The sequence below is a fragment of the Leopardus geoffroyi genome, chromosome A3 (genome assembly GCF_018350155.1).
Source record: "Leopardus geoffroyi isolate Oge1 chromosome A3, O.geoffroyi_Oge1_pat1.0, whole genome shotgun sequence".
Classification (NCBI taxonomy): domain Eukaryota; kingdom Metazoa; phylum Chordata; class Mammalia; order Carnivora; family Felidae; genus Leopardus; species Leopardus geoffroyi.
Window position 1 is genome coordinate 82,580,136 of NC_059336.1, and position 69,171 is coordinate 82,649,306.

The 69,171-nt window shown below is 44.6% G+C and overlaps 1 protein-coding gene and 1 long non-coding RNA gene across 3 annotated transcripts in view; one reads left to right on the forward strand and one right to left on the reverse strand.

The window, feature by feature from the left end:
• The window catches only part of LOC123580866, a 10,378-nt gene extending 3,601 nt beyond the window's left edge, over positions 1–6,777 (reverse strand). Inside the window, exons 1-3 of one of the 2 annotated variants that reach the window (XR_006703508.1) lie at positions 6,727–6,777; positions 6,004–6,089; positions 1,583–1,953 (exon numbers count right to left, since the gene is read on the reverse strand). This is a non-coding gene — a long non-coding RNA (uncharacterized LOC123580866). Of the gene's footprint in view, positions 1–1,582; positions 1,954–6,003; positions 6,090–6,726 lie in introns of those variants that run through there. The other variant, XR_006703507.1, reaches the window with a different exon arrangement.
• Positions 6,778–26,425: 19,648 nt separating this feature from the next.
• SLC1A4 (solute carrier family 1 member 4) lies at positions 26,426–48,723 on the forward strand. Its single transcript, XM_045446250.1, has 8 exons — positions 26,426–27,284; positions 35,307–35,349; positions 37,531–37,593; positions 38,943–39,109; positions 41,749–41,982; positions 43,185–43,379; positions 43,672–43,806; positions 45,766–48,723. The coding sequence occupies exons 1-8, from the start codon at positions 26,758–26,760 to the stop codon at positions 45,998–46,000; spliced, it is 1,599 nt and encodes a 532-aa protein (XP_045302206.1). The 5' UTR covers positions 26,426–26,757; the 3' UTR covers positions 46,001–48,723.
• Positions 48,724–69,171: the final 20,448 nt, after the last annotated feature.

The following is a 69,171-nucleotide window of genomic DNA, read 5'->3' on the forward strand; positions in this document are numbered from 1 at the left end:
TTCCACAGTGAACATAGGGGAGCATACATCTTTCCTAAGTAATGTTTTCATTTTCTTTGGATAAATACCCAGTAATGGAACTACTGGGTCATATGGTGTTTCTGTTTTTAATTTTTTAGGGGAACTCCATACTGTTTTCCATAATAGCTGCATCAATTTGCATTCCCACCAACAGTGTGGGAGGGCTCCCTTTTTTTCACATTCTCACCAACACTTGTTATTTCTTGTCTTTTTGAGTTTAGCCATTGTCACAGGTGTAAGGTGATAGCTCATTGTGGTTTGGATGTGCCTTTCCTGGATGATTAGGGATGTTGAGCATCTTTTCATGTGGCTGTTGGTGGTCTATATATGTTCTTTGGGAAAATGTCTATTCAGATCCTCTGCCCATTTTTTAATCAGATTGTTTGTTTGTTTGTTTTATTATTGAATTGTATAAGTTCTTTATCTACTTTGGGTATTAGCCCCTTATCAGATATATCATTTGCAAATCTTCTTCATTCAGTAGGTTGCCTTTGTGTTCTGTTCACTGTTTCCTTCACTGTGCAGAAGCTTTTCAGTTTGATGTAGTCCCATTTGTTTATTTTTGCTTCTGTTTCCCTTGCTTTTGGAGTCAGATCCAGAAAATCATCACCAAGACCGATGTCAAGGAGCTTACTCCATATGTTTTATTCCAGGAGTTTTATGTGCCTGAGCTTTAGAAGACAAAAGCCTATTGATTCCCCCATGAGGCAAGAGGAGTTGCTACTTCCAGGACATACCCATGGGGGTGGGGAGGCAGGTGGAAATATAGGTACGCGGGTATCATTTATCCCTCAGTGAGCCTTAAAAGACACCACTGATTTCTTCATCAGGAGAAGCTGCTAAAGCCACCAGTTTGCACAGCACCGCACAGTTTTTCCACCCCAGAAAGGAGAGGAAGGCCTCCACCCAGATCCCAGACTACATATTTGGAATGGACAGACCTTGTCCACCCTCCCTTAACACACACACAGAGTCCCTTACCTGCAGAGGTCACCTGAAGCAGCAGTGTCAGGGTAAGGACTCCCTCACTATGCAGCTTCTTATGGGAAGCAGTGAGCACAAGAGTTTTTGTTTTGTTTTGTTTTTGTAAAGAATGCAACACATTCTCTATAATGATTATTTATAGTGATTATGCATAAAATTACAGTTATGGTTTAACACACAATACATGAGAGACATTATGTGGTGAGGTCAGCCTTCCCAGGAGACAAAAGACTTGAGTTTTTCAGAATTTCTATTACGACTCCTCTAAACTGTAAGCCGTCAGTGGTCAGTGTCCCAAGTCTTAATCATCTCTGTCCTCCCACACTCAGACGCTACTGGCCTCTGTAATGATTTAGTGAATTAACTTCTTTCTGCTCCCTGTTCTTTATTTAAGCACCCAAGTGAAGATTAAAGATAAAGTCCTTGCCCAACAGGGGCGCCTGGGTGACTCAGTCAGTTGGGCAGCCCACTACAGCTCAGGTCATGATCTTGCAGTCTGTGAGTTTGAGCCCCGCGTCGGGCTCTGTGCTGACAGCTCAGAGCCTGGAGCCTGCTTTGGATTCTGTGTCTCCCTCTCTCTGCCCCTCTCTGCTTGCTCTCTATCTCTCTCTCTCTCAAAAATAATAAACAACAACAACAAAAAATCCTTGCCCAACATGTCCCTGTGGACCTGTGGGAGGACACACTTGTGATGTTTGCATCTGAAATGAGACCAGTGTGGCCTAACTTCCAGAATTCTGTGCACAAAGGGGTTGAGAGTGTCCATAATCCTTCCAGGGAGTAAGAGTTAGTTGGCCCCTAAAAAGAGCCCACTGTACATGGCAGGTCCAGAATTGAGGCCAGCATCCATCAGTCCAGTAGGGAAGTTTTCCTCAAAGAGGGAGGCCATTGTTTCTCTCCATCATTAGATACCCAGAACCATCTGAACTCTCACTCTCCAAATGTTTGCTGCAAAAACAAGACAACATTTTTACTCAAAATTCACTACGTGAATCAAACATCATCCCATCAGAGAATTGTTGTGGCTCCTTCAACAACGTTGAGGTTCCTGGAATCCCGGATAGGGGCTGTGCTATAGACACATCTCAGCTCTTAGTAGTAGAAGCACCTCTCATGCCCGTATTGTTCGTACATATTGTGAACATGTCTTGTAAGGAAGTTGAAAAGCCTGTGAATTAAGTAGCTAGCTTAAAAGACCTAAAAATCCCCATAACTTAGAAGAAGAAAAGTTGAGAAGTGATAAAGTATATTTGCAAGAGGTGAAAACATGACAGGCATAAATGTAGCCATGCACATATCCCATCTAACGTGTGTACAATTTATTTCTGTGTACTCTGTGCATTAATTTTGGATATTTAACAAATAATTTCAATATTTATATTACATTAAGGGACTGCCTATAAACTCCTCGAGGGAAGTTGTAATGCAAAATGGGGATCATATGAATGTAGGTCTAGGTGTAAAGCTATTTGTGATGTTTAGCAAAAGGATATGAAATCAAAGCAGTTGTCAGCGAATTTTATCAAACAGCCAAAAAAAATTTTTAAGAGAGAGAGAGAGAGCAGGGGAGGGGCAGAGGGAGAGGGAGAGAGAGAACCTCAAGCTCTCTAGGCATGGATCCTCATGCGGGGCTTGACCTCACAACTGTGAGATCATGACCTGAGCTGAAATCAAGAGTCGGACACTTACCAGACTGAGCCAGCCAGGTGCCCCAAACAGCCAAAATTTTGGTTAACTGGAACCCTCAAGTAACCATTATATTTTTCTAAACTCTAAAATTATGAGGAAGAAGCAAGTCCCCTGACAATAAATTCAAATTAGGACTATAACCAAAATGAATGAAGCCAAAAGCCATCTCACAGTGCTGGAATATAGCACCTCAGCTCACACTCATAAACTACAACGATCAGTCCTTGCATCATGAAGAACCCTGATTAGGAAAATGGCAAGACGATCTGGAGATGGATGGCAGTCGCAGAACAGTGTGAATATACCTAATGCCACCGAACTGTACACTTAAAAATGGCTCAAATGGCCAACTTTATGTTATGTATATTTTACCACAACAAAAAAAGAATATGGCGAGTCATTGACTTTCTTGGTTTTGTAGGCATTATTCCAAGTGTTTAGTTAAGACTCTTTGGGGGCGCCTGGGTGGCTCAGTCGGTTGAGCATCCGACTTCGGCTCAGGTCATGATCTCACGGTCTGTGAGTTCGAGCCCTGCATCGGGCTCTGTGCTGATGGCTCAGAGCCTGGAGCCTGCTGCGGATTCTGTGTCTCCCTGTCTCTCTGCCCCTTCCCTGCTCATGCTCTGTCTCTCTCTGTCTCAAAAATAAATAAAAAACATTAAGAAAAAAAAATTAAAAAAAAAAAGACTCTTTGGTTGCAGAAAAGGAAAATTGTAAGGAAGCAGGGGTACATTGCAGAACCCGAGGGCAGGAATGCTAAGAGGTCTCGGGGAAGAATAGAATCGGGAACTGAAGGGCCATGGAGACTCTTCTTTGTCTCAGCATCTGTCAGTGATTCTGTTTCACCCACATGCTCTCTACAGCTTGGTTTCTCTGTCTCTCTGGCCCGCTGAATGGAATATGCTCACTGCCTTCCTCTCTCCACGGCTCCCGAGTTCACTCCTCATGCTTATCCTCCCACATTAAGAAACTTGCAGTCTCTCACTCCCAGCTCCATATTCCGAAGAAAGGGAAGCTGATTGGCATCTCCTGGTCAGGTGGTCTCCCTGGCCCAATCAATCCAGGGGTGGTACAAACATGCCAATTTTCTCTGGGGAACCCTGAATGATGCAGCATGGTATACGTGGTTTTTTGTTTTTTGCTTTTTGTTTTCATTTTACTCTGTTCCTTCACAGTTCAATACAAGAGTCAACTCCTGTAAATAAAACAAATCTCCCAATTGAGGTCAACTATTCAGCATGCCTAACGATTTCTAGGTTTGCCTTAACTGAACGAAGTCTGAGCTCTTCATTTTTGATCGCCAGGGTGAGCATTTTCATTTTCCACTTTACATTTGTTTTATAAAATAACCACTGCAAATATAATTAAATATTTAAGTAATCATCCCCAAACTGTGACATTGAAAAAAAAATAATAAAACTCCAGAACAGAGCCGTTGGCTGGCAAGTGACTCCACTGTGTGAGAGCTGGAAATGTTCATTTTTCTTAGCTGATGCACGAGTGTCCGAATTTGGCATACAGCCCTCAGTTTAGGAGAGTCAGTTAGAGGGTAAAAAGGAAGTTTAGGTTGTCTTAAACCCCAGCCATTAACGTGGAGAATAACCTATGCTAAGTAGCAGTGAGGTGTAAGTATATAGTAAGTCTCAAGCCAAATTTGGCAAGTGACCAAAAGCAAGGCAAGGAAGGCCATAGAAAGACTGAACCAAGGACAGATTATGTCTGCTTTCAGGAGGAAGGGGACTAGGGATGGCATTTGGTCTGGGCCTTAAAGGATGGGACAAATTCTGACACATAGATAAAGATTGTTAGTGTTTTAGGAAGTCAAAGAAATAATATCCTTTTTTTTTCTCCCTCCTGAGTTTTGAACTATTTGAGACACAGACATAGGAGTCTGTCTAATGGAAATGAAAATATCATTCTTGTTATTATAGAGCTGTTAAGATAACATGACTAAAGTCTGTGGCCAGTGGGTTTATGAAGGCTTAACCTCTGAATTAGACACATTCCCTGGTCTGGGGCCCAGTTGGATGAATGCTTTAAAATGCACAGCAGGGATGTCAACCAGAATACAGGCCCATCCTAAAAGAGGAAGGGGCTGGGGCCAGTGTGCCCAGGTCTTTCTCTTAGAGCCACCTACCAGATTATCACTTCTGAGATGAAGACTAAGGGAGAGGAGGGGAAAGGGTGTTAACAGTTATCTAGGAGAGGGAGCTTTTGTTAGCTAAGACATAAATGGGTGTTGTTGTTGTTGTTTTTTACAACGAGTGTGTATTATTTTCATAACAGGTATTATTTGTATACTTAAAAATGAAGCCATTCCCTGGAGGACATTTGTTCTGTGCTTTGAGGCAGGGGTAGCATTTACCAAATGACTTGTGAGCTCATGGTTGCATACCCTGAAATTGCCTCTACAACATGCACTCTACCCACTTCCCTAACCAGTAGAACCCTGGTTTTGTCCAGGGTGCCCAGGTCATAAGACTTGATTTTTCTGAGCTCCTTCACAGTTAGTAGCAGTCATGTAACAGAGTTTGGGGCAGTGAGATATAAGGGTATATCTACTGAATGGGCTTCCAGAAAGATGTTTTCCTGATGAAAGGAAAAGACTCAGTCGCTTTGTGACTTTTGCCTTTTGTCCTTGTCCTTTCTCCTGCCTGAGACACAGATAGACTTGACATCTGGAGCTGCAGCAGCCCACTTGTGACCATGAGGACAAAAGTCACATGCTAAGGATGGTGACCCAAGGAACTAGACAATGTTGGGGTCCTTCATAACATCATAGAGTCACTGTACCTATTCTGGTCTGCTCACCTCCAGATTTCTTATTGTGGGGGAAAAATATATTTAGTTAAACCATTGTCAGATTCCTGTTACATGCAGGCAAATGCAATCCTTTTGTATGCCTGTCCATGCACATCATTGATTGATTACTACAAATGTCACATACCTGATCACATAATTTCAGCTTATGTTCGTGATAGTAAGCAATGCATATTCAATATTAAACAATTATACAACACTAGCATGTGTAACTTTGATCTATGACCAAAATAAGAAAGCTTTAAATACAAAGAAGGATCTTGAGGTTCTAAATGGTATCTGAACCAAACACAAATTTAGACCACTTTAAAGTGAAGATAAGCAAACTGAGCTTTAACTTTCTAAAAGAAAAAAAATCTAGGTGTTTGTCACCCCAGATGAAACAATGAACACTCTTTAGAGTAGCCTAATTTAAGAGGACACAGATATCACACAACATATAGCTTCACATCTTTGCAACTTCACATTTCCAACTTTGCTCCAATGTACCTGGTCAAGGTGGGACTTTTCACAGCACGCAGCACTTCAAGCATAGGCCAGAGCTGCATCTGACAGACCTCTCAGCCACAGCAAGGCTGTTTCCAAAAGAAAGAGAGGTGACTTTTAAAAGACATACAAGGGGCGCCTGGGTGGCGCAGTCGGTTAAGCGTCCGACTTCAGCCAGGTCACGATCTCGCGGTCCGGGAGTTCGAGCCCCGCGTCAGGCTCTGGGCTGATGGCTCAGAGCCTGGAGCCTGTTTCCGATTCTGTGTCTCCCTCTCTCTCTGCCCCTCCCCCGTTCATGCTGTGTCTCTCTCTGTCCCAAAAATAAATAAACGTTGAAAAAAAAAAATTTTTTAAAAAAAAAAATAAAAGACATACAATATTTAAAACACAAATACATAAAAGACACAAAATATACAAAAATTTAAAACACAAATAGATAAGACACAACATATATTAAAACTATTTAAGGGGCGCCTGGGTGGCGCAGTCGGTTAAGCGTCCGACTTCGGCCAGGTCACGATCTCGCGGCCCGTGAGTTCGAGCCCCGCGTCGGGCTCTGGGCTGATGGCTCAGAGCCTGGAGCCTGTTTCTGATTCTGTGTCTCCCTCTCTCTCTGCCCCTCCCCCGTTCATGCTCTGTCTCTCTCTGTCCCAAAAATAAATAAACATTGAAAAAAAAATTAAAAAAAACAAAACAAAACTATTTAAAAAGTTTTATAAGGGGTACCTGGGTGATTCGGTCAGTTGAGCATCTGACTCTTGATTTCAGCTTGGGTCATGATTTCAGGGTCATGGGATTGAGCCCCGTGCTGGGCGTGGAGCCTACTTGGGATTGTCTCCCTCTGCCCTTCTCCCCTGCTTGTGCGCATTCTCTCTCTTTCTCTAAAGTAAAAAATAATAATAATGAAAATGTTTAAAATTTTTCTAAGAAAATGAAAAATAAAGACATGTTTTGCTTGAATTTTTTTTCCTTCTGGAAATTCCTCTGTGAGACCTTTACCACTGCCTTCTTTAATATCAGCTTGCATTACAGCAGACCCATGTCCGCTGGTGTTCTATTGATACATTATCATTCTTAATGTATTCCATGGTCAAGGTTAAGTAAGTTTGGGAAACTCTATCCTAAACTGATAAGATCTCTAGTTTAACCTAAGAAAAGTTTAAAAATCATAGTCCAAGGGACACCTGGCTGGCTCAGTCAGAAGAGCATGCAACTCTTGATTTTGGAGTTATGAGTTCGACCCCCACATTAGGTGTAGAGATTACTAAAAAAAAATAAACTTACAAAAAAAACATAGTCCAAGAATAGGAGTTGGTGTGGTCTAGGAAATCCAGGTTAACCTTCACAAGGAGAACCTGCTAGTTGTCACTTTGATTCAGCTTTCTATTGCATTTTTTTATTTATAAAAAAATCAGATTATGCAAGTAGGTCATGTTCATTGCGAGAAATTCCAACAATGCAACAGTATACAAAGCCCTTACCTGCTGGACTGTACACTCTGCAAGGGTAGGCCAGAACCATTTTATCTACACACAGTAGGGCTTCAAAGTGGCAGCACGCCCCTTCCATGGCTAACAGGCTAAGGTGTTGCATTACAGGCCTCTCCTATGCAGAATTTTAACAAATAAACTTTTAATTTAGAGTAGTTTTAGATGTACAGAAAAGATGTATGGAAAAGAGTTCTCATATACCCACACCCACCTTCCCCTGTTTTTAACATCTTCCTTTAGTATGGTACATTTGTCACAATTAATAAACCAGTACTGACACTGTATTCAGATTTCCTTAGTCTTTACCGAATGTCCCTTTCCATTCAACATCCCCTCCAGGATGCCATACTACATTTAGTCACCAGGTCTCTTTAAGCTCCTCTTGGCTGTGACAACGTCTCAGACTTTCATTGTTTTTGATGACCCTGGCAGATGTGAGTATTGGTCATGTATTTTGTAGGATGCCCCTCTTTAGGGATTTGTCTGATGTTCTTCTTGTGATTAGACAGGGTTAGGGTTTCAGGAAGGAAAACCATAGAAGTAAAGGGCCATCTTCATAATATCACATCAAAGGTATGTATTATCAATATGACGTACCACTGTTGCTGTTGACCTTGACTCCTATGCAAATTTAACCATTCCTCATATACTGCTAAATGGAACCTTGTGCCTTTCACATCAAGGTGAAGATCTGGTTCCAGTTCATAATAGTCAGTGTCCCCAGTTAGCTTGGACTTGGGCAGCCTAAACACAGAGATGATTCAAAAGAGAGACGTGTGACCTTCACACTGGCCCTGAGCACGGGAGGAGATACAGGGTGGAGAGGAGTCAGGATGACCTGCCCACTCCTATAGTGTGCCAAACCCATGAAGGAGGCTAGCCAAAGGCAAAGGTCAGCTGCCAAGCAGGGCCAAGTGCCCAGGCCTCTTCCTGTTCACTGGGGATGACCTTTCCTGGTACAGCTTGGATTTTCAACCTCCTCTCTTCTGCAGTGCCTTCCTGAGGGTGACTCACTCCCCAGCACTCTCAGAGGCAATAGGAGTCCAGGAAAGCTAGTCCAGAATACAAGGAAAGGAAAAAAGAAAACAGGAATTAGATTTGACAGGTTCACCAGAAGATGTCTACCCTGCCCTCCTGTTACACTGCAAGGTTTTGCTGGACTCTTTCTTGCAATAACCAGACAAGAATTCAAATTCGTTTTCCTTGGATGGAATTAGGAGTTGGAATGTTGTTTTCCCCTCCTCTTTATTCTGATATGTTATTTAGTTCAAGCAACTGACTAGACCACACAAAGCAGTAATAAAATTATGTTATATAATTGTTATTTTAGGCAATATTTTTAAGCATTTTGCAATGTATCAGGAGCTTTGCTAATTATTTCATATATATAGGTCATGTAATTCTCGGGAACGTTTTACAGTTGTTGGCTCTAATTTCTAGATGATTATATGTGGCACAAGAAGGTTAACTAACTTGCCCAAGATCACATAGCTAGTAAGTAGCCAGGAAAGACAGAAACACAGTCTGATTCCTCACACCATATGCTATACCACTTAACAAACCAGAACTCCACACTTCTTTTTTTTTTTTTTTTTTTTTTTTTTTAAATTTTTTTTTTCAACGTTTTATTTATTTTTGGGACAGAGAGAGACAGAGCATGAACGGGGGAGGGGCAGAGAGAGAGGGAGACACAGAATCGGAAACAGGCTCCAGGCTCCGAGCCATCAGCCCAGAGCCTGACGCGGGGCTCGAACTCACAGACCGCGAGATCGTGACCTGGCTGAAGTCGGACGCTTAACCGACTGCGCCACCCAGGCGCCCCAGAACTCCACACTTCTACACTGCTCAACAGACCACCACATAGCTACTCACCAACAAACCACCACTCCGTGTTGCTACACGCACAGCACGTCTCCATACCATACAGTAGTGTCTACAATGCTCTGAGCAACTTGCTGGGAATAGGTGGAAACATAGAGTCCTGGCCATAAAGATCTCACTGTTGGTCCACTTTTCCCCAAAAGTGCAGGGGATCCAGAAGTCCCCACATGCCCATGAGCAGATTCAGGGGTGCTGGGAGAGTTGGCTCTCTAAAGGAGACCTAGGTCAGGATAAAGAACTTCAGCCTGTGGTGATTTTGAGACCAAAGGAAATGGCATGGAATTTGACCATGATCCAAAGTAACAAACAATATTCGAAATGTTGAATAGTCAATTCAAGCCATTAGAAAAGACATACACCCATCAAGATGGAGGATAGGCCAATCTAAATAGTGGCAGCTAGGGATAGGTAGGAGGGGTTGGAATTAGCCCCCAGACAACCCGCAGAGATGGAGGGGTACATACCCAAGAAGCCCCTGTATCACCACAGGATCACCTACGTGGCCTCTATGCCATCATGAGGGGCACCAGAAGGAGGAGGAGGGTTGGTTGGATTTTCCGCATCCACAGGTGTTATTGTGTGCTGGAAAAAACACTAAATGTTACTTGTGTTTTCATTAATATTGTATTAGCTAATAAACCTATAAATCTATTTTAGCCTATTAGCCCAACATGCAGATTTTATTTATTTATAAATCCAGCAATTTTTGTGTTAAAATGAAAAACACTCACTTGCCATTTCTCTTTGATTTGTTCTCAGTTTATACGTTTGAAAGATTCATTTTTCCCTAAATGTCAGACACTTTTACAAACTTGATTCCTTAAATTCCTTTAGAGATTTCAAACCGTAGTCAGAAATATAACATATCTGATTCTCCCAAGAACTTCAAACACCAAACAGCAGATGATAAATCTAAAAAATATCTTCCTGATTACTGAAGTAACTCACAAATTGAAGCAGATTTACGAATTTAATAAATAAACCAGATTGACTTTAATCATTTTAAGACATCTAAACAAACAAACCGTAGACGAGCAGCACAGAAATTTAAAACCTTGGCGTTGTACTTACTTAAGCACAATTTACACTAAGTTATCAATGTTGTTGATTCGTTACTTCATCTGTAGTAACACATTACTATGAAACCAAAGTCTTATTATATTGACTGGAGTCAATGGGCTCTGGACTGGTGACCCTCCCCCCCCCCCCCCCCCCCGGGCTCAGCCCTTGGACTTCTCGTTTTCTGTATCTGCACTCACTTCCTGGCCATCTCATCTAGTCCTATGCCTTCAAATGCCATGTATGTGCCCGTGACACCCTATTGTGCACCTTCGGCTCCAGTAGGCATTAATGTTGCTCACCCGTATTTCTGGTGCTTCTTTTGCCAGGAACACAAGACAATTGTACTTTCTCACCCCTTTGGGGTGAACTGTGGCCACGGGACTTATCTTGGCCAAGGGAATGTGAGTAGGAGTCATGGGCCACTCCAAGATGGAAGCATTTCATTGCAGGTGTGAGGCTCTCCGGCTCTTTTTTTCCCTCTGCCCATAGCAATAGTCCAGGTAGGGGAGCCTCTATCAGTCTGCATTCCACAGTGAAAGTGATAAGGAGCAGAGCCCTTCGCATAAGAAATCCAGTGTGAATCCAGTGAGAGTGCGATTGTTTGTCACTGCAGCCTTGCCTTGCCCGTCCTGACTAGTATTTATCAGTCTACACCTCTCTCCTGAACTGTAGATACTAAGTCAACAGCTTCACGAGAATATCTAGATAGATATTTCAAACCTAACAGGACCACAACTGAATTTCTTTTATTTTTATTATTATTTTTTAAATATTTATTTATTTTTGAGACAGACAGAGTGCGAGCAGGGGAGGGGCAGAGAGAGAGGAAGACAGAATCCAAAGCAGGCTCCAGGCTCCAAGCTGTCAGCACAGAGCCGGAGGCAGGGTGGGAACTCACAAACCTCGAGATCATGACCTGAGCCAAAGTCAGATGCTTAACTGACTGAGCCACCCAGGCGCCCTACAACTGAATTTCTCATTTCCTCCCTAAAAACCCTGCCGTTCTCAACCTTCCCACCTCAGGCGGATGTCAGTTCCATCCATCTCATTGCTTAGGCCAGAAACTCAGAGTCATCCCTGTCTCTTCCCTTTCTCCCACATCCTATGTGCAATCCATTAGCAAATAAGAGTGGCCCTTCCTTCAAAATACATTCAGACTTGAACCATTTCTCACCAGCTTCTGTGCCACTTGCCCTGACCTAAGCCGCCATCACCTCATGCTTGGATAATTACAATAGTCTCCCAGCAAGGCCCGCTGCTTCTATTCTAGATACCCGGACAGTCTTATTCTTAACACAGCAGATATTTTAAACCAGCGGAATCATGCCCCAAAGCCCTGCAGCAGCTCTCCCTCTCACTCACAGTAAAAGCCAAAGTCAGTGTGATGCCCTGCAAGGCCCTGTCTGGGCAGTTCTCTCAACACCTCCCCGACCACAGCTCCTGTCACTCTTTCCCTTTTTCATTTCACTCCAATCACACTGGCCTCCTTGCTGTTCCTTGAACACACCGGTACATTCCCGAGTTAGGGCTCCTGTCGTGCTCTTCTCCATATAGAATGTTCTTTCCAGATACCCACTTGGTTACCTTCCTCATCTCCTTCAGTTTTTGCTCAAATCTCATGTTTGCAATGAGGCCTTCCAATTTCAAACTGCGTACTGCCCACCTCTGGATCTCCTGATCTTTTCACCCTGTTCAACAATGTTTACCCTCTAACCTACGTGTATAGTCTGCTTCTTTATTTCATTTATTTATTTTTAATTTTTTTAATGTGTATTTATTATTTTTGAGAGAGAGACAGAGACAGAGGCAAAGCTCGAGCAGGGGAGGGGCAAAGAGAGAGGGAGACACAGAATCCGAAGCAGGCTCCAGGCTCTGAGCTGTCAGCACAGAGCCCAATGTGGGGCTTGAACTCACAAACTGTGAGATCATGACCTGAGCCGAAGTCGGATGCTTAACCGGCTGAGCCACCCAGGGGCCCCTAGCCTCTTTCTTTATTAGCATTTTGCATACTGATGTCTCCTAGCTAAAATGTAAGCTTCATGAGGACAGATGTTTTTGTATTGTTTTGTTTTGTTTTGTTTTGTTTTGTTTTGTTTTGTTTTTTTCCTTCACGGCTACATCCCAGATGCCTGGAATAGTGCCTACAATAATAGCCACTTGATAAATACTTACTGAAATAATTGGTTGAATTATAAAATACATGAATTATGATTTGGGACTGAAACACAGGGTCAAAGCTCTCTTTCCAGGGTGATCTTGTCCCAAGCAAGTATTGTTTTGGACTAAGCTGAATTGCTACTTCCTGGATTTTACTGGTGGTGCCTAGGTGCTAACTAAATCTGACTCTGATGTGTGTATGGTTTGCATTAGCATACAGAGCATTTTCTGCAAACACTATTTGAAACTCTTAATTGCTTTGTCCTTGAATGTACTATATTTCACTTTTTTCCTTTGAGTATCATTATGTACTCTTGTTTTGCACAGATTTTTTTCCCCAGTGCTCAAGTTGTTACAATTTGGCCAATGGGAGTCCCAGAAATCTCTGCAAGCATTTTTGCTTCTTCACAACAGTGAGACTTTCTAACCCATTTCTGCTTTCTGCTCCAAACAGAAGCCTACTCTCTGTCAGCTACTCTCCAATGAACCTGGTTCCTTTCAGTAGAAAATATTAGAGACCAAAATCTTGCTGCTATGGGGATCCACACCAGATTGTTCCTAGGAACACAAGGGGAGGCAGCATCACTATCAGATCACTTTACTGACAGATAGATGTGGTATATCTTTCAAAGTTTCCATCAAGCAGGATCCAGGCAGAAAAGCAGAAATCACACTACAGAGGGGTGACTGGGTGGCTCCTTCGGTTAAGCATATGACATCGGCTCAGGTCACGATCTCACAGTTTGTGAGTTCGAGCCCCGCATTGGGCTCTCTGCTGTCAGCACAGAGCCTGCTTCAGATACTGTCTCCATCTCTCTCTCTCTGCCCCTCCCTCACTCATGCTTGTGCTCTCTCTCAGAAATAAATAAAACGTCAGAAGAAGAGGAGGAGGAGGGGGGAGGGGGAAAAGGAGGAGGAGGGGGAGGGGGGAAAGGAGGAGGAGGGGGAGGGGGGAAAGGAGGAGGAGGGGGAGGGGGAGGCTGAGGGACGCCTGGGTCCAAATCTATTTCAGCTCAGGTCATGATCTCAAGGTTCGTGGGTTCGAGCCCCGCGGGGGGCTCCACACTGGCAGCACCCAGCCCGCTTGGGACTCTTTCTCTCCACCTCCCCCACTTGTGCTCACGCGCTCTCTCTCTCGCTCTCTCTCTCTCAAAATAAATAAATATTAAATTTTTTTTTTAAAAAAGGAAATCACACGAGGAATTTCCACCAGATGAAATATAATATAGGTAGTTGATTACAAAGGTGTTAGGAAGCTGGGGGCGGGTGGTTGGGGGGCCGGTAGTGAAAGGGAAAACAAGAATGCTCAGGTAAACCAGAGATTAATAACCTAGCAGCTACCACCGGGCTGGGGAGCAAATGGGAAGAGGTGGTATTTCTAGAAACCAAGGCTTCAGAGCAGGGCTCCGCAGAGCTGACGCCTGGACCTCTCTCTGCAGGTGCGCGCTTGGTCCTCCAGGAGGGGCGCGGCTCCGTGGGAGCTTCGCGTCTGGGGAAGACGTAGCTGGCAGGCGCTGGCCCCTCGGAGGGGCTGTGCGAGCCTGGGGAGCGCAGGTGGGGCTGCGGAAAGAAGCTAGAAGCTGGAGCTGTCTGCTGCTGTCAGTCATCTCCCAACAGGAGGTAGGAGCAGGGAAGAAGCCCTCCTCCCCCTTCTTCTGCCCCACCAGTGCCTCCCGGAACCGCAGGAAGCTGGCTGGCAAGGGAATGTGGGAAATGTGGGAAGTGTGGCTCAGCCCCAACATCCCGGAGCAGGGAAGGGTGGGCCGGGAGTGGGTGGCAACAGCCGGATAAACAGCAAGAAGGGCGTGAGGTCGCCAGGACTTTCCAATTAAACTCCCGCTTCTTCCAGTTAATATTTTTTTAAATCTTGTCTTGGGGCAAAATATTTTTTGACTTACCAGTTCTCCACGTGTCATATCTCTCATCACTTGTAATATGACATCAAATATATACGTATACGCATCTATATGACACTATGTATTTAAATATCCATCGAACATCAATGGCCACTATTACACACTAGTATCCGTTTCTATTTTTCTCAGAGTCTGACCCGGGCTGGAATTACATTCCCTTTCTCTCTCTTTCGTTGCGGTAAAATAGACATAATATAAAATTTACCATCTTAATCGTTGTTAAGTTTAGTAGTGTTAAGCATATATTCATATTGTAGTGCAACTCATCTCCAGAACTCTTTTCTTAAGTTTTTAAGCAAAACTTAAGCTCTGTATCCATTAAACAATAACTCACAATCCCCCTTTTTCCCCTTCTCCTCAGCCAATGGCAACCACCATTCTACTTCCCCTCTATGAATTTGCTTACTCTAGGTAACTGGTATTGGTAGAGTCATACAATATTTGTCCTTTTGTGACTGGGCTTATTTCACTTAGCATAATATCTTCAAGGCTCCTCTGTGCTGTAGCGTGCGTCAGAATTTCCTTCCCCTTTTTTTTTTAAAGATTTTATTTTTAAGTTATCTCTACACCCATTGTGGGGCTCAAACTCATGACCCAGAGGTCAAGCGTCACATGCTCTTCCAACTGAGCCAGCCAGGCACCCCTGGAGGCCTTTTAATATTCTGTTATATATATGTGTACATACTCCACCTTTTGTTTATTCATTCATCTGTCAACACATACTTGGGTTGCTTCTACCTTTTTGGCTGTTGTGAATAACACTGCTATGACCACGGGTGTACTATTCCCTTTACTTTTGTAATCCATATATGGCTTTTTGACCCCCCATTCTACAGGAGTGGTTCTTAACCCTGTCAGACATAGCACGTTCATTCATCCAAAAATGAAGTTTAAAAATAATATAGCTTACCTATCACATAATTTCAGGAAAATCAATGTAATGGAATAATATATATTTTATTGTAAATACATACCTGGGAATGATCCCACAGGGTATGTAATGAAATAACTAAATGTTTGCACATTGCACATCAATGTAGACTGTCTCGGGACATCATTTTGGCAATTCAAGTACTGCAAGTACTGTTGCTTGGTGGCATGATTTCCTAATATGGGTCACATACATTTAGTAACGTTTGAAACGGAGTAATCATTCTTCAAGGTCCACAATAACTGTAATCATAGACACAGTGCATATTTGTGTTGGGCAAAAAAAAAAAAAAATTGATGCTTCTGTCTAAAACAGAGTTAGGTTCTTGGCTCAGATCATTTTAAACAGATTATTCCCTTTGTGGATATCAAACAGGACATTGAAACTTCATGAAGGACACAGGATGGTTTGTTGTGCAGAATGGTCCAGGGATTTACAGGACATCAAGCATCTTTGGCCAGTGCCCACTAAATGTCAGTAGCACTGCCTCAGTCATGATGACAGCCGAAAAGTGCCCCCATTCGTTTCCAAAATTCCCCCCAGGAAGCAATATCAGCCATGTTAAGAGCTGGTCTTCTACATGTAAGTAGATTCTTGATGCTTCTGTTAAATCTCACCACGATAATGCTATGTAGCTTTGGCAGCCATGAAAAAAACACCTTGCAGACTTATGAGTCTGGTTGGCCAATTAGTGTACTCTGAAACCCACTGCCAATTTTGTGCCAAGGCCATGCTTCCCATGGGTTTCTCCCAGCCAATGGCTGCATGTAGTGGGGATACTAAGGCAGACCTGTTCCTGGGAGGCTCGAGACTCCTCTGACAGTTGACTTTGACTGAGCTTCCCCATAGCCTTGTTGAACTTTCTTTAGACTGCATGGCAGACATTTCTACCCAACTTTCCTTCCCTCTTTCCTTCATTTGGGTCAGACTTGCGTGGCCTTCTGACAGCTGTCCTAGCTCACAGTTGCCTCTCTATTTTCTCTCCCATTGGTATTTCCTGAATAAAATCCTTGTACATTTTATTCCACCTTGGCATCTGCTTCTTAGAGGATCTGGACTAACACTGAACCACAAAACCTCCATGGCACACAACGGTGGTGTTTATCGCTCTCATTTCTGAGTGGCGGGGGTCAGGTGACTAGACAGCTCAGCTGACTGGCTGGAGAAGTCTGTCTGGTAGTTGATCTAGGATGACCTCTGCCATGATGACTGAGGACTCAGCTGTGCTCCACGTGTCTCATATCTCCCAGTAGGCATGTGATAGTGCTCACACAGGCACAAGAGGAAAGCCTCATGTGTAAGCCTATTTCAAACTTCTGCTTGCCTTGGGTCAGCTATACCAATTGGCTAAAGAAAACCATACAGCTGAGCCCAGACTGAGTTAGAGGACCCTGAAAAGTAAGATAACAAAAAGTCAGGATACAGGAAGAGGTGAAGAATGGGGCTATTTTCATAATCTACCACCATGTCCATGCATGTTCCCTATTAGTAAAACACCACTCTTTCTCAGTTTATAAAAAAGTGTAACCTCTCTTACAATTTTCTGTAACCACATCATTGCAGAGTAACTTGATAGAGAGGAAGTCTGAAATGCTGAGTACTTACCAACAGACTCTGAGTTATCCACATGAAGCTATTTAAACTGGAGAAAAACTTCCATTACATTCACTGTCAAGTTAAAGTCATCTTCTCCTCCCCTTGGTGACCTAGTGCTGTGACTGCCCATGACAAAGATTAGATCAGCTACAGACAGCAAATAATCTACATTTTCTTTGTGCATTATAGTGACTGGTTGAATTTTCAAACCCCTTCCACACAAAAATAGAGAAGTCTGGGCATTATTATTTTTAAAATACATTTGAATGAGGGGTGCCTGGGTGGCTCAGTTGGTTGAGCCTCTGACTCTTGATTTCAGCTGAGGTCATGATCTCACAGTTTGTGAGTTTGAGCCCGTGTTGGGCTCTGTGCTGACAGCGTGGAGCCTGCCTGGGATTTTCTCTCTCTGCTCCTCTCCTGCTCTCGTGCACGTGTTCTCTCTCTCAAAATAAATACATAACTTTATAAAAAAATTAAAAAAATAAATTTGAAAGAACTCAAGGTTATCCATGTGATAACATCACTTACTTGCAGGCCAACATTCTTTCTTAAGTGGGAGGAAAATCTGTCGTGTGACAGGTCAGGAGCCAGGAATTACATCTAAGCCTAGGTTCACCCCTAGCTGTGGGCGCTGAGTAGAAGCATCATTTGTCATGTGTGTCCTAGAAGGAGATGAGTGGAGAATCTCAGCTGTATCCCACAGTGACCTCTCTCTCACTGCTTCAAGCTTTTGTAGCCCATCCCTTCCAGTAATGGTACTCAAATCCCTTGTGCAACAAAATCAAGAATGGAGCTCTCCTACCCCATGCACTTCCTGTCCCCCGTCATTTATGCCCTCTTATAAAAATAATTAATGTTTTATAATCTTGAAAACCTGTTAGCCGGAAGATAAGGTCTCAAGGGCAAAACAGTTAACATCCATACACTCCTCACCTAGTTTTATCAGCCATTAACGGCTTGCCTCCCTCACTGCTTTGCCCTCTGTATATGTATACACACTCGCTCTTTGCCGAGCCACCCGAGAGGGCTGTGCAGACACCATGACACCATCCCTACATACTTCTCCTCGCTCTCCCAAGAATGAGGCCATCGTCCTACTATCCAGAACATTGTTGCCGCATTTAAGAAACTCAGCATTAGGTTTAACATACGTGAAATTTCCCCAATGGTCTCAAAAGTATGCTTTGCTTTGCTTTTATTTCAGATTCCATTGGATTTGGTTGTTATATCGGATTAATCTGTTAACTGGAAGAATAAGAACATATATAGATGCATTCGTCCTACCCCAGTGCTACAAAAATAGAAGTTTCAGGGTTGGAGCCCTGGAATCTATCCTTTCTAAACTGTTTCTAGATGATTCTGATGAGAGTCAAGTTTGGGCACCATGGAGTTCTACTTGTACGGTTAGTTATCTTTTCAAAAGTCCACCACTGTTTCCCAAACAGACCTCAGAATTATAGGGCCTGGCTTAATAAGTTCTTGGGAGAACCATAACCCATTCTAATTAATATCCATTTCCTACCCTACCCTCTAATCCCACCTGCTTCTCTTAGCGTTGGACAGGTGGCGTGGCTTATGACAGTTCAACTTACTATTTTTTTTACTTTACCATAGTGTGAAATTGATATGCATTCAGTTGAAATAGTACTTCAAATTTTAAATTTGGATCTTTTCCTGGGCTAGCGATATGCAGTAAGATCCTCTCTCACGACGCTGGGGCAGTGGCAGCCCCAGCTCCCAGTCAACCACACAATCAAGAGGGTCAACAGCCAATACACTTAACAACCATTCTGCACCTATGCAATCATTCCATTTTGTGTGCCAGTACAGTATTCAATCAATGACATGGATAGGTGATTTTGCTCAGCTGTAGGTTAATGCAAATGTTCTGAATACACTTAAGGTAGGCTAAGCTAAGTTATGATGGGCTATAATTTTGGTATTTTAAATGCATTTCAACTTATGATATTTTCAATTTTGGGATGTAACCCTGTAAGTCAAGGAAGATCCCTACTCAGTAAGAAGGACTTGGTTTATAGGCTTCGAAAGCCTAGTCCTAGACTTTTTCTTGAATTTCTCTTTCATTCTAAACTCCGTTAATTCAGTACCTCGTAAATACTTTTTTATTGAATAGTGGGGTGGGGTAATGCAGGAGAAGAGGAGTGGCTTGTTGAAATGTAGGTTCCTAGGCCATCCTCCAGGCTCAGGAATATGCATTTTGATCAGGTCCCCAAGTAACCTACACTCCTTTTTTTTTTTTTGTATTTCACTCTATGGACCTTACAGAGTGATTTATATTCAGTAAGCCACTCAGTAAACATCCAGTGGTATTATTGAATTAAATCTCTACCCTTAGGGGCGCCTGGGTGGCTCAGTCGGTTAAGTGTCCGACTTCAGCTCAGGTCACGATCTCGCGGTCCGTGAGTTCGAGCCCCACGTCAGGCTCTGGGCTGATGGCTCAGAGCCTGGAGCCTGCTTCCGATTCTGTGTCTCCCTCTCTCTCTGTCCCTCCCCCATTCATGCTCTGTCTCTCTCTGTCTCAAAAATAAATAAACGTTAAAAAAAAATTTTTTTTTTTTAATAAATAAATCTCTACCCTTAGAGGGGCACCTGGGTGGCTCAGTTGGTTAAGCAGCCGACTTCAGCTCAGGTCATGACCTCACGGTTTGTGAGTTCAAGCCCCGCATCAGGCTCTGTGCTGACAGCTCAGAGCCTGGAGCCTGCTTTGGATTCTGTATCTCCCTCTCTCTCTGTCCCTCCTCTGCTCGTGCTCTGTCTCTCTCTCAAAAATAAAAAATAAATGAACATTAAAAAAAATTTTTTTAAATCTCTACCCTTAGAACTTTTGTCCACAAAACACAGACACCCAAGTAATTTATATTCCCATCTTGTAACTCATTTCTTCTGATGCTTTTATTTCACTGTTCTGTTTAAGAAGAACATGTGAGTTTACATAGCTTTAGTTTTTCTCTAAAACCATAGAAACATTATTTCTGTTTCATCCTACCTTTTACTCCCACTCTGACCAAATTCCCTTTTAGTGTTGACTCACTGTGTTTATCTGAGTCTGAACCTGAACTTTTGGTTCTAGGGGCATTTTTACGACCCCCTTTTTTCTTTTCCTTCTTTTTTGTGGCTAGAGATGATATTGAGGGAGCCTTGAGGAAGGACTACAGATTACAAGGTCACCAGTACTTTGACTCCACAATGCCATGGCACACTAAGGTGTCCACCACGGAAGGAAAGTACCTTATTCATTATTTTGGATTTTCACCTTGCTTGGTTTGTTTGTTCAGTAATCTAATCTATTTCAAAGGCAAATATTCTTTTTTTAAAAAAATCACATTGCATTTTCTACAAAGCTGTGTTTTGCTGACATGGAAAGAATTAGACTAGAGTTTAACTTTTTAAATAGAATTATTAGCTCTAATTGCTAAACTAACTAGTATCTCTCAGTAAAGGTACAGAGGTACTCTAGAATCCAAATTTGCCTGTGAGGGATACCATTTTCCTTTTTCAGTCCATTTGTGGCAGAAAATAATTCCCGCTGTGTGATTCCAGTGATGCCATGATCATTCAAGTGAAATAATGTGGAAATACTGAACTGGCATCTGATGTGAAATTCGAACTGAGATTATCTCTTTACTAGCAGAAGCTTGCAAGTGTGTATAATACAAACCATCAACCAATACATAAGTATATTGGAAGTGAAAAACAGTCACTTTGACAATGTAGGAAAAACACCATTCTTAGCACTTCATAAGTAAAAAATCCATAGCATTGCTTTCGTGAGGGAAACAAATTCTTCACGATGGATGATGAACAATGCAGTCATGGTTTTAAGAACATGACTAAATGATCCCCAAAACTTTCTAACAGAGGTGTCCAAAGAGACATCAGAGTGAAGGCATTTTTGGGAATAGTGACATATGTGTGCAGCACTGTTCTAGAATGCATGCACATTTGAGCTTTAAGGACGTTACTGTGGATCAAAGATGGCAGCAAATTTTTTGCTTCTCCCCCTTTTAGAGGTGGAGCCTAACTCTCTTCCCTTGAATCAGGACTGGCCTTAGTGACTTTCTTGGCCACCAACGTGTGAAAGAAGTGATATTGTGGAACTTTCGAGGCTAGGTCAGAAGAAGTCTTGCAGCTTCTAACCTAGATTTCTTAGAACACTCCCTCTGAGGGAAGTCAACCACTACGAGAAGTCTGACTACACTGAGATCGCTATGTTGTAAGGAAGCCCAAGCTAGCCACACCGAGAGACAGAGAGACAGATGCTCAGCCAGCCCAGTTATTCCAGCCACACTAGCACAGACACCAGTGGTGTGACTGAAAGATCTATCTTAGACATTCCAGCTTCAGTAGATGTAATGTGGAAAAGAAGCAAGGATCCCAGCAGATAGCCAGAAGTGAGGCCACAGCAATATGGCCTTGGTTGAGCTATTCCAGCCAAAGATCTAGTCTGAATTTCTGGCCTACGAAATCATGAGCATAAGAAAATGGTTGTAATTTTATGCCACTATGTTTTGGAGTGGTTTGTTACATAAAAATAGATAACTGGAACAGATGTAGAAGAGAGGGTTTATATTATTCAACTATTGCCACAATGATAAAGCATAACACGTGACTCCAAGACTCAGTAAGTTTCAACAACAGCATTTATTTTTCTCACTTATAGGTCCGTGGGTTGCCTGGGATGTCTTCTTTAGGCAGCAAAGCAGATGGGTTTGCAGCTGCAGGCCGGATTCAGACACATTTCTCATCTTTGTTCTGATACCAGGCCGACAGGACAATATCTACCTGGGGCATGCCGAGTCACACGTAAGCAGGAGTCCAAGTGCAACTCCGTAAAACATTTTGCTGCCTCTGCTTGAGTCACAGCCACTTATTTCATTGGCCAAGTAGGTCACATGGTCAAGGTCAAAATCTAATTTTTTTTTTTTTTTTTTTAGCGTTTATTTATTTTTGGGACAGAGAGAGACAGAGCACGAACGGGGGAGGGGCAGAGAGAGAGGGAGACACAGAATCGGAAACAGGCTCCAGGCTCCGAGCCATCAGCCCAGAGCCCGACGCGGGGCTCGAACTCACGGACCGTGAGATCATGACCTGGCTGAAGCTGGACGCTCAACCGACTGCGCCACCCAGGCGCCCTGGTCAAGGTCAAAATCTAAAAGGTGAGTAAATATACTCCCATCCAAGTGGGAGGAAGGAGGAAATTCTTGCTGCACAATACTCCAACCTATTGAGAGTTTCAAACATCAGATGATGGTGGTGGTGGTGATGGTGGTATCAGACTGGACCACTTTTAAGGTATTTTGTAATTTGATACTTACATATCCAGAATCCAGAGAAAACACATTAAGTTTTGTAGGGGAAGGTGTCTTAATACAGGAGTCAACAATTTTTTGTACTACACACTGACAAGGAGGAGGCACGTAAAATTATGAAAAGATGAGGGGCGCCTGGGTGGCGCAGTCGGTTAAGCGTCCGACTTCAGCCAGGTCACGATCTCGCGGTCCGTGAGTTCGAGCCCCGCGTCAGGCTCTGGGCTGATGGCTCAGAGCCTGGAGCCTGTTTCCGATTCTGTGTCTCCCTCTCTCTCTGCCCCTCCCCCGTTCATGCTCTGTCTCTCTCTGTCCCAAAAATACATAAACGTTGAAAAAAAAAATTATGAAAAGATGGAAGAAATGTAATGGTAGAATGGAAGAAGAAGAATTAAGGGGGAAGAAAGGAGAGAAAAAGAAAACAGAAAGTTAAACCCCATACCAACTGTTGGGGAGGCTGAGAGCAGATATCCTATTTCTTGGTTTGCCTCCCATGTAGGCAGAGCAGCTATGGAGCAGCCAGTGCCTGGAAGAAGCCCCCGAGACACCAGCTCCTACTTAAAGGGAGGTTTTGCTAGTTCAGACATTAGGCATGGCATAAGGCACCGCCAACACCACACCACGCTTATGTCCAATGAAAGTGCCAGCAGGGCAGGGAGTTCCTCACTCCCAGCCGAGGGTTAACTATTAACACACCTCTGGGGTACACACAGCTGTGTGCAGCAAGCACAGCTGGAGCGAGGGGGATTACGAAAGGCTTTGGGAGCGAGGTTAACTGGGACTGCGTGGAGAGGCAAGAAAATGTGGGAGAAGCACACAGTCCTGTTTTTGTAGCATGCATACATGGTGAGTAAGCCAAGGCCAGATGGTGGTAGGTCTTGAATGCCAGGATGAAGAGCGTATTCTTAATTTTTTTTTAACGTTTATTTATTTTTGAGACAGAGAGAGACAGCACATGAACAGGGGAGGGGCAGAGAGAGAGGGAGACACAGAATCGGAAACGGGCTCCAGGCTCTGAGCTGTCAGCACAGAGCCCGACGCGGGGCTCGAACTCATGGACCGCGAGATCATGACCTGAGCCGAAGTCGGATGCTTAACCGACTGAGCCACCCAGGCGCCCCTAGCGTATTCTTAATTCAATGGGCCCCGCTGCAAGCTGTTGAACAAGAAGTGGCATGAAGGAGCTCTCCTTTCTTGCTTCTTTCTTGCTTCTTTAGTCACAGAAGCACTAATTCCTAAAAGAAATGTATTTATGGAAGTATAGTTGATGCACAGTGTCCCATTAGCTTCAAGTGCACAACACAGGGATTTGACAAGGCTATACCTTGTGCTGTGCTCCCCACAAGTGCAACTACCATTTGTCACCGTACAACCTATTACCATACCATTCTATATTCCCTATGCTATACCTTTCACCCTTGTGGTTTATTCATTAGGAGCACCAGTTTTTAGCTGGGGATATGCCCGTGCAAAATAAATATTACATTTCTTAACTTCTCTTGCAGCTAGGTGAGGTCATGTACTAAATTCTGGTTAAGGAAATGTAAAGCACCTAGTGTGAACAACTTTTAGGAAATGTTCTTAAAGGGAGAGGACATTTCTCCTTTTTTTTCTTGCTGGATGGAAGCTGAACCTAATCCTAACATGTATACTATTCATTAGGAGGATTGGTCTGGGGTAAGGCAAAATATAGGATGGCTGGAACAAGAAGAGCATTGGAGGCGGAAAGACTGATTCGGAGAACATTTTCATAGTCAAGATAAGAAGTGAGGAAATAAGAACCGAGCCAGAATGGTAGCGGTGGGAATGGATGGGTTGGGGAGGGGGGGCGGATGTGATAAATATTGCGAAAGGAGTGTCTGTGGGAGTTGGCAATTGATCAGATGAGAGGAGACACTAGAGAAGGAAGAACCAAAGGTCATTCTGAGGCTTCAAACAGAGGTGACTGGATGGACAGTAATGTTGGTAACAGAAGTAGGGGATTCAGAAGGATGAGTAGCCTTGAGGAATGCAGCCGTGAGTTTGGTTTTGGACATGTTGTGTTGGTAGGCCTGCAGGATATTCAGGTGGAGATATAAAGCAGGTTAATTGAAAATTCATTTCTGGGGCACCTGGGTGGCTCAGTCAGTTAAGGGTCTGACCCTTGATTTCCACTCAGGCCATGATCTCCTGGTTGGTGAGATGGAGCCCCACAACAGACTCAGGGTTCTCTCTCTCTCTGCTTCCTCCTGTGCGCACTCTGTCCCTCAAAATAAATAAATAAACATTTTTTATTTTTTATTTTTTTAAATTTTTTTTTTCAAAGTTTTTATTTATTTTTGGGACAGAGAGAGACAGAGCATGAACGGGGGAGGGGCAGAGAGAGAGGGAGACACAGAATCGGAAACAGGCTCCAGGCTCTGAGCCATCAGCCCAGAGCCCGACGCGGGGCTCGAACTCACGGACCGCGAGATCGTGACCTGGCTGAAGTCGGACGCTTAACCGACTGCGCCACCCAGGCGCCCCAAATAAACATTTTTTAAAAAGAGAGAAGAAAATTCATTTCTGGAGCATGATTTGAGAGTCCTTTGCATAAATGTGGTAGTCCAAACAAAGGCAAGGGCTGGGTGCCAAAACAGTGTGTCTGTAGAAAATCCTTCCTTCAGTGCACACAGAGAAATAAACTGTTCTGAAAACATAAAAATATGCTGGTCACCTGACACATACTTCTCCCCCCTTCGTCAAAAAAAAAAAAAAAAAAAAAAAACCCTACAAAGTCCAGCCAATGGCTTGGCTGGCTGGCTTCAAGCAAGGGAATCCTCAGTGTCTCAAAATTTGGACAGCTCCTTAAAGTTCCTTAGGAAGGCATTTTGATTTGCACAAATATCTGTGCGGACATGTTTTAAGATGACTCCTTTTCAGCAAGAGATTATAGCAAACTGCTTTCCTCCTTGACTCAGGTTAGCCACATGCAAGACTTCCTTTCCACTGGTCTTAAAAGAACAATTTTTAAAAAGCAGAATGAGAAAATACAAAAAACTAATACATGTGACAGAGTAAAACGACCCTGCAGAGGTCTCTGATATCTGCCATGACCAGAGCAGCTATTAAATAAAAGTTAAAATAAAAAGGAAACGAATCGGATGTTAACGTTAAGAAACCATCTTTGCAGGCTGGCTAAACCACTATATGTACTGGTTTCCTGAGACTGCTGGAAGCCAAGAGATGGAAGAGGGTAAAACCTAGTGGCTTCTACGTGGTAGAAACGCAACTGGGAGTCAGGGCGAGAGAGCTGTGGATTCTGGAAGAGTTTTCCGTCTTCAGCCCACATACCGCAGACAGCTGCCAGGTAACCCCGGGCCTATACCGGAGGCTTTAAGCCCCACGCCTCGGAGAGCGCTAGCGCGCGCAGTGGCACACCCGTGCGCTGGGTTTGGTGCCACCCAGAGCTCCGTTTCACTTACAGGTGAATCTTTGTTAGAGTCTTTAATGAACTTGGGATAAGGTTTTTCTAATTCATCCAGCCATCCATCTCCTGTCTCAGGGACAGAAGATGGACACCCCGGCGTGCTTTGTGGTACAGGACTCCTGGAGTCCGTGGCCCCCTTACAGCGCGCAGCCCCTTTGCAAGAAAGGTTGTCAGATTCTCCCGCAGCCCGCGGGGCCGCGCGGGGGCGAAAGCACCAACCCCGGCGGCAACCCCTCCCTTCCCCCAATCCCCAGGACAGTGAACGCCGCTGCGTTCCACATTCTCCCCGGCCCTCTGACCCTGAGGGCCCAGACCCCGGCCGACCCGAGCGGCCCCGGCAGGTGCCAACGAGTGCCGGCCGTCCCTCAGGCCGCGCCCCGCCGAGGTCACCCGAAGCCGGCCCCAGTTAGCGGGGCCGGGAGGCGGCAGCCGGCGCCCGGATTGGCCCGCTCGGCAGGCGCCCCAGCGGCCTCAGCAGCGGCCTCAGCAGCGCCCCCCGCCCGGCCACCCCTCCCCCCGCGCCGGCAGGCAGGGCGAGGGGCGCGCGGGGGCGGCTCCCGGACGTTGATTGGCCGAAGTCGTGGGGGGCGGGGCGGCGGGTGTGAAGGGGCGGGCTCCGGCTGCTCCCAGCTCCCTCGGTTCTTCCCATCTGCGTCCGTTCTCGCGGCTCCCGCGTTGCATCATCTCCAGCCCGCGACCGCTGTGGGAAGGTTGGGCGCGGCGCGACACACTCAGGCCGGTGCTCCAGCCCTCTCTCCCGCGCCTCTCCTGGCCCTTTCCACACCTGCTTCTGCGCCCAGGTCGGGAGCTCTCCGCGGGCCGCCTCCCAAAACCCGCGGGACACAGCTGGCGGACGTCGCCAGCTCCGCCTGATCCGTTCATTGAGAGCCTCGTCTTATCCCAGAGCAAAGTCCCCCGCCTCCAACAGCTCGGGGCCGCGGGCACCGCCATGGAGAAGAGCAGCGAGACCAACGGCTACCTGGACGGCACCCAGGCGGGGCCTGCGGCAGGGCCTGGCGCGCCGGGGTCCGCGGGGGGACTCGCGCGGCGCTGCGCTGGCTTACTACGGCGGAACGCGCTCGTGCTGCTCACCGTGTCCGGAGTGGTGGCGGGCGCCGGCCTGGGCGCGGCGCTGCGCGGGCTCGGCCTGAGCCGCACGCAGGTAGCCTACCTGGCCTTCCCCGGCGAAATGCTGCTCCGCATGCTGCGCATGATCATCCTGCCGCTGGTAGTCTGCAGCCTAGTGTCGGGCGCCGCCTCCCTCGACGCCAGCTCTCTTGGGCGCCTGGGCGGCATCGCCATCGCCTACTTCGGCCTCACCACGCTTGGCGCCTCGGCGCTCGCCGTCGCTTTGGCGTTCATCATCAAGCCTGGGTCTGGCGCGCAGACCCTTCAGTCCAGCGACCTGGGGCTGGAAGAGTCGGGGTCCCCTCCGGTCCCCAAAGAGACAGTGGACTCTTTCCTCGACCTGGCCAGGTAACGCTCCCCCACCTCGCCAAGTGCACAGTGAGGGATGCCAGCTCTCAAATACACTCCAGTGCGCGCGCGCGCGCGCGCACACACACACACACACACACACACACCACCCTCATATACTGCTAAGAGTTCATTCTTAATTGGCTGCTGGTGGACTTTAACATTTTTTTTTAATATGAAAATACCGTCTGCATGTTATAGCCAAGAACCAGCCCCACCGTTAGGTACGAGTGTGTGTGAGGGAAGAGGCAGCTGTCTCACCTGTACTGTACTCCTTAAACTCTCTGGCCACCCTCACCATTAAAAACGTTCCAATCAGGCCGGATATCTTCACCCCATTTTATCTGCACAGTGCCTGAAAACTTCTGGGAGCATTGGTTAAATTGTGCTTTTTGGGTCATCCTCACCTGTAATGTCTGGCCGTCCCTGTTTCAGCCCTTTGGCTGAGAGTAAGGTGGCCATTTTTGGAAGGCAGCTATGCTCACCACTATACCACCAACGCACACGGATGGTGGCAATTTTTGAAGAGTTGTCAGTGGTCCCAAGGATAACAAGGGTGGGGTTAGCTGTATGAGACCCATTGCCCAGAAACTTGACTCTTCTGGTGGCTTGGGACAGGTTGCTGTTCACCCCATAGTCAGGACCACTGTAGAGTATTGTGAGTTTCAAGGAGCTTTATTTCTGGAAGAGTGAGTTCTAGATGGGAGGAAGTTTTGCCTGCTTTTTGTGACCCTTAGAAGTTGCATTTTATCCCTTCAGATGCAGTGTTGTGTCTGTTGTTTTGGATTATCCAAAGCCTCAGCATCTCTTGGTTTCTCTGTTAGCGTAGAGTTCACAGATGGGAAAACTGCACCCTGGAGGTATTTTCTGGCCTGGCCAGGTTCAGCTGGGTGAGGAGCTCAGCTGGCTCCCTCTCCAGGTTTCCGATAATTCTAGATTCAGAGCCTTGGAGGTGTGTTTTGTCTTGAGTCACGAAGCAAAGCTCCACCTTGCTGAGGCCATGAAAAACAGCAAACCCTGGGCAAAGTGATTTGACTTCCTGCTACTTCCTTTGCTCCCTCTGGAAAATGTGATGACTGTCTGCCACTTAAGAGAGAGTGTGTTCATTTGAAACTATAACAACAGGAAGTCCAAGACTTGTATTTGAAAAAAAAAAAAAAACAAAAACAAGACGTCTGATGAGAGGGACCAAAAAATTCTTACCAAAAGGGCAGGTGGAGGTGGCCCATTAGGACTTTCATATGATCGCAGTCTCTGGTATCTGGCAGCTTAATATTTGGAGTCTTTAGAGATCCTTAAAGTTTTGGAACTTTTAAATAGGGCACTGAAAACAAAGTCTGCTGAGGTTGAGACTGCCTTTGGCTCATTACATTCAGTACTATATCAGTCAGCTTTCCCTGGGAGGGAAGGTGGTTGGGGGGTGTGGGGGGGTAAAGGATTCTCTTTTGCAGGGATCAGTAGTCCAGGGAAGGGAATGTGGATGCCCAGCCCTTACCTGCTGGCGGTATCCCATAAGGAGGCTCAGTAGCATTCTTTTCTCTCCAAAAGAGGGACAGTGGCCAAAAAATGGGGCAAGTTAAGGTGAGGGGTTACTTTATTACCACCCATCCCAGAAGGGACATCTTATTTCCTGATCATGGTTTTCTAGTTTTAGATCCAAGCTCCTACAGCAGCTGCTTCTGAAGTGAATGGTGGCCCAGCATCATGGCTTATTGACCAGTCTTGGTGCAGACTTTTCAGTGACTTGGACTGCAGGAAAGGACTAAGAGAACCTTTGTTGTGGCTTGTTGGGAATAGGTTGCATTTCATAATGCTTCCAACAGCCAACCTCCTTTAATCCAGCAGCTCTCGGATAAAGGTAGGGCAGGTGGTATGATCCTATTTTACGACTGAGGAAACTGAGACTAGAGAGATTAAGTGATTTGCTCAAGGTCGCAGGGTGGTTTACCAAAAGAGGGATTAGAAAAACTATGGGTCAGGGCGCCAGGCTAGCTCACTCAGTGAAGCATGCGACTCTTGATCTCAGGGTTGTGAGTTCGAGCCCCATGTTGGGTATAGAGATCACTTTAAAAAAAAAAACTTTAAAAAAGAAAGAAAGGAACGAACGAACGAACGAACGAACTACGGGTCTTGTGTACCAGGGCTCTATTTCTCCCACTCTCCCCTTCCCCCAGTCAAAATGCCATAGTAATGATGCCATGCTGCTGGTCTAGTCTGACCATCTCAGAAATATTTGCTCTGGGCCAAATGGGAATCAGGTAAGAATATAATTTGGGTCAGGGCCAATGCCCACTTCCTCTAAACAGAGGATCTGAGCCTCTTCAGCAAAGAGAAGCCTATTTACTGCTGCTCAGATTTGGCTTTGACGTTGAGCAGCTTATGAGAGGAAACTGAGTTCTGAGCCATGTCTAAATGCTTCCTCGCTCTCTGGGTAGAAGTTTTAAATTTGCTTCCTTCAAAGAAACCCCACAGATGCTGATTTTATGTGATTCTGGGCATGTTTCTTGGCAAAGGCAGGGTGTGGTCCTGTCTGCCTGTGGGCAGTGAATGAAATGAGACTGCCAGCAAAAACACCTCAGTTATCCAGCAGGCCCTCAGCGGGTAAGGGCCCAGAACTTAAATACCAGAGAGAAGTCTCTGATGACTTCGTGCAGCTGCTGCCAAGGCTTTGCTAAAGCCCATGAGCTTTCCTGGTGGTGAGGGCCTCACAACTCCCACAGGGTCTCTCTGCCTAGATTTCGAATTTTTCTCAAGATGGAGCTACAAGCCAGAAAGAAATGAAGCTAATAGATATTCATTGTAACTTTTAGAAGGTTTTCAGAATGCCATTACTGAGTGGTTTGATTTTCCAACGCACAGTGGATTAGAAATAACGGGCTGGGAAGTGGGTGTGAGGCACTGCTAGACGCAGGCCCTTTGAGAGTTGAGAAGGGATAGAGTTGGTGGATAGCATCTGGCAGGTGGGAAAGTCCCAGTCTCCTCCTGAGCAGCCCAGAGCCCTGTGCCCAGGCCCCGGAACCGTACAGGACTCTCAGAACTGGATGTGACCCAAGTGATTGAGCTGTGACTTTCCATCCCAAATGAAATGGTTTTGGCACCAAAGAGACAGAAACAGGTTATCAGGAACTCAGTCGTTATGGAACTTCTTGGCAAACCATAAGAGACTTAAATACTGAGAACAAACTGAGGGTTGATGAGGGCTGGGGGAGAGGGGAAAGTGGGTGATGGGCATTGAGGAGGGCACTTGTTGGGATGAGCACGGGTGTTGCATGGAAACCAATTTGACAATAAATTATATTAAAAAATAATAAAATAAATTAAAAAAAATTATGGAACTTCTTGGTCCCTAACAATACTTCCTGATCATGAGTGCTAGAGCATGTCCCTAACCTCTGTGTCATAGCTTCCTCATCTTTGTAACGGCCATCATGAAAGTACTACTTCAGAAGATTGTTCTGAGGGTTAAATGAGTTATGTCTGTAAAGCTCTTAGAACAGGGCTTGCCCAATATATGCTTGCTTTTGTTATAAATAGAGCAATATTAAGAGCGATTGGGATTTTTGTTTGTTTGTTTCACGTGACTCTATGGGGATGGCCCTCTTTTCGTAGTCTGAAAGAAGCGAGAGTAAACAGACGGGGACAGCCGAGGAGGACTTGAAGCTAATGTAGTCTTTAAGTGTGTTGGGAACCACACGAGCTTGGAGAAAAAGAAGTGAACAGTTACTATATTTTGGACTGATAGAATCAGCACTACGGGAAATTTGGAAAATGTGGAAAAGTGAAAACTAAACACAGAAGAGCCTTCCATTCTAAAAGGGAGCAGAAATCTTCACATATCCTCCCTGACATTCCAGTTTTGTTCCTCCCTGCATTATATGTTTGTGATCTCCAAAGTTGACCTCAATTTTCTTCAGCTATAAGTGGGAAGGACTGAGACAACTGGCTCCTAACATTCCTTTGGGTGCTAAAATTTGTAGTTTCCAAATGGAAAGCCAGAGGCTTATCTGCAAAGGTAGCAGGTAGGAACAGCTCTTCGGCCCAGGGCTCCGTCTGCACTGGCAACCAGAAAAATGGACCTGGGCCACTGTTTTTTGCAAAAGCGTAGCAGGGTGCAGCCATGTGCATGGTAAACACAAATGAGATTTTGCCTGTTGCTCAGTTTTCTAGGCTTTTTTTTTTTTTTTTCTCGTGCTCATTTTCTCAACAGTGGATAGTGCTACAAGCCTTTCCCTTCGCAGAGGGAGACGTAAGGGACTTCCTTTTCCTTTCAAGGACTGGTGTGAATAGGATGTCTCTCTGCAAAAAACACATTTCTTTAACAGCTGCAAAGAAACCTATCAGACTGAGCTCTATTATCAGCCCCGAGATCACAGTCAAGGCAGTGAATAGTGAATAATTTCTTTTAACTGTTGGGCCACAGCAGGTTGTTTGACCCATGCCCTATGTCTCTCTTCTATAGGCAAGATGAAGGTTCTTAGCAAATCTAACAAGGATCCAAATTAACCGAGGGTTCTCAGCCTAAGTAGTCACTAAAGGGAAAAGGTGACACTTTGTTGTTTTAAAAAAACAAACACTAAAAGGTTTTAACCCGACATCTTTCCTTCTGCCACCCAGGAGGCTACCTGAATAGTTGAGAGACTGAAAAGAGCCCCCGGAGAGGCCACATGGGTGGTGATTAAAAGCAGACACTGAAGGGGGCTCCTGGGTGGCTCAGTCAGTTAAATGTCTAACTTTGGCTCGGGTCATGATCTTGCGATTGGTGAATTTGAGCCCCGTATCAGGCTCTGTGCTGCCAGCTCGGAGCCTGGAGCCTGTTTGGGATTCTGTGCCTCCCTCTCTCTTTCTCTCTGCCTCTCCCCTGCTCGTGCTCTGTTTCCCATTTTCTCTCTCTCTCTCTCTGTCAAGAATGAACCTTATAAACAAACAAACAAATAAAAACAGACTTGGGTTTGAATCCAGCTCTGCCACTTACTAGCTGTGTGGACAAGTCAGCCTCTCTGTGCTTCAGTTTACTTATCTGTAAAATGGGGCTAATAATAATATCTACTACTTACACTTGTTATGAGTATTAAATGAGTGAATATTGGAGTGTCTTGCTAATATTCTCAAGTGTCCCAGCCCCTCAAGGACAGCCCTCAGGCTACTTGCTACAGAGAATTAGTGCTGTTCTTAGCCTCATTTCCCCAAAAGTCCCCCACCCCGGGGGCCCAGCAGTAACCTTACTAGCTGGAATCTAAAACTGGATATGGGCCTTAGGAAGAGGGTAGATTACTCCCCCTGCCCCCTACTGTCACCATAGTGCAAGCCCAGGACCCCTAGCCCTTCCTCTGCTCCCAGCCTTGTAGGGGGTAGCAAGATCTGAAGGGGCATGTCCCTGTTAACGGACTCTAACAATAAACACTAAGGATAATAAATATATAGCAGGCGCACATACCGTGCCATATCCTGTTCTGAAGAGTCTTTGAAATTTTCATAAATTTGGTAAAGAATTTTTGAACCTAAATAAAAGGAAATATTTCTGGAACAAAAAATATACCTAAGCAAAAGTAAATTGTTTTCCATTCTTTTCATATAGGACAGGGAAATGCAGACCACCCTTGACAAATAGGATCAGAAGAGCAAACGGTACCCAATGTATAAAGAAGAAACATCTTTGAAGTTTTTCACTGTGTGAGCTGCGGGAGCATATGCTACCGCTGACAGAAGTTCTCCTTCCTTCAGTTCAGCCTCAGCCCAGACCGGTTTTTCTGTTTAAGTAGTGTACCCAAAGACTCCTATAGCACTGGAAAGGCTTGTCCGTTCACTCTCTCCTGATTTGGTCTGACTTGGCTCTCTGAATTTAGTATGGACTTGACAGTTTTAAATTATGGCACCTGTATCTATATACCAACCCCCCCCCCCCCCCCGCCCCGCCAACAATACCAAAGGCACAATCTGTCAAGAGCACAGAGAAATGTTTTGCTTTACTGCCACAATCTCAGCTCCTTGCCCTTGGTGTGGGCAAGAGGGACTGCGCATGTTCTGTGGTGACCAGAGGGACCAAGGGAGAGGAGAATGATTTTGTGGATGCATGAGCTCCATCTCACTGCCCCCAGGTGGTGCCTTCCTAGGGATTCACATCTGAGAGCTGAGCTATAGAAAGTTCAGTCATCCCATTGAAAGTATGCATTTTTATGGTTGTAAAATCTTCTTTGCAGTTAGCACTGTATCTTTTTATTTTTTTAAGCAATTTTGAGATGTGATTTAGGTACAATAAAATGCACCCATTTTAGGTGTACAGTTCAATGAGTTTTAATAAAGAATGAATTGCAATAAGGAAAGTCTTCTAGCAAGAAGGAAGCCACGATTTTATGTAACTGAATCTTGAAAATGACACCCCATCACCTTTGCTGTATTCTACTGGCTAGAAGGAGGTCCTTCTAGCCCACACTGAAGGGAAGGGCATTGCACAAGATGTGACTTCCAGGAGCCTATCTTAGACCGCTTGCCAAGCCGGGTTGCTGTCAGAGCTGCCTACCTCTGAAACCAAATGCATTGCAAATAGTTGCATAGAGATTCCAGTGCTAGGGAAACAATTCAACCACAGAAGTCAGAATTACTGGATAAGTTTGACATAAATTGTAAAGGATGATTTGGAGTGTTTCACTCTTTTAGACTTATTCTTTTTTTTTTTTTTTTAACATTTATTATTGAGAGACATAGAGAAACAGAGCATGAGCATGGGAGGGGAAGAGAGAGGGGGAGACACAGAATCTGAAGCAGGCTCCAGGCTCTGAGCTGTCAGCACAGAGCCTGATGCAGGGCTTGAACCCACAAACTGTGAGATCGTGACCTGAGCCAAAGTCGGACAGTCAACCAACTGAGCCACCCAGGCACCCCTCTTCTAGACTTATTCTTAAAGGAAGTGGTACAACCAATGGACAGGGAAATGTCACTGGAATTTTGTTATATATTAAGACCAGCATCTTGCATAGAGCCTGATCCAAAGGAGGCTCTCAGTAAAAACTGTTTGCATGAATAGATTTTGGTTTCAAAATCTAGCTTAATTTGATCAGTTCTATTGCCCTCCTATTATGACAAATATTTTATAAAACTCTTCATCCTGAAATGAAATCCATAAATAGAATTTACCTACACACATAATCTCAAAGCATCAACATGACTCAACAGTAATATAAAAAGATAAAAGGAGAGTAATGTATAATAAAAAATAATATGGTTTAATACATAAGTATCCTAAAACAAAGTGGTTAGGTGCTTGCTTCTCAATTTACATTCACTGTGAATGAGACAGCTGTAAATGCAGGCTGGTACTTGATACTTGTGTGGGTAATTAAGGACTCAGATCCTACAATTTGCCATTCGTGATGTGATTTTCCACAAAGATGAACAATTTTTTGCAAGATTCTGAATAAAGCAAAAAATTATCCCACATTTTACACGGTAGTTGCATTTCTGGAAAATTCAGTGTAAGTTCAAATTGTGCAAAAAACCCAAAACCAACCTCGTTTTGGAGTTGGGTTTAGGCTGAGGTAATTATAAATAAGGTTTTCATCTACAGGTATATAGGACATTTGGACAGCGTGAGGGCCACGTGAGGGCCTCAGTAGAATGAATAGCTGGGACCTGGCACCTTCCGCTATACACACTCCCCCAAATGCAGGAATGCCCCCCAATTATTTTGACAATGAAAACACTCCCTTGGATTTCACCAGTGGGCTGTACTACTCTTGCTGAAAACCCCGTAATAGGGCTTAACTTCTTGGGGAAAAGAGAGTGCTATGGTTTTCCTGGAGTACCACGAGGGAGATGAGCATAAGACTCTGTGCTCTCAGAGCATCTATTGTGGCCCAGCAGCCAAGGCATAGTAGGGTGCCTGGGTCAAGCAGGGGCCACAGTAACTTCTGGAGGTGGAGAGAGAGGGAACATTGTGTGTTGAGCTGTCAGGAACGGGCATCTTAGAGCAGACGCTTCGAATGCTGAATCTTAAGAACACTGACAAAGTGCTTTCTTTTCCAACAGAAACCTGTTTCCCTCAAATCTTGTGGTTGCCACTTTCCGCACGGTAAGGCTTGATGCTTTGTTAAGAACGGGAAACTTTGATTGGGGTGGTGTATAAATTCGGCTGTAGAGTTAGGTAAGGCGGGACAGACCGGGTAGTATTGTTAACAAAACTTGGTACGCTGGCTTACGTTTTTATAGAGGGGACCCTGGAGTAAAAACAAACCAAACCACAAAAAACAGAAAGATTTCCTGAAATATCCCCCTGGTTCCATCATCTTTTCGTATCACCTGGGAAAGATATATATACTTTTATCTTTTTTTCTGATTATAAAAGTCACATATGCTCATGCAAAAAAAATAAAGTGCAAAATATGAAAAAGATGGAAGAAACTAAAAATCACCATAACCACTACCTAGAGATATCCATTAACATTTTGGTATGCATCCTTCAGATATGTTTTTTCTCTGCATGTGCACACACACACACACATTTTGAAAATAAAAATAATTATACTACACATTTTAATAGTATGTACACATACTACACATATTGTTTTTAATCTCTGCTTTAAGGCAGCATATGATACACATTTTTCATGCCAGTAAATATCCTTCTGCATAATGTTAATGGCCGTATTCCACTGTATGAGCATATCATAATTTCTTTCTGTCAGTCCCGTATTGATAGACAGATTGTTTCTGTTTTTCTCTAATGTTTGCAAGACTGCAAGTAACGTCCCTATAGTCCTGCTTTGTGAGGAGAAGGAATATAAAGGTCTAGATTAGATAGACTAATCTCATTACCTTTTCCAAGCAAACGTTTCTGTTTCTACTTACAGCCCTCTCTCCCTCTCTCTTATTTTTATTTTGTTTATTTTAAAGGTGTATTTGTTTATTTTTGAGAGGGAGAGAGAGCTTGCACGTGAATTGGGGAGGGACAGAGAGAGAGGGAGAGAATCCCAAGCAGGCTCCGCACTGTCAATGCACAGCCCAATGAGGGGCTTGATCTCACGAATCGTGAGATCATAACCTGAGCCAAAATCAGGAGTCAGTTGCTTAACCGACTGAGCCACCCAGGTGCCCCCTTCCTCTTTTTAAGAACTGCATGTAAACACAGCTGTGGCTTGTATTTATAATGTGAGATAGGAAAAAAGTAAAAGGTTTATGGAGTTTTCAGTGCTTGTCACAGAAGGTGTAGGGTGAGTTTTGTTTCCCCTGTCACCCTTAATCACAGGACAGCTGAACACCTCTGTCTGTCTGAAAGCTTGATAAATCAAACCTGAAAGAAACCAGACCTCATCAACAGTAGGCACAAAGCAGTATACCCTAAAGGGCTCCTCGGGACAGTTCAGAGCCAGGTGTCCTTAGAAGAGGTCAGGAAAGGTGTTTTATAACGGATTCCATTCAATTGTGCATACCGCCACAGGGAGACAGCTGTGTGCATCAGGCAGAAGTATGTGAAGTCAACTGTACGACCAGAGTTTGGAGAGTCATTGTCCTTATAAGTGAGTCTCCCAGATGACTTAGCCAGAAAATGCCATCTTGCCTCACATCCTTTGCTTTGGAGAGTAGAGGCCAAGGCAAATTAGAAGTAGATGTTGAAAAAGCAGTCAAGCTCAAACAAGTTCTGGAACAAAGTGGAGCATAAATGTATGAATGAAAATAGGGGCGCCTGGGTGACTCAGTCAGTTGAGCTTCCGACTTTGGCTCGGGTCATGATTCTGCGGTTTGTGAGTTTGAGCCCCGCATCAGGCTCACTGTTGTCAGTGCAGAGCCTGCTTCGGATCCTCGGTCTCCCTCTCTCTCTACCTCTCTATTGTGCTCTCTATAAAAAAATAAATAAGTAAACATTTAAAAAAATCAATTAAAAAAAATAAAATAAGACATTGAAAACTAAACTTCAGCATTATGAAATTAATGTTCTCCAAGTAACATAAAGTGTCAGCTGTTTGAAATATCAAACTATCAGGATGCAATTGTGCAGACCTCCTCCTCCAAACCATTGTCCCTAACGCTGTGGGTCCCTGAATAATGCAGAGGCCTCTTGGGGTGTATGCTGCCTTGGCCTTAAGTAACTTTTGTACAGTTCTCATAGGCCCTTGTCAGGCCAACCGAGTGAGGAATTCTGAGAACACTTGGAGTGAATAGTGAGGAATAACAAGAGGCCCCACAGTCGTCTCCCTTCCTCTGATTGGTCTTCACCTGTGAACTAACAGCGGGTTTTTCTTTCTCTTGTTCCCAGTATGCAACTGATTATAGAGAGATGACCCACAACACGAGCTCTGGAAACGTAACCCATGAAAAGGTAAAACTCTTTATAAGATCACTTGTGGCAAATGACTTACAAAGCAAATAATGCTTCTAATTGCAGGAGCTTACGTGATGCATCTTTTCCTCAGCAGGGTTGAAAACTCTGGTGTTTGAATGAACTGTCCGAAGAACATACATTAGGTTTGTTCCTTAGGTTATTTACCAACATGGCCAAAGGCCAGCATCTGTAGTATTGGAATCTTTAGTAGATCCATTTCATTGAATTGGAACTAATATCCCCTTTCTTCAATATATTTTATCTATTTTTAAATATATTTTATATATGTAAATATATTAAAATATATTAAATATATTTTATATATGTAAATATATTAAAATATATTAAATATATTTTATATATTTATATTATATATATATATATTATAACACCCCTTCTGCCATCCTGAAATATAACTAATAAAATATAACTACCTCTACACATAGAACTTATCTTGGGGCCTTAACTCGCTAGTGCCATCATTCATTCACACATGTTCTTGGAGCAGCTATTATTGGCCAGACACTGGGTGAGGTCCCAGCCTTCATGATAGAGCTGGAAGGGACAGGGGACCTTGAGGATTATTCAGTGCTTCTCCAGAGCTGTCATGGGAAGAAGCAGGTACTTTACCCTTTCCCCACCCCCACACATACAGCTTCTGAGGGCTGAGGGGCTCTGAGTTATCCCAGTCTTTCTTTGATTGAGGAAAAGTTCTACTTAAAAAAAAAAGTTGAAAACTACTAATTAGTCCAGTTCATTTCATCTGACAGTTGAAGAACCCGAATGTCTGAGAAGTCATTTAATATCAGAGCTGGGACTAGAACTCAGATCTGTGGTAAAAATGCTGATTCTATTTTTGCCGTGCTGACATTTCCTGTTCAGAAATTCATGGTGTGTTTTGATGGAATAAACGTTACTCCAATATATGCTTGTAGTAGTGCAATTGAGCATTATGGGGAAAAAAAAGGAATACAGTATGTCTATATATTTTAAGTCAGTGACTTAGGAAAGAATATCCTAAAAATATCCACGTTGATCCTGAAAATCTTTTGTGAAATTTGTCAGCTAGGAGGGCCACCACAGCAGTCTAGTAACAAAGAATTTGTGGACATTTGGGAGGCACAATTACAATCATTGACTCTCGATCTGAAGAAACTTTTCACCAACCAGCTCTTTTATTTTTTTTAATTTATTTTTTTATATTTATCATCAAAGTGTAGTTGATATACAATGTTATATTAACCGGATCTCCTAAAAGCAACCCTTTGAAGTGATCGTCTGACCTCTACTTGAATTCTCACTCATAGATTATAAACTTAGATCCTCTGTCCCTTCTGATCCCACAGATCCCCATTGGCACCGAGATCGAAGGGATGAACATTTTAGGACTGGTCCTCTTTGCCCTGGTGTTAGGAGTGGCCCTAAAGAAACTCGGCTCCGAAGGAGAAGAGCTCATCCGTTTCTTCAATGCCTTCAATGAGGCAACGATGGTGCTGGTGTCATGGATCATGTGGTAAGTTTGGCCTGTGCATTAGTCTCCCTCTCATTTCTCCTGCCATTCAGAAAAGAATCCCAGTCTACTGTCCGAGGTCACCCCTGTGGGGCCAACCTGGCTCAGAACTCCATCTGTGGTTGATGCGCCTTAGGCCAGACTTGATAGAGGGGGTGGTGGAGGTGGAGAGGTTTCTCCTCATGTCCCCAGTCTCAGAGAATCAGGAATGTGCCATAGCTACCTGTGCCTTCTTCACCACCCACGGTGACCCCTTATGGTTCTGTCACTGGTGATTTATTTATGGGTTTCTACCATTATCCATATCATATAGGATGCCCATACCATCTTGTGGGTCAATCAGCTCCATAAATCTGCTATCTGCTATGTAAAACAAGGCTTATTTATCTTAAAACCATACACCTCAGGCTTCAAAGGGGCCCCTTACTATCTTTCACAGCATGGAGGACAAATTCATTTTCATCCCACGCATATATAAACTTGGAATGGTCTCTTTTTACATAAATGTTTCTTTATGTGACATCGATAAAAGGGCAGTTGTTTAATAAAAACCATTTGATTGATTCTGGCTAACAAGTAAAAATTGGGCCAGATCTCTCAAAATGATTTCTTAGAAATCCTACCAATTCCAGCACCTATTCCTTATAAGCTTTATCTTGCTGTTTTACTCAAGTCAAACTTCTGTGGGTTTTAACTTCTACACATACATTGTCAAAAAACTTAGTTTATCCTTTCATACACAAAGCATTTTCCTTATTGTAAACCCTTAAATATCCCAGAACTTCTATCAGATAGCATTAGGGTGGCAGATTTTAGGACAGAAGCCTGGAATTTGGTAGTGAAGTTTATCATTAATGGGAGGCCAAGTCCAGAGCCCCCACTGGTGGTGTTTATCTTCCCCAACCAAAAATTCCAGAATCTGACTCTATCCTTGCAAATATGACCCTTCATATGACTATTGTTGTTCTGGAGAGAAAAATATTTTCAGAAAGGAAAAAGTATTTTCATCACATGTCAGGTTCTTTTCCTGGCTTATTTTTTTAGTCTAAAATCTTCTCAAAAGTTTAGATTACAGGAGATTATTCAAGAAAGTGATGTCCTTGGGTTAAGACACTTTCAATCTGGAAACCAATTTATAGTCATTCCTTCAATTCAAGGTACTAGTCACAGAGGCAGAGCCTGCTGTGTGTCTGACTGGAGTGGCGATCTGTTGCCCAGTAAGTGCATCTCACCAGAATTAGGGTTTAAAACGCCTTACCTGGGGGCGCCTGGGTGGCTCAGTCAGTTAAGCATCCAACTCTTGATTTTGGCTCAGGTCATGATCTCACGGTTTGTGAGTTCGAGTCCCACGTCAGGCTCTGTGCTGACAGTGCAGAGCCAGTTTGGGATTCTCTCTCCCTCTGTCTACCTCTCCCCCTTCTCTAAATAAATAAATAAATAAATAAATAAATAAATAAATAAACAAGTAAGTAAGTAAGTAAATAATACTTTTAAAAGTCTTAAATACATACCTATGTATCTAAATGCATAGTAAGCAAAGTAGTTCTCTGAGGAGGAGTCTGGCATGAGGGTGGTGCCTAAAGAGGATTTTGGCCTAGTCTGTGTTCTAATTTTTTGAAAGGACAGTGCATTCATGAGTTGCTATGGAATTTAAAATTAATAATACTGCTTAGAATATCTGTAAAGAAAATTCAAGAAACCAGTGACGTTGGCTATCTCCAGGGAAGGAAACTGAGTACTTGCAGGGAGAAGTGGGAGGGAGACTTTATTCGTCCTTTTGAACACTTTCACATTTGAACTATGTGACATTATATTTATGTAATTGAAACTTACAAAGTCAATGGTTATAAAATTCTTCCTAAATTTATATTAACTTCAAAACAGCTGACTTTTGTTTTCTGTAGCTCCCATAGTTCATTTCTTCCCTTTTTTCCTCCCATCTTGCCATTAAAAAAATCTTCACGTTCGAGGAGTGTTCCCTGAGGGTCATTGTTAATGACTTTTTCCCACGGAATCATGTTTTGCAAACCACAAGGAATTTAAAACTTAACAAAAGTCCCAGCTTTGGCTCAGTTCTGTATCACAGCAATTCTATAAAATAGGTGTCAGTCTTTTGTTTTTCTAAGTTCTCAGAACAAGCCTGACCAAGGCTGAAAGTCAGGTTCTCAGTACCAGAGGCTTTGATCCTGAGGAGTTCCTTGGCTTTCCACTAAGGAGCCCAGGTGGTTGGTAGCATCCCTCTATTAAGGACAGAATATACCCAAGGGGAAAGAAGTCTGGGTTCTGGTCCTGACTCTCTTATCCCTGGTGATTTACCATGTTAATTTTACTTAGTTTCACAGCCTATAAAATGGGCCCATCGTTTTTTATTCCTCAGAATCATACTAGGGAGAGCTTCATTTTTTTCTTTTTTTTTTTTTAAGCAGGTCTCACACTCAAGGTGGGGCATGAACTCACTACCCTGAGATCTAGAGTTGCATGCTCTACCGACTGAGCCAGTCAGGAGCCCCTAGGCTTATCCTAAGGAGAAATGAAGACCACGTAGTTGAAAGTCCCTGTGTTGTGTATCAGGAAGGGTCTGCATCTCCCAGCCCCATCATCACGTCACTCTTACTGACAAGTACCCTATGCTCATGCCCTAGGTATGTGCCTGTGGGCATCATGTTCCTGGTTGGAAGCAAGATTTTGGAAATGAAAGACATCATTGTGCTGGTGACCAGCCTTGGAAAATATATCTTCACATCCATATTGGGCCATTTTATTCATGGAGGGATTGTTCTGCCACTTATTTATTTTGTGTTCACACGAAAAAACCCATTCAGGTTCCTCCTGGGCCTCCTCACACCGTTTGCAACAGCATTTGCCACGTGCTCCAGGTGAGTCGGTTTCAAGCGGCCTTGGCTGCTCGGAGCCATATTACTGTGGGACCAGAGCCCAGTCGGTGGTGCACAACCAACATCTCGACATATTTTAATTTCTTGAAAACTCTCAATTGATCTTGTCTGGTTTTTTCAAATTACCAGTCCCACAGTTTTATGGAAGTGGGTTTCTGGGGTTGCCAAAAAGAGGGATTGCCTCATTCCCTCCTCCTTCTTGCTCCTTAGAGGTCGAATCATTATTTAACCCAGTTGTGGGTCCTCACCCTAATTAGTAAGACCTTTGCTTGAGTAAAAGAAGGCAACCACTTAACTCAAAAGTCACCACAGGGAGGTTCCAGAATGACACCTCCCCAATTCTACCTCTGGATACATGAATTAGAAAATAAGACCAAGGCATCATGGTGAGGGATGCGTCATCCACAGTATTGTGGGATTATTTAATTTAGTACAAAAGATGCACCTTATCATTATTGGAAATGCTTCAAAACAGTTGGGCTTTCCAAATATGTTAAAAAAACTTTCAAAGGCTGGCGGCCCATTGCGTTTATACATTTGGTTTTTGCCTCTCTACTGCATGTTTCCTCCCATCCTGACTGGCTATTTATATGACACAGTAGGAGTGGTAAAAAGAATTAGGTAGGTAAATTCTCTGGCTTAGACAGAAACAAATCTACTTCTCAGCTGTGCCAGCTACCCTCTGTGGAGCCTGCAGAGCGGGCTGGAGAGAGTAGGGCTTGACCTTCAAGTTATCTAGGAACACAGTTACTCTCCACAGTACTCTCCACAGTAGCCACTGCTACTTCTTGCCCTAAAAAGGAAAAAAGATCATAGCTTGCCTTTTACTTTTTTGGGGGAAAAATTCAACATAGGAGATGCGCATATGAATAAATAGTTCTTTGTTCTCTTGAGAACAGTTTGCACCATGAGGTAGTGTGTAGTTTCTTGAAATATTTTGAGCAGGTGTATACAGGTAAATAACAGGTAAATCTAGGGAGTCAGATCTTGAATACTTTGGGAATTGACAAAACCCCACATCATGACAGAAACTTTGAAACAATTCCGATTCTTCTCTGATTTCGGAGTGCGGGGACCAAAAACGAGGACGATGCTAATTGCTCTGTTCCTGGACCTGAGCTGAGTGATATATTAGCCTGTCTGGGAAGGACTATTCTCACGGTGGGTTGTTCTTCCATTTCCAGCTCAGCAACACTTCCCTCCATGATGAAGTGCATTGAGGAGAACAACGGTGTGGACAAGAGGATCAGCAGGTTCATCCTCCCCATCGGGGCCACCGTGAACATGGACGGAGCGGCCATCTTCCAGTGTGTGGCCACCGTGTTCATCGCCCAGCTCAACAACATCGAGCTGAAAGCAGGACAGATTTTCACGATTCTGTAAGCGCACTATTCTTTTCTTCACCTCTAGGCCTGGGTTTTGCACATGTGTGATTTCCTTCGGAAAACCTCATGAATACCAGTCTCACCATGACTTGGGGATGTCTCATTAGGAAAACAACAGCGTGAATTCATTACTTGAAGAGAGTGAATCATCTCTCAAGGGCACAGCCGGGAGAATCTAGGGTTGTGTGGTTTTCAGTTTCTAAGCCATAGCTGCCATATTTTGCATATTTCTCTGTGCCCACACCATGTTCTGTGTTAACGGCTAATCTTCTGTGCCACCCCCTAGAGTGACGGCCACAGCCTCCAGCGTTGGAGCAGCTGGCGTGCCCGCTGGAGGGGTCCTCACCATCGCCATTATCCTGGAGGCCATTGGGCTGCCCACTCATGACCTTTCTCTGATCCTGGCTGTGGACTGGATTGTGTAAGTAGCAAGTCCTAAGGGCACTAAATAAAAGAAAGTCTGTGCTGACTTCCCTGGGAGCTCGGTGCCCTGCAGGGCCTGGGGCATGCAGAGAAACTTCACACATGCTCCCTGCTTTGTGAAGGGAGCCTACAGTTGAGCTGGCAAGACAAGATTTAGAGCTAGAAAAAATTAAACAATATGAGAGACAAAGGCCCATGAATGATCATGAAATGTCATTACTGAGAACTTGGTCAGAGCATCCAGGAAAGCAGGGGTCCAAGGCCCAGGCTGGGCCCCCTGTGCAGGCCGAGGCGGCACAGGGTCTAATGGAGATTGTTGGCTGCAAGGAGCCTTTGGGAATGATTGTCCTTGGCCTGGAACATCCAAGGAGTGATTTCTGAGAGGGAAGTGAAGATGAACTCAGCTGATGTGAGTGGCTTGGGCTCAGAGGAAGCGGACTTAGGGGGTACAGCTCAGTGGTAGAGCATTTGACTGCAGAGGAAATGGAGTGAGGAAGGAGGTGTGATTCGCACCACCATCACCAGCGCTCCTGTAACGGCACGGAACAGTGAGTGTTGATTCTGAGTTCTGATTCCTTGAGTCATGTGATACCTTGTTTGAGTGTAAACAGTACTTATTTTATAGGGAAGTTCACCTGAGTTACTCATGTTGGACAGTAGCAACATATGGATAAGAAAATGAGCCGTGGAGCCCAGGTACCTGGGTTTACATCTCAGCTTTGCCATTTATTAGTTGTGTAATTGGAACTGTTCTGTGTTTTAATGTGCTCACGTGTCAAGTGGGAATAATTGCACAACCTACATCAGAGCTGTGTTGAAGATTAAATGAGCTAGCACCTCCACAGTGAATAGAAGAGTTCCAGCATGGTGGTAAACAAGTACCTTAGTGAAGAAAGACGCTCCTGGCTAGCCAGAGCCAGGCATGGCATATAACCTAAACTGGAACCTGGCACTGGGCTTGCGGCTCTGCCCATTGTGGTTGGGAATGGTGGTCTCCAGCCCTTTGTGTAAGCCCTGGAAATTTGAAGGAGCCTCTCAGAATCCTTATGGCTCCTCAGCACAATGAGGTTGAAATGTGCAGCAGAAACCCGCATCATCTGGACAGCTCATCAGATGGAACTCAGTCCCTGAGCTGGTGAGTGGGACAGGACCAGAATGGAGCATCAGAGGCCCCGTCTGCTTTCTTACTCAGTTGCCTCTGCATGGGGAAGGCAGGCTTTTAAGAGGCACTTAGGAACAGGGAAATAGGGCCCCAGGTGGGCCACCCAGTAGAGACCTAAAGTCACGTGAGCCCTCCACCACCCTGTGGCCTCTGCTTCCACAGCCCTCAGCTTCTCTGAGGCAGTCAGGCAAGGTCACACCTTTTCCCCTGTGTTCAAAGTGGGCACTGTACTTGTTCTGAACCCCAGGAGAGAGGAAGGTTATTGGGCTAATCTATGGGAAGACAAGCTTCTGGAAAGGACAGTGCTGTGAGATGGTGTTTGCCAGCCGCCACGGAATACATACGAAGATTAACATTCAGCAGAGATGCAGTGTTGAGGTGAGAAAAAGAAGGGGTGTTCCCACGGTGTACTGAGAGTGGGAGAGAAGCTGGATACAAAACCACGTCTACACTATCCATCCCAGTTATATGTGATTTTCATATGATGATGTCTATTCTACCAAAAATACATACACAGAAAGATGACTGGAAGGAAACAGATCAAATGTTACTAGATTCTCTCAGAGTTGTGAGGTATGGATGGCTGACTTTTGTTTTCTTCTTTATATTTCTCTTTCTTCCAGGTTTTCCACAATCAGGTTATTGGTTTCACAAAATAAGAAATATTGAAAGAAAATCAGTTTAGAGTGAAGTGAGGCTTGTGCCCTTAGTAGCCTGCTGTCCAGAAAACAGCAGGGCCTGCAGGCTGCTGTCACCGCAGCACCGGTGTGAGGCCTGCCTTGTCTTTTCCTGCAGGGACCGCACCACCACCGTGGTGAACGTGGAAGGGGACGCCCTGGGTGCGGGCATTCTCCACCACCTGAATCAGAAGGCGATGAAGAAAGAGGAGCAGGAACTGAGCGAGGTGAAGGTGGAGGCCGTCCCCAACTGCAAATCGGAGGAGGAGACGTCGCCCCTGGTAACACACCAGAACCCCGCCGGCCCTGCGGCCAGCGCCCCAGAACTGGAATCCAAGGAGTCGGTTCTGTGACAGGGCTCGCTTTGGGCTTGCCTGCAGCGGCGGTGCCTGGCCTGTTAGTGCAGCTGCCGAATGCCAGACACCGCGCTCGCTCTCTGACTTTTAGCCTCCAAGCAATGCTTTGGCCCAGTCACCAGTTTGAGGATTACCTCTCGGCACAGGCATTGGGCTTCCCAGTGGGAACTGGTTACCGAAGACCAGGGCACTCTGATGTTCGGCTTCATCCGTGTCCAGGTGCAACTGTGTGTGCTCTGTTTGGAAACACGCCCTCCAGCTGCCAGGCTGGGTGCGTAGCACACTCACAGGTCCTGGCAGTCAGAGTGTGGAACATGTACTCCTCATTGCGCCCAGTCAGCTCTGCACTGGGTGCTCTCTGGGCAAACCCAGGGGGTTTACAGTCATCTGTCGCATTGCCTCATGAGCCGGAGTAATTGGAAAAATTCCTAAATTCTTACCCTTGGCTGGAATTCACTGAGCTGGGACTCGAGGTGTCTAGATTTTGTACTGTTGCGAGGTGTGGCTGGCTTCTGATTCACTGGTTGCTTGGGGGCTTGGAGGCACTGCATGTTGTCAAGTTAGAAATACTCTAGATGGTGTTAGCACTGCAGGGGTCTCTGGTCAGGGGCACTAAGTAAACAGTTTAAATTCTGAGGTCAGAGAAAGGAGGGGGCATGCAGCCTGCAGGGGAAGGGATGCACCCTATCAGGACGGGTGCGCGCACACACACACACACACACACACACACACACACACACACACAGTCATCCTTATTCTCGTCCCAGCCCCTGGGGAAATTTGCTGCTTCTGTGACCTGGCCTCTGACCACACTGTAGCTTTATCCCCATCCACTCTGATCTGGCAATAGGCAGAGAGGGGCCTCTTCCTCCATGGTCATCACATTCAGAACCCTTGTTGGTTTATCAGTCTATTATTATAATTCAACCAGACCCCTAAAATGCTGCACTGCAGCAAAACAAAGACAAAAAGAAAACCATAAACCCACTCGCTAATTAGGGTGGGATGCCCCCATTCCAAGGTCCCCAGACGCCCCAGCTTTGGCTGATTTCTGTGGGCTTAGTTTCTTTTCCTGCCAGTACATCAAGATTTAAATTATAAGCCAAATGTCCGCTTCCTCCAGATGCCTACTGACTGGGTTTGAATGTAGGCGAGGAGGCTTCATAAAGAAGACCGGTGTTGCCAGGGACAGGGAGGACTGAAAGGCACAAGAATGCTATTTCACTGTGGCTGTGGTGTGTATCCTTGGTGTGACCTACAGCAAGTCCTGGGCCTCACTTTACCCCATTTGTAAAATGGGGCTGATGTCACCTGCCTCTTACCTACCTCAGAGGGATTTGGTGAGGCAAAGTTAGTGAATCCGTGAAAACAACCATTTCAGTTCTTGGATATCGAGTGCTAACACCCCAATGCTCTTAGTTTTTACCTAAGTGATACCTTTCTCCACAGAGGCCTCATCCTGCTGGTAAAAATATCTCTTACTACCAGGGCTTTGTGCTCCGTGTGCATTAACCACTTCTATCATGCCCCTCGTTCTCTTTGTAGTTATTTGATAGCATCAAGTGCAACCTCCTGATGTCGTTCAAGCGTTCCTGAATCAGCCACCCCCACCTTCCACCACATTTCTGGGTCCCTGACTTCTGTGTGACTCCAAGACCCGGGCAGCAGCTCTGCCACTCACAACAGGCCACAACGGCTCCCAGACTGTCGGCATCCTTCGTTTTCTTATTTTCCCTGTTGCCGTGGCATTGCTGTCACCCAGGCCCTGCAGAAGCGAAACACACACACACACACACACACACACACACGTTAGGATGTGTGTCCCATTGTACTGAGAATGGGTGGGCAGGACAGAAACAGTCAGACTTCTCCGTTTTAAAACCGGGGTTGTGTTCCTGAGTGGAAGGAGTGGGGAAGAGCCCTGCTACACAGAGCCAGTCCAGCTGGTGGGGAGGCCCAAGTCCCTCCAAATCTCTTTAAACCAGCTAAGTCTCTCCTGTCCCCTGTGAAGCCAGGAGTGACCAGGAACCAAGCTGAGAGGTGCCTGGAAACCTTTACACTCTGGCTGGTTGTTGATCCCCTTCTGTTTTTAAAAGAGAGACAATCACACTGATCCCAAATCGCAAGTGAACATTCACGATTTTTCTGCCTTCTAGAGATCTGATCTTTCCTTCTCCCACATATATCCATGGCTACATATGCACACAAATGCACATGTGTATGTGTGTTAGACACATTGTTTTAGCTCCAATCTAAGCAAGTTTGAGTTTGGATAGAGGTGATCTAACCATAAGTTTTAGGGCTTCTGCAAACTGATTCTCCTGTTTCTAAAAGTGAATTCTTTCACAAAATATAAACATCAAAGCCGTACATCCAGTGACTGCACACGCTCTGTCCCGAAACTGGCAATGCAGTAGGTAGCATGCTGTGGCCTGGAGAAGGGTGCTTCTCTATGAAATCCTGATGATTGCCCCACTTCTCCTGGGAGGAAGAAGGTGCCGTGTTTCTCCCCGTGTTTCAGTCCACAAGAGGAATCAGAGCAGGAGTGACCCAGCTGGGGAAAATCCCACTTTCTCGTTGTCTGAAGCTGTCTCCCCTGCTATTCTAACATGTTGTCATAAATACTGTTCAGATACTGTTAATCTCTGACTGTTTTATATGTGTGACATTTGCCTTAAAACATAGCAGTCCTCAAAATGAATACAGTATTTCTACTAGGATCTGCACGCTCCTTTATTCCTTTCTTATGTTTGAAGTGGCATTTACCAATGGAGCTCTGCTAGGGCATCGCCTGAGGGTGACTGAATTGATTTTGGTTCTAGCAGCTCTTAACCAGCCTGACCCCCTGAGGCAGGGTAGGCTGACTGGGGGGGCAGAACCCTGCAGGCCGGTCACTGATGCGGCTTGCAGGAGGTGAACGTCCAGCTGCTCCTGGCTGCTTTCTGTTCAACACTAGCAGGGCTCGTGAAAAAGTGAGTGGTTTTGCCACATACCTCCATAAAATTAAGTCTTGTCGGAACAACTGGGTCAACAGGCCTTAACTAAGCATCTGTAAGCCATGAGCCACACTGGAAGAATGCCCCCGTCCATAGAATTACTGAGATAGTCCCTCCATGAGGCACTGGCCCAGGCCTCCACCATCATCCACACCACACCCAGCCCATTCTTTTATATAATCTCATGTTCAATGATACCACATTCCAGCACAATTAGGGAACTTAGAAGCCTCTTATAAAAGATTATCCTACAAGTTCACACTGGAAGCCTTAGTTTCCGGACCCTGGGGCCTCTGAAGAAACGGGTCCCGTTCTGACCTTGGACATTTCCAGCTCTCCATATCATACGGACACCAGTTTTAATTTCTGGGCAAGGCCCAAAGGGATGAGAACAGAGTTTACACAGACCAAGGGCCTGATGGGGCCTGCCACTAAGGACAATTTGGATTCCCACCTTGGAGTGCAGCTGTCTTGCTTCTTGGTTTTGAAGAGTGTTTGAAGGTTGAGATCAGTACTCAGTGCTTCTGCTTTTCAAGACAGCCAAATGAAGAGGAGAAATTCCATAAGCTGCCTCTTCCCAGGGGACCAGAAATTAGGCTGATCTGTTGGATCATCTGAGCCTGCTTCCAACAGCATCAATGAAGGATATGACGCAGCAAGGAGGAGTGCACACTGTCTGCCTTCTCTGTGACAGGCACAATCACCCCTCTGTGCCTCAGCCTCCTTATCTTTAAAATGGGGATAATTTTTTTTAATTTTTTAAATGTTTTATTATTTATTTGAGAGAGAAAGAAACAGAGCACAAGCAGGCGAAGGGCAAAGAGAGAGAGACACAGAATCCGAAACAGGCTCCAGGCTCTGAACTGTCAGCACAGAGCCCAACGAGGGGGTCAAACTCACTAACCATGAGATCGTGACCTGAGCCAAAGTCGGACCCTTAACCGACTGAGCCACCCAGGTGCCCCTAAATGGGGATAATATTCTTACCATTGGCACAGGCTGTTGTGCATGGAATGTGGTTTGGCAGTTGTTGGCTCTCAAATCAGATGCATTCAAATGTCTCTTATTCACAAAAGAAGCCCTCCACTCATGATTTCTCTCTTAAGCTACATCCTCCCAAGTTGCAACTCAAGATGCCGCCAGTTCCCGGGAATACCCTGCCAACAGAGATTTGCTTTCCTGGTCAAGCTCAACCTCTATTCATCGTGCTCAGGGGAGGCAAAGACAGGCTGTGGTGTGGGGGTTCTAGTCTGCCTCCCAATCGCAAGGCCTTTGGCCTACATTCCCCTTTACTTGGGGCCATTGATGAGTGAGTGAGTACACAGCAAGAGGGAGAATCTTAAGTTATTTGAAAGAAAACTTCCCCCTTTCGAAAGAAGACAACCCTGAGTCCTCACTGGCTTTTGTTCTTTTCAGAGAATTGGAACTGAGTATCCTAGAATTTCTCAAATCAGAATCTCAAACCTGAATTATTTGTCTTAGAAACAATATATAAAAGAGAATTGGGTTGAATTTTTAAAGAGATGTAGGATCATTTGGAGCAAGACACAAAATTGAGGTGATAGCTTTGGGACTCCTCCATTGGTTTTTAACAGGTGAACTTGCCCCCGGTTCTAGGGCACAACTGTCCCCAGGCTCTGTCTTTAGGGGAAAAAGAATATCATGCCCAAAGCTCAGAAGTGTTCCTTCTCTGAAAAAATAGTTTCAGGGGTGTCCTGAGCTCAGTAAAGATTCAGTGTCTCTTTACTTTTTAAAAGATACAATAGTTTTGTCAAGATTTAGTCCACATTCCATAAAATTCACCCTTTTAAAGTATACGATTCAGTGTTTTTCAGTATGTTCACAGAGTTGTGCAGCCGTCACCACATTCTAATTCCAGACACTTCCATCACCCCAAAAAGAAACCTAGGACTTCTGGCATCCACTAATCTGCTTTCTGTCTCTATGGATTTGCCTGTTCTGGACACTTTGTATTTATAGATAGGGATGTTTCCTTTCCTAGATACATCCCAGCTAAAGAAAATTGATATTCAAAACATAATCACTGCCCACATTCTCACTATACTCCATTCTCCCTGCACACACCCAAAGGAGATCCTGTCAGATATTCTTAATGATTAACTAAAGACTCAATCATTTTAGCATGTTGGTCCAAAAAAAAAAAAAAAAAAAAAAAAAAAAAGAAAGAAAGAAAGAAAAAAGGGATATCTGGCTAACCGGAACACTTAACTAATTTGAAGCACCTCTCCCCAAACGTGTATAGCTGATGAAGGCCCTAGACCACAAGCTAAGTTAAAATGTGGTCTGGATTCAGGCAACTGGTTGTGCCAACATTCTGCTCACTGTACTCTAGTTCCCTTGTATTCCATGTAAACGATGCTCCCTGGAGTTGTTAGTGAGGCTTCAGGGTTATAAGTGACAGCTCTGAATTCTGGAGGTGAGTTGCAGTTAAACTATCATCTTACACTCAAAGCTTGTTGAATGCACTGTTAAAAAAAAATTCTTTTTAATAAGCGGCAGCAAATGAATCTCAGAGGCAATAAGCCTGAGGTCTAGAGGGACCTGTTTCATCAACTTTAGCAGTCAGGTTGGTTTTCCCAATGGCTAGTGTTCCTGTCACAAGGCATCTGGGTCTGTTGCTAGGCATTTGGTAGCATCACTATACCTTCGTCTCTCTAGTCTGCAGAGCACCCTGGGCCCGCTGGCTGGATTATTCACAGCCCGCCTCCCTGCCCCCACTTACCTCGAGCTGAGCCCCTCTAAGAGAACCAATCTCAAGACAAAAGGGTGGCCCCAGGAGCTTGTGAGTGGTGGTCCACTACATCCAGTCCTTCCAGAAACACAAGGACAACAATGGCCAGGACTGAAAAAGGACAGACGCCAAAGAGTAAAATGCCATATATAGTATCATTACATTTATACCAACAAAACTGATGTATAATTGATGTGTTCATAGCCTCTTTCAGGTGGAGAGAGGGCGTGGTGATTGGGAGGGGGGAAAGAGGGGCCTCTAAAAGTGTTGCCAGTATTCTATTTCTTGACCAGATGTGTGTATACTTTGCAATAACTTTAGTTGTACACATATGTTTCACATACCTTTCTGTAAATGAGTACTACTTCATTAAGAAAAAAATAATAATAATAAAGGCAGGGGGACAGGACCTGGCAGGAGATTTAACTCTCTGTAATGGTTACAGTTCACTTTGAGTGATCACATCCTTTCTAAGGTGTCCTACAGGCCACTGGAAATTCGCTCAGCCAACTGCATCTTGGCCATCTAGAGCAAAGGGCAGCTAACCATGACCCACAGCTTAAACCCAGCCCACTGCTTGTTTTTGTACAGCCCCCAGGCACTGCTCCAGGAGACTAGCTAGCACTGTGGGCCATGGAGACCTAGCTCGGGTGGCTCCCTCTGCCAGAGTCAGGGCTAACTTACCCATTAGGCCCAGTTCACATGGGGCCTATGGCCCACAATACTTTTAGGGGCCTATTTTAATTTATTTTAAAATCATAAAGAAAGAACCTAAGCTAAGCCTGTATTATGTCTTTTTTATATGAATGCAGTTATAAAATATAATCTTTAATATGTTTTTATGAAGGAAGGGCCCATGAAGGCAAAAGTGCCAGGGACCCACAGAAATCATATGTGCCCCTAGCCCGTTCCCCCCCTCTACTCCCAGCACCAGCCTTCCCGATTGGTGACCACACCTTACCCCTGTCTGGGGTCCCGCCCTGCTCACCACTTACATGCCAGGGACCAAGCAGTGGAATCCCAGTCCAAGCACTGGCAACTTGGCAAATTGCCTCCCTTCTGACCAGTGGCCCAAGCTGAGATGACCAGACTCGTACTGACTAGCAGTCACCCAACCCACTGTCCACCAACCCCCTACCATCAGGCCAATGGCTCTTTGACCTGAGAATGTCTCCGGCTACTGGCAGCTGGGCATCAAGTGTATCCAGCCTTGGAGAGGGCCCATGGCAGGCAAATGGGGCACGGCAGGGTGGGAGTTTTCTCTTCTGCTATAGAAGCACCTACATGATATCCTTTATTTTGCCTCTTGTCCCAAAAGGCCTAAATAACTTACTATCTGGATCTTTAGGAAAAAAAAGTTTGCCAACTCTTGCTCGAAATAAAATACTTCCATAAAAGAAAAGAAAAAAGAAAAATTTTCCCTGCTTTCCTAACCCATTTGTCCCTGGTATCATTTAGTGGAAGCCAAAAAGTCATGTAAACTGTGCTGTAATGTTCAGCCCAGGAAAGAGGGCTCAGCCATCCCAATCCTAGACCAATAACCCGAGGTTTGTTGTTGGCTGGTTGAAATTTGTATTAGCTGGAAGACAAACTAAGGTGCATTTTTAAGGGAGACTCTAAGATGGCCCCCAATGATTCCTGTCTGCTGGTCCTGCAGCCCTTGTCTAGGTCCTACCCACACCAGATAGGTCTGATCTGTGTAAGACAGACAGTCTTTGAATAGGAAGCTGGCCCCTGGTCAAAAATATTACTTACTAGAAAAACCTATGTGATTACATCGTCTTAAAAATCCTCAGACACCTTCCCTCTCTGGAGAGAGAAGAAAAAGTCACATTCACATGGATAAATGTGGCGAAGTAGAAAGCCTTACCCAGTGGTTCTCAACCTCGAGGGCTTATTAGAATCACCTGAGCTTTAAAAAAAAATGTCTAAGCCCCACCCCCACAGGGATTCTGATTCAATTGGTCTAGGTTTGGGCCTGATTATTTACATTTTTTTTTAAAGTCCCAGATGAGGGGTGCCTGGGTGGTTCAGTCAGTTAAGCGTCTGACTCTTGGTTTCAGCTCAGGTCATGATCTCACGGTTTCATGGTTTCGAGCCCCCTATTGGGCTCTGCGCGACAGTAGAGATCCTGCTTGGGATTCTGTCTCTCTCTCTCTCTCTCTCTCTCTCTCTCTCTCTCTCTCCCTCTCTTTCTGCCTCCCTCCACTTGGGCTATCTCTGTCTCTCTCAAAATAAATAAATAATTTTTTTTTTAAGTCCCAGGTGATTCTAATGTGCAGCCAAGGGGACAAACCACTGGGTTAGTGCAATATTATGATTTATAAGAAATGTATATTTGGCCTTTGTCCACAGTTACTGGCTCACAGTTCCCCAAAACCTTGGAATTTCCTGAATGGTAAGAGCAATGGGAGCATCTTTTGTCATAATGTTTGGTCTCTTGTCCTCAGTTTCTGAAATAACTTAAGAGCCATAGAGGTAAACCAAGCATCTTGTTATTCGTAATAAGCCCCTTTCCAACACAACTGAGTTCATGCTGATGAGGTAACTTTCAGAAAGTGCCTAAGAATGGGGGCTGGCTGCCAGGGGAAGCAATCATGAATAAACTTAGAACTGTCAGTCCCTCCCCGTGATTTCCCAGGAGGAGAGAGGGTGAGTGCTGGAGGTTGAATTGATCCCCAATGGACAAAGATTTAATCAACCGTGCCTATGTAATGAAGCCTGCAGAAAAGCCCAGAAGAGCAATGTTTGGAGAGCTTTCAGGTTGGTGAACATATGGAGGTGCTAGGGGCAGGCACTCCTGGAGAGGGCACAGAGCCTCTGTGCTCTCCCCCACACCTTGCCCTATGCATCTCTTCCATTGCGCTGTTCCTGAGTTACCAGTGATCTAGGAAGTAAATGTTTTCCTGAGTTCTGTGACCTGCTTTAGGAAATTCATCAAACCCAAGGAGGGGATCGTGGGAATCTCTGATTTATAGTCAGTTGGTTGAAAGCACAGGTAACAATCTAGGCTTGCAACTAGCATCTGAAAAGGGGGGAGAGTCAGGCAGTATTGTGGAACTGAACCCTTAACCTATGGTACCTGATGCTGGCTCCAGGTAGATGGTGTCAGAAATGAGTCGAATTGTAGGACACCTCATTGGTGTTGTAGAATCGCTGGCTGGTGTTGGGGGCCACCCCACACACATATACACACAGATGCTCTGGAATTTGGTATCAGAATCAGAGCTAGCCACTTTGTCTTTTCTTAGCAAATGTGCCTTCTTTCACTATCTAGTTAGTGCTACTGACATGATGCATCTCTAGGTGACTTTTAATATCTATATTCAACATTCCTGCCATCTGCCTTTTTGTAGAATAAAAGTATACTACATTGGGGCTCCTGGGGGACCCAGTCAGTTAAGCATCTGACTTTAGCTCAGGTCACAATCTCATGGTTTGAGAGTTCGAGCCCCATATTGGGCTCTGCACCGACAGCACGGAATCTGCTTCGGTTTCTCTGTCTCCCTCTCTCTCTGCCCCTTCCCCGCTCATGTGCTCCCTCTCAAAAATAAATAAATACTTTTAAAATGTTTTTAAAAATTAAAAAATAATAAAATAAATAAATAAAAGTATCCTACATTTAGTTCTATGCAAAGCTGATGGTGGCATTCACATGAGGAATTACAGTACTGAAGAATAGAGTCAAAACAGATTTTCTTTCTTTCTCCCTTTTTCTCTTTCTTTCTTTCTTTCTATTTTATTCTTTCTTTCTTTCTTTCTTTTTCTTTCTTTCTTTCTTTCTTTCTTTCTTTCTTTCTTTCCTTCTTTCACAATACATGTCAGCCAGTATTTGGAAAATTATCCTGCATCCTCAACCAGTAAGCGCCCTCATGGCAGGCCCTATCGTCAGCTCTGGATCAATGAGCACTTGTGTCTATTTTTTCATTTTGAGTCATGTAAGCCAATGTGTTTATTTCCCCATGGTGCTTGTGTTCTCTTCGCAATAGCTATCAAAACACATCCAAGTGACTGCTGGAGGTGCCACAAAAGTATCAAAGGAGGGGCGCCTGGGTGGCGCAGTCGGTTAAGCGTCCGACTTCAGCCAGGTCACGATCTCGCGGTCCGTGAGTTCGAGCCCCGCGTCGGGCTCTGGGCTGATGGCTCAGAGCCTGGAGCCTGTTTCCGATTCTGTGTCTCCCTCTCTCTCTGCCCCTCCCCCGTTCATGCTGTGTCTCTCTCTGTCCCAAAAATAAATAAACGTTGAAAAAAAAATTAAAAAAAAAAAAGTATCAAAGGAAAGCGTCCAGCTGGATGTCCAAATGAACACCTTCAAGGAACCAATGAAGAAACGGGACAAAATCGGCAGTCAGGTATGGAGTTCTGAACCCCTCTGACTGATAACATCAGAGCACATGAGAGGAAGAGATGGAAACTGTGAACAGTAACTAGAGGAAAGGGTAATAGGAGACTTGTCACAACCTCAGTGGATTTGAAGAGAATGATATCACAACACATCTCCTTGAGCCCAGGCTGGATAGTTTTGATCTGGATAGAGTAATCTATGAGTAAGAATTCCAAGTTGCAGACAACAGAATCCACTGTAGTTACGAAAAGCAAAAAAGCACTGGTTACATGGTTTTCGTGGGGAGCATAGAGAATTTCTGAGGGTAAGGAAGCAGGTGGGTTGCTAGTAGCCAGGAACAATGCAACTAAGAGTTCTGAGTTCTGGAAGAACTGTTCTAGCAGAAGTTCCATCGATGCCACTGCCCACCACACCACACCTGTGCTAAAACTATATTATTTAAGAATATGTCTGATGGACGAAGTGTCATTAGAAATTTGACAGCCTTGTTTACCTTTCTGGGAGTGGAAACCCCCTTGCGATTTGGAGGACTATTTTTAGCTTTTGCACATTCTCACGTGGAGGCACTTGTAAGACTCCATTAATATATCAGTCAGGTTTCAGTTGACAAAGAAAGGGAAGCAAAAGAACAGGTGTGTGAGGGGGAAGGAGGACTCCTACACTGAACTTACTCAGGTCCTGCCCCCCTGCTGGCCCTCACCACCGTGACCCATTAGGTGCCAGCCCAGCTTCTCCTCTTGAGGTCCCCAGGCCCTCCATCCTCGATCCTTTTCTCCCAGGCCTGCTTATCTGGCTGAAAGTGAAGTGAAGACATCAGGGAAGGGTAGTTGAAAGAAAGGTGCCCTTCTCACTACAGCAGCAAGGGGTTTGCAGGGGCGTGAAGGGCCGATCAGCGTCTATGGTGGGCAGGGCCACATGGGCTACACAGAGCTCAACACTTGTCCCGTGTATGCTGCGGCCTTGTTGGCTACAATGAAATCTCCTTTCACCTTCTGCTCTGACATCTTCTCACACTTATAAACATACTTTCCCCTGTGTCATTTCTACCTGAGGGATGCTGGGGACTTCCAACAGAGCACAGAGTTCCTCATCCATCAGCACGCTCACAAGGCATTCTTTTGTGAACAGCAAACTACTGGTCCTACAGCTAAGTTTTCTGCTTTTTCTTCTTTTTTTCCTTCTCTTTCTTTTTAAAAAGAAATGGTTTGGAATTTCTCCAGATAACCAAAGCCATTTTCATTGGGGACCAATAGAGTCCTTACTGGAGCTAGGGGGCCACCCTGTGGCCAAGTGTCAAAAAACGAAGTCCAGGGTTCCCCACCACTACCTGCCCCCCATGCATTTCTGCAATTAATCTTTTCACTCAAAGAGCAGATAGGAACACCAGGATATTTGTGCTAAGTTTCTGCTCAGAATGTTCTATTGGTTTTCCAGGATAGACTATTTAGGCCACACATGTGGCTAGACCAGCATCATCAGCATCACTGAGGAACTTGTGAGAAATGCAGATCTTCAGGCCCACCCCAGACCCACCGAATTAGAAACTAGGGGTGGGGCCGGCCATCTGAGTTTTAGTAAGCCCCCAAGTAATTCTGACACCAGGTAAAGTCTGAGAACCACCAGTTTAGACCCACTGGGTAAAAGGGGATCTCGCTGGGCTAGGCTAGCACAGCAACTGTACTGATGGTTACTGATTATAATTATTGTGGCACTCGTTCATTCAGCAACTGTTGTATTTCATTCATTTAACTTATATCCAGTGTGTGGCAAGGAAGTCTATGTGATTGGAGCAGAGTGGCTGAGGGAGAGTGAAGGGAAGGAGTTTTGAGAGGCAGACAGGGGGCCAGGTTGTGTAGACAAGTAGATCATGATAAGGACTAATGTGTCCTGGGAGCCCCTGGAACTAAGCAGGGAAAGATATAAGACTGTCTTATAAATAATCACTTCGGGGGTTGTGGGTGGGGGGATGGGCTAAATGGGCAAGGAGCATTAAGGAGGACACTCATTGGGGTGAGCACTTGGTGTTGTATGTAGGGGATGAATCACTGGAATCTACTCCTGAAATCATTGCACTATATGCTAACTAATTTGGATGAAAATAAATAAGATAAAATAAAATAAAACAAAATAAAATAAGATAAGATAAGATAAAATAAAATAAAATAAAATAAAATAAAATAAAATAAATGCACATTAAATAAATAATCACTTCGGCTACGGATGGAGAGCAGACCATGGTGGAAGCAGAACAGATAAGAAGCTAGAACAAAGTTCAGGGCGGGGGGGGGGGGGGGGGGTGACTTGGATGGAGTGTGGCAGCTAGAGGTGTTGAGATGGCTGGATTCTGGGTGGATTTTTGAAGGTAGAGTCAGTAGGATTTACGGATGAACTGGATGTGAGATGAGACTGGGGGGAAATCTAAGTTGATTCCAAGATCTTATGCCTGAGCAAAACTATATTTAATGAGAAATAATTAAGTGCCTACTAAAGATATACTTAAGGTGTATTGCATACAGACCAAATATCTCAGTAGGCAGGACCAATTAAGTGAAAATTATGGGTTGTTTTCCTTTGCACATAATTCTTTGTTTTAGTCAAAATATTTCATCTTTCATAAAAATAGGTTTTAATTTCGATAAGTAACCTGGTGGAATTTCATAGACCATGTTTTCATACACTGGTATCTGCAATGAAGGCAGAGGTTGTGCTTAAGGTAATCAAGGGCTATTCTTCATATTAGAAGTTGAAATAGAATTCCTTTACCAATTTGCTACTTTTGTGCTTCCTGCGGTACAAATTAGCAGCAATTATGCATGCTTGCAAACATACGTTTTAATATATAATAGAGCCAGCCATACCCTCCCCCATTTAACTTAGGAGTCAGATACTTGGCAACCTCAACTATTTGGAACTCAGGTATGAATTCCCAAACTCTACTCAGCAGCTTAAGTGATGTGTCTGAAATTAAGGTTAATGATTTAATACGCTTAATTATTTGATTTCTTCTGGCAACCTTCCATTCTTCCCAGGTTTAATCCAATTCAATGAATGGTTATTGACTGCCTACTGTGAACTGGGCACCCTATTAGGTAGGCTGCAGTGAGGAATGTAAAAGGGACAGCAGAGAGCAGATTACAATCACATGGGGGACCGGGGCACAGACCAGCTGTCTGCTGCAAGGAGGAGGGAGGGCATGGGAAGACCACCGCCTACGAAAAAAGAAGTCTCAGATCTTCTGAATTAGCACTATTAATAACACCAGATAATTAAATAGCTCCCTAGGCTAGAGTACAGCCAGCTCAGTGTCTGAGCTTTTCTAATAATGATGAGTTATAAAATTAAAAAGAAAAACAATTGTTAGTAACTCAATTTTGTATTGGGAAATGACACAGACATTTTAGAAAACGTTTAACCAAAATAATTAGCATTTAACTTAAAGGGGGTCTTCTCTAGTTGTCTAAATGATTAATTAAATTTGGACTGTCTCATTTTCATTAGAGTTAATAGGATGTTAATTAAGTGTAAATGTATTGTAAATGTACCTGGAAAGTTCTTTTAAGGAAGAGTTTGAAAACTGAATCTTGACTGGCCAAATAGACTGCTGGTTTGGATCTTTTCACATTAATGGGCTACAGGCTAGGTGAATGTGTGGGACAGGGAATGGGGAAGAATTGCTAACTTGTTCTTGTTACCTTGGGTTCTTTCCTTTCTTTAAAATTTCCCACAATAAAAGGTTTTTTAATACACATAAAACTAATAGAATAGCATAAAGAACCTCCATATATTTGACCCACTGGTTGACCCATTGATAAATCTCATTTCATCTATACCCACCCACATCCCCCTCCTGCATTACTTTCTTTAAGTTTATTTATTTTGGGAGAGAGAGAGTGAGCAGGGAAGGCGGAGAGAGAGAGAAGAGAGATAATCCAAAGCAGGCTCTGTGCTGTCAGCACAGAGTCCAAAGCAGGGCTTGATCCTACGAACCATGAGATCACAACCTAATCCAAAGAGTTGGATGCCCCCCTCCTGCATTATTTTGAAGCAAATCCCAGACGTCATGTAATTTTATCCGTGAATATTTCAATATATATTCCTAATAGGTAAAGACTCTTTAAAGAAATTCCCAAAATTCCATGATCATATCTAAAAAATTAACAGTAATCCTTTAATATACTCAAACTCTGGTCAGTTCAAATTGCCACTTGCTTCGTAAAGTTACATTATGTATTAGTCTGCTATGAAGATAAATCCACTTGTTTATGACTTAAGTGCAGCTGTTTTCATCCACTTGCTTATGACAAAGACAAAACCCAGTTGTTTTTAGAAGTTGTTTTGCGGGGCGCCTGGGTGGCGCAGTCGGTTAAGCGTCCGACTTCAGCCAGGTCACGATCTCGCGGTCCGGGAGTTCGAGCCCCGCGTCAGGCTCTGGGCTGATGGCCCAGAGCCTGGAGCCTGTTTCCGGTTCTGTGTCTCCCTCTCTCTCTGCCCCTCCCCCGTTCATGCTCTGTCTCTCTCTGTCCCAAAAATAAAAAATAAACGTTGAAAAAAAAAAGAAGTTGTTTTGCTATAAGACTGAGGTTAAGTTGTGTCAAGATGCCATCATCTCTTCTGTTCTCACTGAGAAGCACTCCAGAGCTCAGTGCTGAGGGGCCCTGCCCGGGCTTATACATAAGGACATAAGAAACAACTCTGGCAAGGGGACAGTTAGACTTTAAATACCGAGAGTTTGTGAGGACATCAGAGAGTGTTTAAGCACACCTGTACTTTGCTGATCTAAATAGCTCTCTGAGGACCTTGGGGCAATTAGGCCCTGCCTTGGTAAAGGCTGCAGTAAAGATGACTCTTTCCCCCAGTCGTGAAAGCTGAGCAGCAGCCGTAAAGGAGATCCTCTAGCCCACCAGCAATGTGTCCTAGCAACTGGAGATTTTTACTTTTGCCCTGGCCGCTGGACGTCAGATCTAGGTTAGTTAAACCGTCTCTCCTGAGTATAATCATATACCTCAATTAAATTTAGACTTTGCTCCTTTCGTCTTTCCTTGCCCGGGACAATTAGGTGATTAATCTATCATTGGTTTGGAGATTGTTATTTCCTTGCTGGCTTGAGACATTATCCTGTATGCTATTGGCTTGTGAAATTCCCACAGTGAACCCCTGGAACAACATGGGTTTGAAGTGCCCAGGTCCACTTCTATGCAGATTTTTTTGGATACAGTACTGTAAATATATTTTATCTTCCTTAATAACATTTTCTTTAGCTTACTTATTCTAAGAATACATATATGTATATAACATATATATATAACATACAAAAATGTATTAATTATTTGTTATCAGGAAGGCTTCAGTCAACAGTAAGCTATTAGTGGTTGAGTTTGGGGGGAGTCAAATTTATACGTGAGTTTTCGACTTACATGGGAGGTTGGTGCCCCTAACCCCCAAGTTGTTCAAGGGTTAACTGTAAATTGCTAGCAAAGTCATACTCGGTCCCTGAGCATTAACTTGCCTCCCCAAACAAGTTATAACTTTTAAAAGGTTTATTTGAATTAGGATCTATATCAGGTCCACACTGCAGTTGATTGGTATGCCTTAGTCCATATATCCCCCATGCCACCCCACCTGTGCCCTTTAAAACTTTTAAGTTGCTAAATGAGAACTTCTCCCTCCCATTGAGCAGTGTGGTGTGAAGATGTATGATTTGGGACTGCTGCAAACCATTTTGCTGATGTGCAAGGGGAAAGCCCATCCAAGGTCCCAGCGGGAAACAGGTGGCACAGCTAAACTGGGCAATTTGAGGAGCAATTAATATATATAAATATATATAAGGACGATTCACCGTTATGAGCACGGTGTAGGGAAAACTCCAGAATAGTGAGGTATCTTAGGGCTATTACCACTCTAGATCTACAGAGGGTGGTGACTGGAATACAGAGACAGCAAGAGTTCTATGGAGACAGTCACCTCACAGGTGAGGGCTGATGCTAATCTGTTGTGTGCCCCAACAAAGACAGAAGTTTAATAAATACCCCAACTGTCCTCTGAGCTCTTCTAGTGCTCCACAGTGGCCAAACCCAAGTGGAAGGCAGAGGGCAAGGGAGGGCACCAGTGTAATCCAGTTAGTGACTCTAAGGTCACTGAACAGCATGCAGAATAGAAAGACATGAAGAGGCAAAAAGAAGATATGAAGCATAGGTATTGATGCCAGGAGAGGGGAGAGGGAGCCAAAAGGGGCAGGAGGGGGTGTGAAGACAAGCTGACACTACAAAAGGTAAAATAGGAAAACAGAGCAAAACCAGATCACTTGCTGTGCTGAGTTGCTGGATCAGATATCACTTGAAGCTAGATACTTCTGTATTTCTCAGTTCTATGAGCTAATAGATTCTCTTTATTGTTTGAGTATTACATGAAACATAAAGAAACCTCATAGATGTAAGAAGTCGTCTCCAAGTGTGATTGAGCTTTCAATAAGCAGAAATAGAGAAAGAACTTTCCGGAAATAGGGAACAGCATAAGCAAGGCAAAGGTGGAAAAATGGGGGGCACGATTAGGGGTCCACATTTGGATAGGCAGTTAACTGGAACATACAAGCCAAGTAGAAAAGTATTAGGAGAAGATACAGGAAAGGTAAATTGGGTCTGTAGAATGGAGGTCCTAGAACTTCGAGGTTGAGGATCTGGGAGCTCCTGCAATTGGCAATGGTGATCCGTGAAAAGTTGAATTGTGCTTATAATTACCATTTTCTTTATGGTTTTCAGGGGGTTCTGGGGAAGGGGCACCAGAGCTGGTACATGTAATTGTGAATAACTTGATAGCACGAAAAATCAGTCACTACAAAGCAGGAGAAAGAGGCTAAATGGGACCCAGCTGCAGAGCTATACTGAGGGCTCCTTGGCTGCCATGAAAATCTGATCCTGGTCCCTGCTAAGCACCTCTCCTGCTCAGGTTAAGCTAGCCCCACTTATTGTGTCCTCCCAGGAGGCCCCAAATGGTTGCCCAGCTGACTATAATAACCACTGCAAAATCAGCTCTCCTCAAAGCTACTCCTAACACCAAGGAAGCTGGGTGACAGCTCAGAGCTTGGAGCCTGCTTCAGATTCTGTGTCTCCTCTCTCTCTGTTCCTCCCCCACTCATGCTCCGTCTCTCAAAAATAAATAAACGTTAAAAAAATTAAAAAAAGAATACAGGTTGTAGAGGTGCCTGGCTGGCTTAGTTGGTAGAGCATGCAACTTTTGATCTCAGCGTTGTGAGCTCTAGCCCCATTTGGGGCATAGAGGTTATTTTAAATTTTTAAAATTTTAATTTTAAAAGATATTCTCATCACAAGAAAAAAAATGCTAGTTGTAGAACCAGACTATTTGGTTCAACTTTTAGCTCCATCACCTACTAGTTGTATGGCCTTAGGAAGTTAATCTCCATGCACTTCAGTTTCCTCATGTATAAAATGAGGATAAAAGAGGCACATGAATACCAATAATAGTATTTGATAGTAAAACTCTTGCTGAGATGAAATGAGAAGTATCAATATGTGAATTTCTTAGCACTGCCTGGTACACAGTAAATGCACCTGGTACACAGTAAATGCCCATGAAATGTTAACTATAATTATTGTAATGGCTATTAAATTAGAAGTTTCAATGGAGGCACCAACATACAATAGATTTTGGATACTAATGTGAGTTGTGAGTTAGCCTAATTTGCAGGATTTTCCAAGTAGAGAGCTGAGATCTATTAGAGAAATTACCCAGATCGAGGCTATCAAAGAGTCCTGGTGGTTGGACATGAGGAGAGAAGAATTCCTGGAGCATTGCTTTAGAGTGATAAAGAAGGGGATTGGTAGGCATTGAGCTAAGTATGGCCCCTCAGCTTGAAACCCACCCTCTGCACTAGGCTTCAGGATTCTGGGTGGGGGCTCTCCCTTGCCAGCCGCTCATTTTAGGCGCTGCCAGTAGGGGGCGGCAGAGGAGATCACAAGACTGGAGGAAGAAGGGCTTTTTCCTTCCTGCCTGCATACTGTTCCTGTCGCCACCACCCTAGCAATGTTTCTTCACCTCGGCAACAACAGTTCACGCCACTGGGGTCAGTTGATTGAAATTTAGTTTGCCACCTCCCTCTGATGGTAGCTCATCACACCCCCTTGGGCATCCTGCGTGAGCCGGCTGGCACCCCCTCCTCAGAGGTCTGAGTTTCAGCGCCGCAGGCCCCTCAACAAGCTTCCACATTAAATCCCAAATGCTTCTCTTTGCGCCCCCAGCCCTCGGTGTGGTAGTGGCTTCATGCAGATGCCGTCTCCATGAAATCTTACCGTCCTTTTGCCTTTCAGTTCTGCTTAGTTAACAACTTTCATGTTAACTTTTCTCAGTTAAAATCAACGATGTGGTTTCCGTGTCTTGACTGGATCCTGACTCAGAGGTGGGGGGTGCCGGCCTTCACCCAGACTAAGCGAGAGGGGCGTCAACCAGAGCCCTTAGAGAGCTGGATGTGTGTCCTCTGCAGCCATGGAGGCAAGTGGATGAGTGTCTCGCCCTCACTCACGAAATCTAGAGGCAGGAGACAGGCTGATGAGCTGCTTTGGAAAGAGAATGGATGGGCCTGCATGAGAATGTGTCTCATGGACGCGACCGTAGCTGAATGAGAGAGAGATGGACCAGCGGGGTGGTCTCAGCCAGCCACTGAAAGGCCTACCTGAAGGACTAATGGGACCACAGCTGAAAGGAGAAGGTCGAGGTGATTCTTAGAGACCGTGTGGAGGGAGCAAAGAATCTGCTGCATCCCCACGTTGAGAGGACTCAGGTGAGGCCAGCAGTGGTAGGGTTCCTGAAAGCGGACCCCACGAGAAAATCTGTTTATATGCCTCCGGGCCGGGAGAGCAGGGAGCCATCCCACTATAGTACCAGGTGCAAACATACTTGGCCCCCTCCATCTCCTACCTCCTGTAATCCGAGGGATCTAAAAGCAGAGTTAGAACGCTGGGGTGGAGGAAGGAGGACTGGAGCTGGGAGCAGGTGAAGACTGATTACTTCTTCCCCTCCCTCCCCCACCACACCTCATAGCATGCCCTTGTAGGGAGAGGGGAGAAGATGTCACATCAGATTGAGAGTTCTGACTACTTAGGGCTGATATCATAATGGCTACACTGGGACTTTGTGATTTTTCTTTTTTCTTTTTATTTTAGCAAGAGACAGTGAGAGCATGAGGAGGGGAGGGGGCAGAAGGAAGGAGAGAGAATCCCAAGCAAGCTCTGTGCTCAGCACAGAGCTTGGCGTGGGGCTCGATCCCACGACCCTGGGATCACGACCTGAGCCAAAATCAAGAGTTGGATGCTCAACCGACTGAGCCACACAGGTACCCCAAGACTGTTTATGACTTAAAGCAATAACCTCTTTTTACTTAAAGTGACTAGAAAAATAACGAGGCTTGCAGGGTTTGATGCAGGTGAGGGAGAAGAATTACTAACCAGCCCCCCAAAGAGATGATGGGATTTAATTCTAACGTTGCTGTTTGGTGGGGGGGTTGCCTGGGTAGCTCAGTCGGTTAAGAGCATCTGACTTTGGCTCAGGTCGTGATCTCCCAGTTTATGAGTCTGAGCCCCACATCGGGCTCTCTGGTGTCAGTGCAGAGCCTGCTTTGGATCCTCTGTAACCCTCTCTTTCTGTCCCACCCCAGCGTTGTCTCTCTCTCTCTCAAAAATAAACATCTAGGGGCACCTGGGTGGCTCAGTCGATTGAGCGTCCAACTTCAGCTCAGGTCATGATCTCATGGGTCGTGGGTTCGAGCCCCACATCGGGCTCTGTGCTGACAGCTCAGAGCCTGGAGCCTGCTTCAGATTCTGTATCTCCCTCTCTCTCTCTCTCTCTCTCTCTGTCTCTCCCCCACTCATGCTCTGTCTCTCTCTCTCTCAAAAATAAACATTAAAAATTTTTTAAAACATAAACATTAAAAAAATAAAGTTGCTGTTAGGATTATACATCATACATTCAGCTTTTTCAACTTACAGTCAGATTAGTAATGCTGATAACAGTGTAACTCCTGTTAGTAAGGCATCTTATGTTCTCTAGATACCAGAGATGTTTGTCCTCTACCACTCCCTGCAGGAAAGCTGTGAGCCTTCAGTCAGATTTGCCCTGTTCAAATGTGTCCATGTTCTCATTTTTTTTTTTAATGGAGAGTAGGGAAGAGCTTTAGTAAAAAGCCCCAGGAAATCTCTTGAGTTCTGTTTAATGTTCCCTTTTTTTTTCTAAGTACATTTTCAGAAATAAAAAGTACTTTTAGCTCTTAGGGAACTAAGTTTTGCAGTTGACTCTGAACCTGGTCAGACATAGCAGTGGCCATCCGGGAAGGAACAAACATTTTCCTGATCAGGCCAAGGGTGTAAACAGAAACCGACTGCCCTCCCACCATGCATGTCAGGGAGCTTCCAGAAGTCAGACTCCAGCATAGAGAAGATGCTCTGCTGATGTTTTGCTGAACAAACACCGCACTCGCCTCCTCTGTCGACAGTCTGTGAAACTCTTTGTGACAAAATGGACTCCACCTTGTGGTGGTACTTGAGAACTGCACCACTAACCTCTGGTTTCCCCCAAGGGCAACAGGATCACCATCCCCCTTTTCCTAGTCCCTTCATACCTCCAGGTCTCTTAAAAATGGAAAAGTAGGGGCGCCGGGGTGGCTCAGTCAGTTTAGTGTCTGACTTTGGCTCAGGTCATGATCTCGCGGTCTGTGAGTTTGAGCCCCACATCCAGCTCTACGCTGTCAGCTCAGAGCCTGGAGCCTGCTTCGGATTCTGTGTCTTCTTCTGTCTCTGCCCCTCCCCTGCTCATGCTCTGCCTGTCTCTCAAAAATAAACAAACATTAAAAAAAAATTAAAAAGAACAAAGTGTGTGATGTCAAAAATTTTTTTAAAAACAGGAAAAGTATACTGGGGCTCAGTTGGTTGAGCATCCAACTTTTAATTTCGGCTCAAGTCATAATCTCATAGTTATGAGTTCAAGCCCCACATCAGGCTCTGCGCTGACAGCATGGAGCCTGCTTGGGATTCTCTCTCTCCTTCTTTCTCTGCCCTTCCCCCACTTGCCTGCACACACACAATCTCTCTCTCTCTCTCTCAGAATAAATAAATAAACTTAAAAAAAAAAAAGCCCCAAGTATATCAAAGTAAATATCATGCAGGCATCTTAAACACAATTTGCCTCAAACTGTTGTGGAATCACTGAGCACAACAGTCAAGAAAGACTTGTTGAGATGTTGTATGGTGCAACTTAGTACATTTAAGTAGCATGGGGACAGGACCTGTGGGCCAAAAGATCTGCACTTATACTGTATGAAGCTGGTGGTTATATGCTTAGTGCTCTAGGAGGAGGGGGTGTGCAGGGAGCATTAGATCATAAATGTTTTCTTCAAACTTCTACTCGTAAAACTACTTTCGAAAGAGTTCTCTGGTGCTTATCATTCAGCCTGATACTAACTATCGGTGAGATGTACAGGCAGTCATGAGACCCTTTAAGAACATAGCAACCAGGGGCACTTGGGTGGCTCTGTCGGTTAAGCATCTGACTCTTGATCTCAGCTCAGGTCTTGATCTCAGAGTTGTGAGTTCAGGCCCCATGTTGGGCTCATACTGGGCGGGGAACCTACTTTAAAAAAAAAAAAATGTAGCAACCAGTAGGTATTTGATCCTTGTCAGAACTACGCAGGTTCTAGACTGGCCTTCTAGGTCAAAAGTAAACATTTTTCTGCTTCTATCCCTCATCAAAACCATCTATATTCTTTATTCTCCAAGTCTCTACATCCTCTTCTATCAGTATTAGGCATTTTCTTTGATTTCTTCAAAGCCACAATAGGCCAGGTGCTTTAAAAACATTTTCACATCTAATCCTACAATAACCTGAGAGACTGACAGATGTTACCATGACCATTTCACAAATGAAGAAATCTAGGCAGATGGGCTCAGAGGCTTTCAATAACTTGCCCAAGGCCACGCAATTAATGAGTGGGGGAGTAGGATTTGAACTAGGGCGCCTGGATTGACAAACAGACTCTTTCCACCAAGCCACGCTGCCTCTTGGTTGATAGGATTTTCATCTACTTAGGTTTAGAAACTGGAAATTAGTAAGGTGTTCTTGATTCCTCTCTCTCCTTCACCCACATGTGAAGACGGTTTACTGACGCCACCTCCTAAATGACACTGGCACTTGTCCTTTCCTCTTTCCCACCATCACCATCTTACTTTGGCCCTTCCCCGTCTCTCATATGAAATACTTCAAGAGCCTCCTAACAGGGTCCCTGTCTCTCCTGCACACTACCCCACTGAAGAGAGGTCCTGGTTTTAAGATCTAGATCTGCAGAGGTACAACCCTCCCCAGAGGACATTTGGGCACATGTATCAAGAGCCTTAACAACGTCTATACCCTTTCAATCAGTAATTCTATTTCTGTGACTCTACCTACAAAAAAGAATCCCACGTATATAGAAAAAGCTAAATGCACAAATAAATATGGGGTTTTGGAATGGTGGGGGTTAGGAGCTGACGGCCAAGAAAGAATTCTTGAGATGTCTTTGGTGCAAAAAAGGTGATTTTATTAAAGCACGGGGGCAGAACCCGTGGGCAGAAAGAGCTGCATTGGGGTGATGAAGAGTGGTTATATACTATGGAGTTGGGGGCCGTAAAGGCAAAAGGGAGGCCCCCAGAAAGACTTTCGTATGCTAAAAAGGACTCAGAAGATGCCAGGGACCTTGCCATTGTCAAACTAAGGCTGTTTTCCCTCTAGTAAGGCATTACCATTACAACAATAGGGGGTTCCTGGAGAAAATATATACTCTGTGTTTGTCTCAAGTATTTGTCAATGGGCTACAGGTTATAAGGAAAATTAATTTTACCTGCCGTTTCCTTATTGCCTTTGTTCCCCACATCACTATGGTGGGGAGGGTGATATTGGGACTCCAGGAAACTGAGTCTACAGGTTTTTGGAGATTAGGCTATGGATAAGATTGCCTTTTTCTTGTAATTTACTAAGATAGTTGTAAACTGATGGAGACTCCTGTCCTGCACGACTGTGATCTCTATCAGTTAGCTGTTTG

Excerpts from the sequence above, each read along its gene's own strand:
- SLC1A4 (XM_045446250.1), top strand. The coding sequence starts at position 26,758 with ATGGAGAAGAGCAGCGAGACCAACGGCTACCTGGACGGCACCCAGGCG. Across the intron at positions 35,350-37,530 it reads TGGTTGCCACTTTCCGCACG|TATGCAACTGATTATAGAGA; the intron begins GTAAGGCTTGAT and ends TCTTGTTCCCAG. Across the intron at positions 43,807-45,765 it reads CTGGCTGTGGACTGGATTGT|GGACCGCACCACCACCGTGG; the intron begins GTAAGTAGCAAG and ends CTTTTCCTGCAG.